At 45.8% G+C, this 61443-nt stretch overlaps 2 protein-coding genes across 5 annotated transcripts; both read right to left on the bottom strand.

Moving 5' to 3' along the window:
- Positions 1-7385: 7385 nt before the first annotated feature.
- On the bottom strand, positions 7386-41651 carry PRPF3 (pre-mRNA processing factor 3). Of its 2 annotated transcripts, XM_063626076.1 has the most exons (16): positions 41514-41651; positions 38349-38541; positions 37556-37686; positions 34656-34802; positions 30031-30114; positions 29611-29831; positions 27256-27562; positions 23837-24003; positions 21673-21752; positions 18290-18433; positions 17480-17579; positions 17194-17307; positions 15602-15720; positions 15247-15330; positions 12275-12336; positions 7386-7748 (listed from the first exon to the last, which is right to left on the bottom strand). In XM_063626076.1, the coding sequence occupies exons 2-16, from the start codon at positions 38491-38493 to the stop codon at positions 7602-7604; spliced, it is 2052 nt and encodes a 683-aa protein (XP_063482146.1). In that variant the 5' UTR covers positions 38494-38541; positions 41514-41651; the 3' UTR covers positions 7386-7601. The 2 variants fall into 2 exon arrangements, with proteins under 2 accessions (XP_063482146.1, XP_063482147.1); XM_063626077.1 differs by lacking the exon at positions 34656-34802 and having other exon boundaries at positions 41514-41645.
- A 9209-nt stretch (positions 41652-50860) lies between these two features.
- MRPS21 (mitochondrial ribosomal protein S21) lies at positions 50861-61013 on the bottom strand. 3 transcript variants are annotated; one of them, XM_063626196.1, is made up of 3 exons: positions 60871-61013; positions 60324-60438; positions 50861-51194 (listed from the first exon to the last, which is right to left on the bottom strand). In XM_063626196.1, the coding sequence occupies exons 2-3, from the start codon at positions 60404-60406 to the stop codon at positions 51014-51016; spliced, it is 264 nt and encodes an 87-aa protein (XP_063482266.1). In that variant the 5' UTR covers positions 60407-60438; positions 60871-61013; the 3' UTR covers positions 50861-51013. The 3 variants fall into 3 exon arrangements, with proteins under 3 accessions (XP_063482266.1, XP_063482267.1, XP_063482268.1); XM_063626197.1 differs by having other exon boundaries at positions 60667-60881; XM_063626198.1 differs by lacking the exon at positions 60871-61013 and adding an exon at positions 60817-60841.
- Positions 61014-61443: the final 430 nt, after the last annotated feature.

Genomic DNA, 61443 nt, shown 5'->3' with positions numbered 1-61443 from the left:
CGGCCTCCCAAAGTGTGGGGATTAAAGGCATGAGCCACTGTGCCTGGACTTTTTTAATTTTTGAGAAGGAGTTTTGCTCTTGTTGCCCAGGCTGGAGTGCAATGGCACGATCTTGGCTCACTGCAACCTCCACCTCCCAGGTTCAAGCAATTCTCCTGCCTCAGCCTCCCAAGTAGCTGGGATTACAGGCATGCACCACCATGCCTGGCTAATTTTGTATTTTTAGTAGAGACAGGGTTTCTCCATGTTGGTCAGGCTGGTCTTGAACGCCCTACCTCAGGTAATGTGCTGGCCTTGGCTTCCCAAAGTGCTGGGATTACAGGTGTGAGCCACTGCACCCGGCCTGATGTGGAGCATCTTTTCATGTGTTTATTTGCCATCTCTGTATCTTTTTTTGATGATGTGTCCGTTAAGGTCTTCGGCCCACATTTTTTTTTTTTTTTTTGAAACCGAGTCTCACAGTCACCCACGCTGGAGTGCAGTGGCGCCATCTCGGCTCATTGCAAGCTCTGCCTCCTGGGTTCGCGCCATTCCCCTGCCTCAGCCTCCTGCGTAGCTGGGACTACAGGCGCCCGCCACCACGCCTGGTTAATTTTTTGTATTTTTAGTAGAGATGGGGTTTCACCATTAGCCAGGATGGTCTCGATCTCCTAACCTCGTGATCCGCCTGCCTCAGCCTCCCAACGTGCTGGGATTACAGGCATCAGCCACGGCGACAGGCCCTTTTTTTTTTTTTTTTTTTTTATTAAAAGGAGTCTGTCTGTTGACCAGGCTGGAGTGCAGTGGCAGGATCTCAGGTCACTGCAACCTCAACCTCCTGGGTTCAAACAGTTCTCCTGCCTCAGCATCTCCGGTAGCTGGGATTACAGACATATGCCACCATGCCCGGCTAATTTTTGTATTTTTAGTAGGGACAGGGTTTCGCCATGTTGGCCAGGCTGGTCTGGAACTCCTGACCTCATGTGATCCGCCCACCTTGACCTCCCAAAGTGCTGGGATTACAGGTGTGAGCCACCGCGCCAGCCCCACTTTTTAATTGAGTTGTTCATTTTCTTAGTGTTGAGTTTTAGGAGTTCTTTGTATATTTTGGATAAGTCCTTTATCAGATACATCTTTTGCAAATATTTTCTTCCAGTATGAGGCCTTTTTTTTTTTTTTTTTTGGTGATGGAGTCTCGCCCTGTCGCCCAGGCTGAAGTGCAGTAGTGTGATCTCAGCTCACTGCAACCTCTGCCTCCTGAGTTCGAGCAATTCTCATGCCTCAGTCTCCTGAGTAGCTGGGATTACAAGCGCCCACTATGATGCCCAGCTAATTTTTTGTATTTTTGGAAGAGACAGGGTTTCACCATATGGGCCAGGCTGGTCTCGAACTCCTGACTTCAAGTGATCCGCCTGCCTCAGCCTCCCGAAGTGTGGGAATACAGGCGTAAGCCACCACACCCAGCCCTTCTTTTCATTTTCTTGACAGTGTCTTTTGCACAGCAGAATTTTTCATTTTAATTAAGTCCAGTTTATAATTTTTTCTTTCATAGATCATGCCTTTGGTGTTGTTTCTAAAAAATCAAGGCTGGCTGGGCACGGTGGCTCACGCCTGTAATCCCAGCACTTTGGGAGGCCAAGGCAGGCGGATCAGGAGGTCAGGAGTTCGAGACCAGCCTGGACAACTAAGTGAAACCCCATTCCTACTAAAAATACAGTAATTAGCTGGGTGTAGTCCCAGCTACTCGAGAGGCTGAGGCCAGAGAATCGCTTGAACCTGGGAGGCGGAGGTTGCAGTGAGCAGAGGCCACACCATTGCACTCCAGCCTGGGTGACAGAGTGAGACTCCATCTCAAAAAAAAAAAAAAAAAAAAGTCAAGGCCAACCCCAAGGTCAGCTACATTTTCTGTTATCTACTAGGTGCTTTACAGCTTTGCATTTTACATTTAGGTCTGTTACCTATTTCAAGTTAATTTGTGTCTAGATTTACTTTTTTCCATGTGAAGTCCAGTTGTTCCAACACCAATTTTTAAAAAAGATTATCTCTCCTCTATTATATTGCTTTTGCTCCTTTGTCAAAGAGCAGTTGCTATATTTATGTGAGTCTATCTCTGGGATCTCTATTCTGTTCCACTGATCTATTCTTTCACCAATACTATACTACCAGCTGGGCATGGTGGCTCACGCCTGTAATCCCAGCACTTTGGAGGCCGAGGCTGGTGGACCACCTGAGGTTGGGAGTTCAAGACCAGCATGACCAACATGGTGAAACCTCATCTCTACTAAAAATATAAAATTAGCTGGGCATGGTGGCACATGCCTGTAATCTCAGCTACCTGGGAGGCTGAGGCAGGAGAATCACTTGAACCTGGGAGGCAGAGTTTGCAGTGAGCTAAGATTGCACCATTGCACTTGAGCCTGGGCAACAAGAGTGAAACTCCGTCTCAAAAAAAAAAAAAAAAAAAAAAAAAAAAAGCCAGCCACGGTGGTTCTCGCCTGTAATCCCAGTACTTTGGGAGGCCAAGGTGGGTGGATCACCTGAGGTCAGAAGTTCAAGACCAGCCTGGCCAATGTGGTGAAACCCCATCTCTACTAAAAATATGCAAAAATTAGCTGGGCATGGTGGCAGGCGCCTGTAATCCCCACTACTCAGGAGGCTGAGGTACGAGAACTGCTTGAGCCCAGGAGACGGAGGTTGCAGTGAGCTGAGATTGCACCACTGCACTCCAGCCTGGGCAATAGAGCGAGACTCCGTCTCAAAACAACAACAACAACATCAACAAAAATACCACCTTCATTACTGTCGCTTTACAGTAATTCTCAAAGTTGGGTAATAGAGTCCTTCCACACTCTATTGGATTTTTTTTTTTTTTTTTTCCTTGAGACAGGGTCTCATTTTGTCACCCAGGCTGGAGTGCAATGGTACTTCCCAGGCCCAAGTGATCCTCCCAGCCTCCAGGTAGCTGGAACCACAGGCACGTGCCACCATGCCCGGCTAATTTTATTTTTAAATTTTTTGTAGACCAGGTGCAGTGACTCATCACTGTAATCCCAGCACTTTGGGAGGCCAAGGCAAGAAGATGCCTTGAGCTCTGGAGTTGGAAACCAGCCTGGGCAACAAAGCGATACCTGGTCTCTACAAAAAAATTTAAAAACTAGCCAGGTGTGGTGGCATGTGCCTGTAGACTCAGCTACTCGGGAGGCTGAGAGGTGGGAGGATTGCTTGAGCCTGGGACGTCCAGGCAGCAGTGAGCTGAGATCATGCCACACCACTCCAACCTGGGCAACAAAGCGAGACCTTGTCTCAAAAAAAAAAAAAAAAAAGTTGCAGAGATGGGATCTCCTTATGTTGTCCAGGCTGGTCTCAATGATCTTCCAGCCTCGGTATCCCAAGGTGCTGAGATTACAGGCATGAGCCACCACACCCAACCAGAACTGACATCTTTACAATACTGTCTTCCTACCATGAATGTGAAATACCATTGCTTTAGTTTTTTTTTTATTAGAGTTTTGTAGTTTTCTTCATATAGATCTTACACATATTTGGATTTATCCCTAAGTATTCCACTTCCTTTTGGTGGTAATGTAAATGGAATTGATTTTAATTTCAAATTCTACTTGTTCATTACTCGTATACAGGAGAGCAACTGATATTTGTATTGTAACCTTATATCCTGTAACCTTACTATAATCATTTATTCCAGCCAAAGGGTTTCTAAAACTTTTTCCAATGAAAATAAAAAAGAAAGAAAAAAATGGCTCTTTCCAAAACTAATAACTGCCGTTAACTAAAGGTATTCAAAAAGGACTGGAAATAGATGAAATTACCAAAATTCACAAAGTTTTTTTTTTTTTTTTTTTTTTTTTGAGACAGTCTTGCCCTGTTGCCCAGGCTGGAGTGCAGTGGCATGATCTTGCTCACTGCAACCTCCGCCTCCTGGGTTCAAGTGATTCTCCTGCCCCAGCCTCCCGAGTAGCTGGGATTACAGGTGCGTGCCTCCATGCCCAGCTAATTTTTGTATTTTTAGTAGAGACGGGGTTTCACCATGTTGGTCAGGCTGGTCTCGAACTTCTGACCTCATGATCCGCCCACCTTGGCCTCCCAAAGTGCTGAGATTACAGGCATGAGCCACCGCGCCCGGCTCACAAAGTATTTTAAGTGATAACAGCATCCCCAGGTAAGAACTATCCTGAGGATAACATTCATTTGAAAGAACATTTCTGTCCCTACCTCTTTATTGTACAAATGAGGCAATATACACTTAGTGGCTGAGTTTGGTCTGTACTCAAACGAATCTGGGTTCAAATTAAGCTCTACAACTTACTAAGTCATAACCTTGGGCAAATTATTTACTCTAAGCCTCAGATTCCTCACCTCTAAAATGCATATCTCTTATAAGTTTGTAAGAAGAAATAAAGAGGTAATGCTTGAGAAATTTTTTTTTTTTTTTTTTTTTTTTTTTTTTTGAGACGGAGTCTCGCTCTGTCACCCAGGCTGGAGTGCAGTGGCGCAATCTCGGCTCACTGCAAGCTCCACCTCCCGGGTTCACGCCATTCTCCTGCCTCAGCCTCTCCGAGTAGCTGGGACTACAGGCGCCCGCCACCACGCCTGGCTAATTTTTTGTATTTTTAGTAGAGACGGGGTTTCACCGTGGTCTCGATCTCCTGACCTCGTGATCCGCCCGCCTCGGCCTCCCAAAGTGCTGGGATTACAAGCGTGAGCCACCGCGCCCGGCAATGCTTGAGAAAATTTAAGAACAATTAACACCTGGAGGAACAGAGAGACGCATGATATACTCAAGACAAGTTTGAGTCTCATTATGGGTACATTATAATAAACTATAGCATATTGTAATATAAATATTTCTTTTAGATCTTATGCAATCAATTCATTTTTGAAGTAGTGTATAAATTATTTACACATATACTAGTAACAAATCCTTTAACAGAACAAAAACACTCATTTTTATGACAATGAATTTTTCCCCTGCATTTGCTTAAATCAGGAAATACTAAAATAGCTAGTTCAATTATCTAGCTCCCAAGTTTCACAGATATAATTACTAGTAAGCACTCAAAATCTTCATTGCTGTGTCCTGGTAAGCTAGAGTTATTTCAAAGATTTCATCCTGTACCACCCTTCAGATGATGAACCTCACTCATCTGGGTTAGTTTGCTTTTCTCTTTTTTTTTTTTTTTTTTTTTTTTTGAGATGGAATTTTGCTCTTGTTGCCCCCAGGCTGGAGTGCAGTGGTGCGATCGTGGCTCAGGGCAACCTCCGCCTCCTGGGTTCAAGCAATTCTCCTGCCTCAGTCTCCCAAGTAGCTGGGATTACAGGCATGCACCACCACGCTCGGCTAGTTTTGTATTTATAGTGGAGACGGGGTTTCTCCATGTTGGTCAGGCTGGTCTCAAACTCCCGATCTCAGGTGATCCACCCACCTCAGCCTCCCAAAGTGCTGGGATTATAGGCATGAGCCACTGCGCCCAGCCATGCTTATCTCTTTTTTTGACTTTTTTTTTGAGACGGAGACTGGCTCTGTCGTCAGGCTGGAGTGCAGTGGCGTGATCTTGGCTCACTGCAACCTCCGCTTCCCAGGTTCAAGTGATTCTCCTGCCTTAGCCTCCCAAGTAGCTAGGACTACAGGCGCGCGCCACAACGCCAGCTAATTTTTGTATTTTTACTAGAGACGGGGTTTCACCATGTTGGCCAGGATGGTCTCAATCTCTTGACCTCGTGATCCGCCTGCCTCGGCCTCCCAAAGTGCTGGGATTAGAGGCGTGAGCCACCACTCCCGGCCTTTTTTTTTTTTGAGAAGGAGCTTTGCTCTCTTTGCCCAGGCTGGAGTGCAGTGACGCGATCTTGACTCACTGCAACCTCTGCCTCCTGGGTTCAAGCAATTCTCCTGCCTCAGCCTCCTGAGTAGCTGGGATTACAGGTACCCACCACCACACCCAGCTAATTTTTTGTATTTTTAGTAGAGATGGGGTTTCGCCATGTTGGGCAGGCTGGTCTCGAATTCCTGACCTCAGATGATTTGCCTGCCTCGACCTCCCAAAGTGCTGGGATTACAGGCGTGAGCCACCAAGCTCAGCTTGCTTATCTCTAAAAAAGAATCCTTTGAGCTGGAGCTTAAAAAAATTAAAATCAGGCCGGGCGCGGTGGCTCACACCTGTAATCCCAGCACTCTGGGAGGCCGAGGTGGCAGATCACGAGGTCAGGAGATCGAGACTAGCCTGGCCAATATGGTGAAACCCTGTCTCTACTAAAAAATACAAAAATTAGCCGAGTGTGGTGGCGTGTGCCTGTAGTCCCAGCTACTTGGGTGGCTGAGGCAGGAAAATCGCTGGAACCTGGGAGGTGGAGGTTGCAGTGAGCCGAGATCGCACTGCTGCACTCCAGCCTGGGCGACAGAGCGAGACTCGGTCTAAAAAGAAAAAAAAATTAAAATTAAGAAGGAGAGAAGTTGCACTAGTTTTTCCTCAAAGCCCTGTGTGGTCCCCTATCTCTTCCCACCTCCTTGATGGTAGTGCTCCCCTAATACTACCTTAAAGTTGGAACTCTGACCAGGACCTGAAATACAGATTTTTTTTTTAAAGGGGGTTAATTTTATAACACAGAATGTTTTAACTTCTTGTCAAACATCCATTCTCCAATACCAATACATAGCATGCTCCACCTAGCAAGAAGGTATGGGAGCTCTATTGACTTGTTTGATCCATTCCCAACACAGGCAATATGAAACGGAAGGATAGGTATGGTAAAAATTTTGGACTTCAAATACTCCTAAAATCAAACCAGAAACATTAAATGCTGAAATAGAACCACCCACATGTAGTCGGATTCATAGATAGAAAAAAAAAAACTACACAATTTCTATTAGAAGCAGATTTTTAAACTAGTAAAAGAGACAAAATGGGCTAAATTCTTAAATCCTATTCCACTTTACAAACTGACCCATAGCATCCTCGTTGGACTTTCCCTGTGTCCATTTCACCCGCAAAACACATTCCCACATATGCATCCCTTAGAGGAACTGATTTCCTGGAAAGACTACTTAGCCAAGTCCTGAGGTAGTCTGTCTAACCTGGTGATTCTCTTGGTTAAGGGATGGATACTCATTTGTCCCTTCTTCCTCCCTTACCACTTTACACATCTCCCTGCTTCATTCTGCTCCAGGAAAACAGTATTTATCATTCTAGCTCCAGGATGAAATCAGACATTTCCGATAGACTTCAAAAATACACATCCATCTATCATCCATCCATTCATCCATTTATATATATAAATAAATGTCAATGACAAAAAATGTTTTTTTCTACAGCAATTGCTAAAAGTCTGGAAAAAAGATCACCTGGAGACCCAAACTCTAATACTTACGAATGTGTGAAAAATATCACACCAAGTTTAAAAATAACTCTTTAATCATATGCACATAAGGGGAATAAAGGGCAACACCAGGCTGACTCGGGAGGGGAGCAAGATATTCTCCCTTTGTCCCAATGTCTGCTTGGCACAGTTCTGAGATCACACAAACAAGTGGGAGTGGGTTGGGAAATAGAATAAGTGAGAGGACTGAAGAGACAAAGGCAAGGAGGGAGAGGCAAGGGCTTGCAGTAGTCTCAATCAGTGGACTCTAACACAGATTCACTCAGCGCAAGGTCCCAGTAGTGTTCAGCCCCATGCTTTTTGAAATGCTCACGAGCCATGTTCTCTGTAGGACACTGTTTAAACTTCATCTCTCCAAAGCTCCGGTCTTTGGCTGTACCCTAGAAAAGAGATATATAATAAAAACACTTCAATTTATTATTTAAATCAGATATAATATTCTTTTATAAGAAGACCTAGTAACATTTGTGAGACATGTGCCAAGCTGAACGTGATTTTATGGTTAAAAAAAATTGTGACCTCCATTTCCTTGGATATTTATTTTTTTTTGAGATGGAGTCTCGCTCTGTCGCCCAGGCTGGAGTACAGTTGCACGATCTCGGCTCACTGCAAGCTCCGCCTCCCGGGTTCACGCCATTCTCCTGCCTCAGCCTCTGGAGTAGCTGGGACTACAGGTGCCCGCTACCACGCCCGGCTGATTTTTTCTATTTTTAGTAGAGACGGGGTTTCACCGTGTTAGCCAAGATGGTCTCGATCTCCTGACCTCGTGATCCTCCCACCTTGGCCTCCCAAAGTGCTGGGATTATAGGCGTGAGCCACTGTGCCCAGCCTCCTTGGATATTTGTGCGAGTTTTTACGAATTCATATGCAAAAGGCTTTTAGTTTTTTGAAATGAGGATGAGGAATTATTTGCTCTGGTGCCTGGGTGGAACAGCAAGTCAGGAAGAACTATGGAAGGTGGAATGAGATAAACTTATCTCCTACCAGGCCTTAAGGGCTAAATTTGGGCCTTCAAAAAGGCCCAAGAAACTATTTATACAAGCAGGAGGCTTTGGGGCCCAGCAACAAAGAACAACTGGGGGCGGGGAACAGAAGAGCAGGTACCAGCAGAGAATTACAACAGAAAAAGACAGTACTGGGCAGAATGGCATTCTTGCCAAAGTTACCAGCAGCAGTGGCAGTCACAAAGAAATACCTCAAGAGGCTTTCAGGGAGTAGACTCCAATAAGGTGGCTGGAGCAGAACTTGGCTTATTTCTGAACATGAGAGACAATTCCTGAAAACTAAATTCCTACAACATTAATACTGGTTCTCTAAGAAGCCAGGACTTTTTCAGTAAGTACTCTTCAGAGATAAATAGAAGAAAATTGAAAGATGAGGGGGCTGAGATATGTGAAGGTAGAGCTGGGCACAGTAGCTCATGCCTATAATCCCAGCACTTTGGGAGGCTGAGGTGGGAGGATCACTCAAGGCTAAGAGTTCAAGACAAGCCTGGGCAACATAGTGAGATCCATTTCTAAAAAAAAAAAAAAAAAAAATTAGCCAGGCACAGTGGTGTGGACCCGAGGTCTCAGATACTTGAGAAGCTAAGACTGGAGGATTGCTTGTCCCTAGGAGTCCAAGGCTGTAGCGAGCTATGACTGCACCACTGCATACCAGCCTGGGCAACAGAGCAAGACCCTGTCTCTAAAAAAAAAAAAAAATAGATTAAAAAAAGATAACAAATATGCAGGTGGGAACTTATAAAACAGAGAACAAATACTATCGTTATTATCATCTAATTTGTATGCATAAATTGAAGAATCTGGGATAAAGCAGGATACATGAAAACCTTTTTTTTTTAATTTTTTTTTTTTTTTTGAGACGGAGTCTCGCTCTGTCGCCCAGGCTGGAGTGCAGTGGCGCAATCTCGGCTCACTGCAAGCTCCGCCTCCCGGGTTCACGCCATTCTCCTGCCTCAGCCTCTCCGAGTAGCTGGGACTACAGGCGCCCGCCACCACGCCTGGCTAATTTTTTTTTTGTATTTTTAGTAGAGACGGGGTTTCACCGTGGTCTCGATCTCCTGACCTCGTGATCCGCCCGCCTCGGCCTCCCAAAGTGCTGGGATTACAAACGTGAGCCACCGCGCCCGGCCGTTTTTTTTTAATTTTTATTTTTTGATTGCTCCTTCAGAAGAAAAACTATTAATAGCAATTACCTATAAAGACTGGTCTGAAGAGATCAGCGAATAGGAAGAGACTTTTTTTTTGAGACATAGTCTCGCACTGTCGCCCAGGCTGGAGTGCAATGGCGCGATCTCGGCTCACTGCAACCTCCGCCTCCCAGATTCAAGCGATTCTCCTGCCTCAGCCTCCCAAGTAGCTGGGATTACAGGCACTGGCCACCACGCCCAGCTAATTTTTGTATTTTTAGTAGAGACTGGATTTCACCGTGTTGGCCAGGTTAGTCTCGAATTCCTGACCTCGTGATCTGTCCACCTCGGCCTCCCAAAGTGCTGGGATTACAGGCCTGAGCCACCGCACCCGGCCTGAGACTTTTTCTTTTTTTTTTTTTTTTTTTAAAGACAGGGTCGGCCGGGCGCGGTGGCTCACGCTTGTAATCCCAGCACTTTGGGAGGCCAAGGCGGGCGGATCACGAGGTCAGGAGATCGAGACCACGGTGAAACCCCGTCTCTACTAAAAATACAAAAAAATTAGCCGGGTGTGGTGGCGGGCGCCTGTAGTCCCAGCTACTCAGAGAGGCTGAGGCAGGAGAATGGCGTGAACCTGGCAGGCGGAGCTTGCAGTGAGCCGAAATTGCGCCACTGCACTCCAGCCTGGGCGACAGAGCAAGACTGCATCTCAAAGACAGGGTCTCACTCTGGTGTCCAGGCTGGAGTGCAGTGGCACAGTCACAGCTCACTGCAGCTTCAAACTCCGAAGCTGAAGCAATCTTCCCACCTCAGCCTCTCAAGTAGCTGGGACTGCAGGCAGATGCCACCAGGCCAGGCTAATTTTTGTAAAATGTTTGTATTTTTTGTAGAGATGGGGTTTCACCATATTACCCAGGCTGGTCTTGAACTCCTGAGCTCAAGTGATCCAACCACCTCATCCTCCCAAAATGCTGGGATTATAGGCATGAGCCACTGTGCTGGGTCTCAGTAAGTACTCCTCTGTATAATTAGAATTTGTTTTTTTTTTTTTTTTTTTTTTTATGTCACCCAGGCTGGAGTGCAGTGGCGCAATCTCGGCTCACTGCAAGCTCCGCTTCCCGGGTTCACGCCATTCTCCTGCCTCAGCCGCTCCAAGTAGCTGGGACTACAGGCGCCTGCCACCACGCCCGGCTAATTTTTTGTATTTTTTAGTAGAGACGGGGTTTCACCGTGGTCTCGATCTCCTGACCTCGTGATCCGCCCGCCTCAGCCTCCCAAAGTGCTAGGATTACAAGCGTGAGCCACCGCGCCCGGCTTAGAATTTGTTTTTAATCTTAATAAACATTTACTACTTTTGTAATAATGTACCACTTTTATAATAGAGAATTCATTAATAGAAATAAACACATTTTACTGCTCGCTTCAGCAGCACATATACTAGAAATAAGCACATTTTAAAAATAGAAGATATATGGCCGGGTGTGGTGACTCATGCCTGTAATCCCAGCACTTTGGGAGGCCAAGGCAGTCGGATGACCTCAGGTCAGGAGTTCGAGACCAGCTTGACCAATATGGCGAAACCCCGTCTCTACTAAAAATACAAAATTAGCCAGGCGTGGTGGCTCATGCCTGTAATTCCAGCTACTCAGGAGGCCGAGGCAGGAGAACTGCTTGAACCCAGGAGGCGGTGGTTGCGGTGAGCTGAGATTGCACCATTGCGCTCCAGCCTGGGCAACAAGGGCAAAACTCTGTCTCAAAAAAAAAAAAAAAGAAGAAATGGAGGGGCTGGGCACAGTAGCTCATGCCTGTAATCCCAGCACTTTGGGAGGCCGAGGCAGGTGGATCACCTGAGGTTGGGAGTTCGAGACCAGCCTGATCAACATGGAGAAATCCCATCTCTACTATAAATACAAAAATTAGTCGGGCATGGTGGCGTGTGCCCGTAATCCCAGCTACTTGGGAGGCTGAGGCAGGAGAATCGTTTGAACCTGGGAGGTAGAGGTTGCAGTGAGCCGAGATCATGCCATTGCACTCCAGCCTGGGCAACAAGAGCAACAAGAGCGAAACTCCATACCACCCCCCCGCCCCCACAGAAAAATGATATACATGTACTATACCTAAAAGCAAACATGAAAACATTAATACTGGTTTTAATACTGGTTCTCTAAGAAGCCTTCAGGAGTTAAAGAACTAGATAACCATAAAAAATATTCCACTTGAAGAGTGATTTAGTCACATTTTATGAAGCACTATCACATAATTATCTAATTTCATTCTCAAAAACTTGACAATATAGAGAGCAAATAGTATCCACATTTTATAGCTAAGGCAACAGAATTTGACATTAAGGGTCTTGCCCAGATTGCACAGCTAATAAGCAGTACTGCCCAGCCTCCTAACTTTATATTCTTAAGTCTAGTACTTCCTTCACTATATCCAAAGGTAAATCCCACAACAATTCATTCCCCTCTTTCCAAGTCTCATATTCATGACTGTGAAATAAGTAATTTTCGGTAGAGAATCTGTATTTCTGCTACCAGCAGCACTGTCCACACACTTCTCCAGATAGCATATACTAAATATTCACCAATTTAATTAAACAGATGATCAGGAAGAATTTACTGCCAACCATTTAAAAATGGATTCCAAAAAGAAACATAAATTATTTAAGGCATTATTCACTGATTAGATCTTACATTCCATTGCTTTACTTAAATAGTATAAGTAAGCAGGAGTTGGCTAAAGTTTTACAATGTTTTACAAAGGATCACCTACCTCCCAGACTAGTACACATTTGTTGGTTTTCTTCACAGCTTCCTCATCAGATTCCTCATCATCTGGAAGAGAAATCTTGTTATAGACTTAGACGTGAGATTCAGGTTCTAAACAAACAATATTCAAGTCTACCCAAACTCTCTAAAATATTGTCACCCTTTTTATGTGTTGGACCAAATGTTTTCTGTTGCTCTTTATTTTCCCCAAATTAGACTTGAAGCTCCAAGTAGGCAGTAATATTAATTGATACAATTAGCATTTACTTAGCACTTGTTATGAATCAAGAGCTCCACTAGGTACTGGGAATAAGGAAAAAGACAAGCAGTCAAGAAAAAAAACTTGTCCTAGGCACTTTGGGAGGCAGGCTTCATATGTCAACATCATATATTACTCTCAAAAAACTTTCGCCCAATGGAGGAGGGCAGATATACCAAATCAAAATTATCGGCCAGCGTGGTGGCTCACGCCTGTAATCCTAGCACTTTGGAAGGCTGAGGTGAGTGGATCACCTGAGGTCAAGAGTTTGAGACCAGCCTGGCCAACATGGTGAAACCTCATCTGTACTAAAAATACAAAAATTAGCCAGGTGTGGTGGCAGGTGCCTGTAATCCGAGCTTCTCAGGAGACTGAGGCAGGAGAATCACTTGAACCTGGGAGGTGGAGGTTGCAGTGAGCCAAGATGGTGCCACTGCACTCCAGCCTGGGCAACAGAGCAGACTCCATCTCAAAAAAAAAAAATGCACGTGTAAAACAAAATAAAGTATTTTTTATTCTCAGGTATCTTAAGATGAACTCTCTGCAGATTTTATTTATATATATTTTTTGAGACGGAATCTTGCTCTGTTACTCAGGCTGGAGTGCAGTGGTATGATCTCGGCTCACTGCAACCGCTTCCCGGGTTCCAGTGATTCTCCTGCCTAGGCCTCCCGAGTAGCTGGGATTACAGGCGCACGCTGCCATGCCCAGCTCATTTTTGTATTTTTCAGTAGAGACGGAGTTTCACCATGTCAGGCTGGTCTCAAACTCCTGACCTCAGGTGATCCACCTGCCTTGGCCTCCCAAAGTGCTGGGATTACAGGCACTTTGCAGATTTTAAGGCCTCTCTGCAGATTTTAAATGCTAATCCAGGTCTTCAAAGATGAGAAGAATGAACACTAATGGGAGTATGATGGCCAGAAGAATGTCAAATATAGACAGTCCTTGACTTACAATTTTTTGCCTTGAGTATAGTGTGAAAGTGATAAATATTTAGTAGAAAATGTACTTCAAATTTTAGATTTTGAGACTTTCCTGGGCTAGCAATATGCAGTAAAATACTCTTACAGGCCGGGCGTGGTGGCTCACGCTTGTAATCCCAGCACTTTGGGAGGCCGAGGCGGGCAGATCACGAGGTCAGGAGATCGAGACTACGGTGAAACCCTGTCTCTACTAAAAATACAAAAATTAGCCAGGCGTGGTGGCGGGCGCCTGTAGTCCCAGCTACTCGGACAGGCTGAGGCAGGAGAATAGCATGAACCCGGGAGGCGGAGCTTGCAGTGAGCCGAGATCGCGCCACTGCACTCCAGCCTGGGAGACAGAGCGAGACTCCATCTCAAAAAAAAAAAAACAAAAAAAACTCTTACATGAGATAAAAATAGGTTTTGGGTTAGATGATTTTGCCCAACTGTAGGCTAATCTAAGTATTCTGAGAAAGTATAACGAAGGCTAAGCTGTTATGATGTCCTGGGGGTCAGATGTATTAAATGCATTTTTTTTTTTTTTTTTTTGAGATGGAGTCTTGCTCTGCCGCCTAGGCTGGAGTGCAGTGGTGCAATCACAGCTTACTGCAACCTCCGCCTCCCAGGTTCAAGCGATTCTCCTGCCTCAGCCTCCCGAGTAGCTGGGATTACAGAGGCCCACCACCACGCCCTGAATTTTTGTGTTTTTAGTAGAGACAGGGTTTCACCATGTTGGCCAGGCTGGTTACGAACTCCTGACCTCAAATGATCTGCTTGCCTTGGCCTCCCAAAGTGCTCGGATTATAGGTGTGAGCCACTGCGCCTGGCCTTAGATGTATTTTTGACTTAACAATATTTTCAACTTATCTTAGGTTTATTGGAACTAACCCCATCATAAGTTGAAGAGCATATGTGTATGTACATGTATGTGTATGTATGTATGTGTGTACTGTGTATGTGTGTGTACGTATGTGTGTGTGTGTGTGTGTGTGTGTATATCAGGCAAAAGAAATCGTTTGATCAAAGCAGAGCTTTTTTGACCTGAAGATCTTTTTGGCTTCAATCCTTAAAAAAAAAAAATCAAATAATAATATAATATAGACACTGTACACATGAATGTATAGCTTACTAGATTTGCTTTTTCTTTTTTTTTTTGAGACAGGGTCTCATTCTGTCACCCAGGCTGGATTGCAGTGGCACGATCACAGCTTACTGCAGCCTCGACCTCCCCAAGCTCAAGTGATCCTCCCACCTCAGCTTCCTGAGTAGCTGGGAATACAGGTGTGTGCCACCACATCCAGCAAATTTTTGTACTTTTTGTAGAGACAGGGTTTCACCACGTTGTTTGCCCAGGCTGGTCTCGAACTCCTGGCCTCAGGCAACCTGCCCGCCTCAGCCGCCCAAAGTGCTAGGATTATAGGCATGAACCACCATGCCTAGCTGCTTGCTGAATTGTCAAATACTGAATAAATTCATGTAACCAGTACTCAGATCCAGGACAGACACAGAAACCAGCTGGTAGAAAAGCCTTAAATGATAGGCAAAAAAATAACTTTACCACTCATGCATATAATTATGTAGTAAATATTGTATGAATGTCTAGGAGGCTCAAAGCCTAAATGGGTCTTTCTAAAATTCCTCAACGCTACCTGGTGTTATCAAGAGTGTCACAGGGAGGGAATAAGATGAAAGGACAGATGCACCATCCCTACCTCCCACAGCTCTCCCACTTAATCCCCTCTAACCCCCATTCACCATCTCCCTTCGTGTTAGATGTCTGTTCATCCCACTTTATCCGATGCAGCATAAGACGCTTAAATTTCTTCTGGGCCTTGGGGCCTGGAAACAGAGAAGAAGAATTTTGCCAGAACTGTGGAAGAAGATGGGGTAGAAAGAACCTCTGAGCTCAGACATTAATGTGGTAGTTGAAGCAATCTCAGGAACCACATCTTAGGGCCTTCTACTCCAATAAACACAGAAGCAGAGACCTAGCATATTATATCAGGTATGGCACTAAAATACTATCTTTTTCTCCTTTCTCCCCACAATGCTAATCACTCTAAGCCTAGGGTTGTCTGGGGACAGTCTCCCTCAAGTTTTTCAGACTCACCCCCTTCCACTACTACCACGTTGACATCCTTGTGCAGTACCACCACCCCTGTCAGGTACAGTTGCCCAGCATTGGCTTCAATCTTGAACTTCTTGGCTGGGTTGCTCAAATTTCGAACTCTGGAGAAGGGAAAGTTTAGTTATGTCTTCCATTTTAGCATCAGCAGCTGCCTGAATGGAGTGGCAAGCAAAGAGATGAATCCAAAATGGTTTCCTCTCTATAAACAAAGGCCTCTGGAGTAAACAAATAGATGAATGCTTAAAAGGTAGAGTTGATGAGTCTAGAAATATTTCCACACTCTTAACATTTCTTCAAAGTCTAGCACTTTACATTAACCATTACATTACTAACCAAAGTTTACTGTAAGAATCAGGGAGAGGTATTTACTATCATCCAAACATACTTACAATCTCATTGTTCTTAACAATGTAAAGACCTACAGACTTTTTGTCCTCTAGACCCTTAGACTCTTATAATATAGGATTACTTGGCTGGGTGTAGTGGCTCACGCCTGTAATCCCAGCACATTGGGAGGCCAAAGTGGGCAGATCACGAGGTCAGGAGTTTAAGACCAGCCTGGCCAACATGGTGAAACCCCATCTCTACTAAAAATACAAAAATTAGCCAGGTGTGGGGGTGCGTGCCTGTAATCCTAGTTACTCAGGAGGCTGAGGCAGGAGAATCACTTGAACCTGGGAGGCAGAGGTTGCAGTGCGCCGAAATTGCACCATTGCACTCCTGCCTGGGCAACAAGACTGAAACTCAGTCTCAAAAAAATAAATAAATAAATAAAAATATATATAGGATCACTATATAGGCATGAAAATTTTCTAGGAGGATATGTGAAAAACTTACTAGCAATTACCTAAAGAGGGTGGTTCTAAGGGATCAGAGAATAGAAACGAGACATTTTGAGTAAGTGTTCTTCTGTGTTGTCAGACAATTTTTTAAATCTTAATAAGCATTCACTATTTTTGTGATAATGCACCACTTTTATAATAAAGAATTAGTTAATAGAAATAAGTACATTTTAAAAATAGAATATACACATGTACTCAACATAAAAGAATAAAAACATTAAATCAACACAAAGGTAGAAAAATATTTACAACATATAAAATGCATTTTGGAGTGAGGATGAAACACAGCAATACATCAGGGTAAAGATATGACTACTGAGGAAAGAAAATTTGTAATGCTTCCATGGATGTTGGAAGCAAACTCAGACCATTTAAAAAAAAAAAAGATGAAAAAAAAAAGATAGGATGATATTTTATAGTTCTCAAAGGACATACAATCTTTAGTTCACATCTTGGCCTGAACAAGTATATTGATTTGTTTTTTCAGAATATTCTGGTAAAAAAAAAAAAAAAAAAGAAGACTTGAGAGGGAAGAACTGGGTAACCATAAACATAAGTCATTAACCCTCGCTGTTTTACAAGATTTACTAGCTCTTGATCCACACTAGGGTCATTAAAATAGAGTAGGAACTGGTGTTAGGTATGCTTTTAGGCCACAATGATTCTGCCTCAAGCACTTGGAAAATGTTTTAGTAGTTCTAAGGGGAAGTTTGGCCCAGTATGGACACCTACCTATATACAGAAATGTGTACCCCCTGTGAAATGTCTTCTTTAAGCTTTTTAATTTTCTTGACCTTTCTCTGTTCTGCTGTGAGTTTTCGGGCAGCGTTGGCCTCTTCATGCGCTCTGTCGTGACAGGAAGGACATCCACAAGTGAGAAAGGCATTGAAGATCAGAGGCAGGGCTGAGGGAAAGAGAGAGCAACGGAGAACTCTCCCCTCCCTCCAAATATGGACCCCCCAGAAGAGTTTGGGAAAGGTACTTGCCCGAGGTTTCCACCCAATCCCATGGCACTTACTTCTGTCTTTTTGCCATCTGAGCTCTGACATGGGCTTCTACCTTCGTGGGGTCTTGAACAGCTTCTGTTCCTAACACTCGCATCAAATTAGAAATTCTCACTGCAGTGAAGAAAGGACAGCAATCAATCTTTGAAGTCACTTCTCCAGCTGGAGTAACTTGTTATTTCTTCCATACCAATTCATATTATTTACCTGTTTCAAATCTCTGCTCTAAACTCACTTCCTCCAATAACTCCTATCTTGAAAATCCCACCCAATCACTTCAGCATTTGCAGAAGTTCACACAATTAAGTTGAAGACTGGTATCCATTTACATTATCTGAAAATTTATGAAGGATGTGGAACTTAATTTCTTTCATACTTTTCACACTGATCACAGCGTCTAGTGAAAGAGCTTATACATAATAGTGCTCAGTCAAAATACTGCTGAACGAGAATGTAACTACAGGGGCAAGTTTTTATCCTGTACTTTCATTGTAAAAATTAAAACATTAAGAATTATGTACATAAAAAGTCTACGCAAATACTGCAACTACTATCTCCATGAATTTCAAGACCTGTATTCTTCCAGGAAAACCAGGATGTTGTATGATCAGTATGCTTAAAAATAAGCCATAAATGGCCTCTATAATGAATGTGTTGACTTATCTTAATATGAAAAGATGGTAGAAAACTTGGAGAAAAAAAGACCCCAAGAATAATTCTTAGAAACAGAAATCACTCAAACATAGAGATGTTAAAGTTCCTCCAGGATTAAAGACATAAACTTGCCACTGTTTTTAAACACCAGAGGCCACTGAGAAACGTACCTTTGGGTTCTGGAGGAGGCATCAGGCCCAGCCTGACTTTTTCTTGTAGTTCCTTCTGTGCTTCCCTCCTTGTTTGTCTCCGAAGTTTTTTCTGTTCCTTCTTGGTAAGATAAACTCCCAGAGTAACTGGTGTGTCATTGTCAACTGTCAGGCAGAGATATCAGTATACCAAAGCAATAAGAATACATATATATATATTTTTTTCTTCCTCACTCTGTCACCCAGGTTGGAGTGCAATGGCACGATCTCAGCTCACTGCAGCCTCTGCCTCCTGGGTTCAAGTAATTCTCCTGCCCCAGCCTCCCGAGTACCTAGGATTACAGGCACAGGCCACCATGCCTGGCTAATGTTTGTATTTTTAGTAGAGATGGGGTTTCACCATGTTGGCCAGGCATGAGCCACCAGGCCTGGAGAGCAATAAGAATATTAAAGAAACCTAGGTAGGGCCGGGCGCAGTGGCTCACGCCTGTAATCCCAGCACTTTGGGAGGTCGAGGCGGGCGGATCACCTGAGGTCAGGAGTTCGAGAACAGTCTGACCAACATGGAGAAACCCCATCTCTACTAAAAATACAAAATTAGCTGGGCGTGGTGGCGCATGCCTGTAATCCCAGTAGTTGGGAGGCTGAGGCAGGAGAATCGCTTGAACTTGGGAGGCAGCGGTTGCAGTGAGCTGAGATCATGCCATTGCACTCCAGCCTGGACAACAAGAGCAAAACTCCATCTCAAAAAAAAAAAAAAGAAACCTAGGTAAATATCAGTATCATTAAAAGAAACTTGGAGGCCGGGCACGGTGGCTCAAGCCTGTAATCCCAGCACTTTGGGAGGCCGAGGCGGGTGGATCACGAGGTCAGGAGATCGAGACCATCCTGGCTAACACGGTGAAACCCCGTCTCTACTAAAAAATACAAAAAAATTAGCCGGGCGTGCTGGCGGGCGCCTGTGGTCCCAGCTACTCGGGAGGCTGAGGCAGGAGAATGGCGTGAACCCAGGAGTTGGAGGTTGCGGTGAGCCGAGATCGCGCCACCGCACTCCAGCCTGGGGGACAGAGAAAGACTCCGTCTCAAAAAAAAAAAAAAAAAGAAACTTTAGGCTGGATGCAGTAGCTTATACCTGTAATTCTAGCACTTTGGGAGGCAAGGGTGGGCAGATCACGTGGTCAAGAGATAGAGACCAGCCTGGCCAACACAGTGAAACCCCAACTCCACTAAAAATACAAAAATTAGCTGGGCGTGGTGGCATGCACTTGTAGTCCCAGCTACTCAGGACGCTGAGGCAGGAGAATCACTTGAATCCGGGAGGTGGCGGTTGCAGTGAGCTGAGATTGTGCCACTTGCCACTGCACTCTAGCCTGGCAGCACAGCAAGACTCCATTTCAAAAAAAAATCTGTGTGTGTGTGTGTGTGTATAAACTTTAAATAGAAAATGAAGAAAACTCATTAATAAGGGATCAGTAAGATTAAAATCAGTTCAGGCCTGGTGCCCGGCAGTATGGCTATGTTTTTAAAAAACATTCTTATCTTTCCTTTTTTTGAGACGGAGTCTTGCTCTCTTACCCAGGCTGGAGTGCAGTGGCGCAATCTTAGCTCATTGCAAGCTCCGCCTCTTGGGTTCCCGCCATTCTTCTGCCTCAGCCTCCTGAGTAGCTGGGACTACAGGCGCCTGCCACCATGTCTGGCTAATTTTTGTATTTTTAGTAGAGACGGGGTTTCACCTTGTTAGCCAGGATGGTCTCGATTTCTTGATCTCGTGATCCACCCGCCTCGGCCTCCCAAAGTGCTGGGATTACAGGCGTGAGCCACCTCGCCTGGCCTCTTATCTTTCTTAAGTAGTGTTCTTAGTTGTTTTCCTTTACGCTGTTAAACCCCCTCATTCAGTGATACCTGGCAAACGTAGAAAACAAAATTAGGGCCAGGTGTGGTGGCTCACGCCTGTAAACCCAGCACTTTGGGAAGCCTAGGTGGGCGGATCACTTGAGGTCAGGAGTTCAAGACGAGCATGACCAACATGGCAAAACCCTGTCTCTACTAAAAATTCAAAAACTAGCCAGGTGTGGTGGCGGGCACCTATAATCCCAGCTACTCGGGAGGCTAAGGCAGGAGAATTGCTTCAACCGGGGGGGGGTGAAAGTTGCAGTGAACGGAGATCGTGCCATTGCACTCCAGCCTGGGTGACAAAAGCAAAACTCCATCTCAAAAAAAAAAAGGCCGGGTGCAGTGGCTCACACCTATAATCCCAGCACTTTGGGAGGCCAAGGCTGGCAGATCACCTGAGGTCAGGAGTTCAAGACCAGCCTGACCAAACATGGTGAAACCCTGTATCTACTAAAAATACAAAATTAGCTGGGCGTAGTGGCACATGACTGTAATCCCAGCTACTCATGAGGCTGAGGCAGGAGAATCGCTTGAACCCAAGAGGCAGAGGTTGTGGTGAGCTGAGATCATGCCATTGCACTGCAGCCTGGACAACAGGAGCGAAACTCCTTCTCAAAAAAAAAAGAAGCAACTTTGTTTCCCAGTTTCGACTTTGGGAAACTAACAAAAAGCCCTTTGGAGTTAGCATCCCTCACAGTGGATAGTGGAGCATATCGCATCTAATAACACACCAACCCAAGAGTTTAGCTCTTGCATTTGCATTTGGCTGTGGATGCCACAACAACATGTGATTCTATAAAAGGAGCAAGCTGAGGGCTGTTTCCTAGGAACAACCAGGGAACTGTAAATGTAAAGCTTCATGAAATTTTGTTTTTTTCTTTTTTTTTTGAGACAAGATCTGGCAATATCATCCAGGCTGGAGCGCAGCAGCACCATCTCAGCTCACTGCAACTTCCACCTCCCAGGCTCAAGCCATCCTCCACACCTTAGCCTCCCAAGAGGCTGGGACTACAGATGCACACCACCATGTCCAGCTGATTTTTTATTTTTTGTAGAGATGGGGTTTTGCCATGTTGCCTAGATCTCGAACTCCTGAGCTCAAGCAATCTGCCCACCTCAGCCTCCCAAAGTGCAGTGATTACAGGCATGAGCCACCATACCCAACCAAATTTTTTTTCCTTGAGGTGGGTCTCACTGTGTTGCCCAGACTGGTCTTGAATTCTTGGCCTCAAGCAATCCTGCCTCGGCCTCCGAAAGTGTTTGGATTAGAGGCATGAGCCACCATGCTTGGCTGTCTCACGAAATTCTAAGCACAGGAATATGCACTTAAAATGTATGTTCACTGATCAAACCACAAACTATTATCAGGAAAAAACTGAATTAAAAAAAGAATTACACATGGATAGTGGCTATTGTATTGAACAGCACAGATACAGAACATGTCCATCACTGTATAAACTTCCAGTGGATAATGCTGCTCTAGAGACTTGACTCAGGAATCTATACATTACCTGGAGGATTAAGCTGGGCTGGATGTTCAACAAGATTTGTGATTCCAAAATAATCTTCTCTCTTGGGATTTTCCTCTGTACTAAAATTGTAGGAAGAAAAGAAAACACGGTATGTGGGTAGAGATGATTCTAAGAGAGGAGTCTCAGAAATACAGTGAAAAAACCCATTCTCTATAATGGGTTCTTGTGCTTGATATACCTAAAATAGCATTTATGTACCTAAAATATATAGTTAAATTACACATAATTTTCATGATGAGAAAACTGAGTCCCTCTATGGTTGAACACACTCTCCACAGCAATCATTCTCAACCTTTTTTCTACCATGCCACAGCTGATAGATGCTATGTTCTCTCTTTAGTGACAATGAGTCCCTCGAACAGTGGCTGACAAAGAATGGGCAAGGAAAGGCTAAGACAAAATCTACTAAAGCCATGTATAAGAATGATGGAGCAGGGCCAGGTGCAGTGGCTTATGCCTATAATCCCAGCACTTTGGGAGACGAAGGCAGGTGGATCACCTGAGGTCAGGAGTTTGAGACCAGCTTGGCCAAAGAGTGAAACCCTTGTCTACTAAAAATATAAAAACTGGCCAGGTGTGGTGGTATTTGCCTGTAGTCCTGGATACTTAGGAGGCTGAGCTAGGACAATTGCTTCAACCCAAGAGACAGAGGTTGCAGCCAGCCAAGATCGTGCCACTGCACTCCCAGCTCGGGCAACAGAATGAGACTCTGTCTTTAAAAAAAAAAAAAAAAAAGCCGGGAGTGGTGGCTCACGCCTGTAATCCCAGGCCTTTAGGAGGCTGAGGTGGGCGGATCACCTGAGGTCGGGAGTTTGAGAACAGCCTGACCAACATGGAGAAACCCCGTTTCTACTAAAAACACAAAAAATTAGCCAGGCGAGGTGGTGCATGCCTGTAATCTCAGCTACTTGGGAGGCTGAGGCAGGAGAATCACTTGAACCCAGGAGGCGGAGGCTGCGGTGAGCCAAGATCGCTCCACTGCACTCCAGCCTGGGCAACAAGAGCGAAACTCTATCTCAGAAAAAAAAAAAAAAAAAGATGGAACAGATAAATTTAAAGCTCTTCAAATGTGTCTTACATCCTTTTTTTTTTTTGAGACAGAGTTTCACCCTGTTGTCCAGGATAACAGTGCAGTGGTCATGATCATAGCTAACTGCAGCACAGACCCTCCTTGGCTCAAGTGATTCTCTAATATCAGCCTCCTGGGTAGCCAGGACTACAGGCACAAGCCACCATGCCCAGCTACTTTTTTTTTTTTTTAATCTTTGTAGAAACGAGGTCTCACTATATTGCCCAAGCTGGTCTTTAACTCCTGGGCTGAAGCAGTCCTTCAGCCCTCAGCCTCCCAAAGTGCTGGAATAACAGGTGTCAGCCACTGAGCCCAGCCTTATATGCTATATTTACCATTATCTCACCTACCAACTAATAATCCTTGCTCTATCACAATGAGATCTTTAGGAAATGTAAACACCTATAATACGTAGCAAAAGAATGTAATTAAGGAAAATAACGATAAAAACAGGCAACAACGCGTAACAGAGCAAAAAGAATTCTAGACTTTGCTTTTGTAGATTGTGTCCCTGGTTATCCTACATTAACCCCAAAAGCTAAAAACAGCCTATATGATATATCACTTACAAATGCAGGAGCTTGGCCAGGTGCAGTGGCTCACGCCTGTAATCCCAGCACTTTGGGAGGCTAAGGCGGGCGGATCACCTGAGGTCAGGAGTTCGAGACCAGCCTGGCCAACATGGCAAAACCCTGTCTCTATCAAAAATACAAAAAGCAGACAGGCGTGGTGGCACACACCTGTAGTTCCAGCTACTCAGCGGGCTGAGGTTCAAGGAGAATTCAATGAGAATCTCTTGAACCCGGGAGGTGGAGGTTGCAGTGAGCCGAGATCGTGCCACTGCACTCCAGCCTGGGTGACAGAGCAAGACTCCCTCTCAAAAAAAAAAACAAAAAACAAAAAAAACGGACCTTGTGTACAGTTACTTATCTCTCTTGGATTTAAAAATTTTAATTAATGAATGAGTACCATCCTTCCCACTAAAACCATAGCTTTACTAAAAGGTATTAACTTGAATCTTAAACTCAGCTGATTAAAAACTGTTTTTTTAAAAAGGTACTAAAACAAACTCACAGATCAAAGCCATTGGGGATTATGTAAGAGTCCCACCACTCAATTTCAGGAATATCTCCTTCCTTTAGCTCCTTCTTAGGAGCAATGAGGGCAAGCCTAGTCGAAGTATGGATGCCTGTTTTTCGAGCTGCTTGTGAAATCTCTGCCTGTAGCTTCTCCAGTTGAGCCTAAAAACAAGATAATCCAAGACAGAAAGATAAATTGGAGTCATAGAAAACAAAATTTGTAGAATCTCAATTTTTTTTTTGAGATGGAGTTTCATTCTTCTTGCCCAGGCTGGAGTGCAATGGCATGGTCTTGGCTAACAGCAACCTCCACCTTCCAGATTTAAGTGATTCTCCTGCCTAAGCCTCCTCAGTAGCTGGGATTACAGGCATGTGCCACCACCCTCAGCTAATTTTGTACTTTATTAGTAGAGATGGGGTTTCTCCATGTTGCTCAGCCTGGTCTCAAACTCCTGACCTCAGGTTATCTGCCTGCCCTGGCCTCCCAAAGTGATGGGATTACAGGCATGCCACTGTGCCCGGCCAGAATCCCAAATTTTTTTTTTTTTTTTTTTGTTCAGACGGAGTCTCGCTCTGTCACCCAGGCTGGAGTGCAGTGGCACGATCTTGGTTCATTGTAAGCTCCGCCTCCCGGGTCCATGCCATTCTCCTGCCTCAGCCTCCCAAGGCGCCCGTCACCATGCCCGGCTCATTTTTTTGTATTTTTAGTAGAGAAGCGGTTTCACCGTGTTAGCCAGGATGGTCTCGATCTCCTGACCTCGTGATCCACCCACCTCGGCCAAGAATCCCAAATTTTAAAACATTTCCCCGTCGAACTCTTTACATCTAACGCAACAACTTCATAATTTCTGAAAGCTTATAAAGCAGTTGTTCTGCTTTATTTTATCCTTTATTTAGTTCATTTACATAGATCTCACCTTCACCCCCTCCCTTCACTCCACAGTATATGCCTGCAGTAAATACACAGAAATAGAATTTTATGGCCGGGTGTGGTGGCTCACGCCTGTAATCCCAGCACTTTGGGAGGCCGAGGCAGGCAGATCATGAGGTCAGGAGATCAAGACCATCCTGGCTAACACAGTGAAATCCCGTCTCTACTAAAAATACAAAAAAATTAGCTGGGCGTGGTGGCGGGCGCCTGTAGTCCCAGCTACTCGGGAGGCTGAGGCAGGAGAATGGCGTGAACCCGGGAGGCAGAGCTTGCAGTGAGCTGAGATTGTGCCACTGTACTCCAGCCTGGGTGACAGAGCGAGACTGCGTCTCACAAAAAAAAAAAAAAAAAAAAAAAAAAAAAATTTTATGAAAACCTCAGTTTGAGAGGATAAAAAGAAGGTAAAGGTCATTCAATCTACAATCAATTCAACTCTCCAGGTGTACTGTCTGCATTAAATTTTAACTACAGGCAAGCCTTCCTTAGTCACTCAGAATGTTTCAAATTGTTTCCCCCCACTTAGTTGTATGTGGAGAATTTTCAAACTCAATTTCATAATATTTCCACTTATGTAGAAACGAATTAGGAAGTAAAATCTGCTAAAAAAAAAAAAATTATGGGCCGGGTGCGGTGGCTCAAGCCTGTAATCCCAGCACTTTGGGAGGCCGAGGCGGGCGGATCACGAGGTCAGGAGATCGAGACCATCTTGGCTAACACGGTGAAACCCCGTCTCTACTAAAAATACAAAAAATTAGCCGGGCGTGTTGGCGGGCGCCTGTAGTCCCAGCTACTCGTGAGGCTGAGGCAGGAGAATGGCGTGAACCCGGGAGGCGGAGCTTGCAGTGAGCCAAGATAGCGCCACTGCACTCCAGCCTGGGCGACAGAGCGAGACTCCGTCTCAAAAAAAAATTATGTATTATAGAAATAAATGCATTTTTTTTTTTTTTTTTGAGATGGAGTTTCGCTCTTTTGCCCAGGCTGGAGTGCAGTGGTGTGATCTCGGCTCACTGCAACCTCTGCCTTCCACTTTCAAGTGATTCTCCTGACTCAGCCTCCCAAGTAGCTAGGATTACAGGCACCCGCCACCACGCTCGGTTAATTTTTGTACTTTTAGTAGAGACGGGGTTTCACCACGTTGGGCAGGCTGGTCTCGAACTCCTGACCTCGTGATCCACCCACCTCAGCCTCCCAAAGCGCTGGGATTACAGGCTTGAGCCACCTTGTCTGGTACATTTTTCAAAGTACTCATTGCTTTAAATCAGGGGTCCCCAACCCACGTCTGTGGCCTTTTAGGAAATGGGCTGCACAACAGGTGAGCAGCACAACAGGTGAGCAGCAGGCAAGCCAACAGAGTTTCATCTGTACTTACAATTGCTCCCTATTACCTGCATTATGGCCTGAGCTCCACCTCCTGTCAGATCATCAGTGGCATTAGATTCTCATAGGAGCTTGAACCCTATTGTGAATTGTACATGTGAGGGGGCTATGTTGCACATTCCTTATGAGAATCTAATGCCTGATGATCTGTCACTGTCTCCCATCACACCCAAATGGGACCATCTCAGCAGGAAAACAAGCTCAAGACTCCCAGTGATTTTATATTATGGTGAGTTATATAATTATTTCACCATATATTACAATAAAATAATAGAAATAGGTCAGCAGAGTGGCTCACGCCTGTAATCCCAGCACTTTGGGAGGTCAAGGCAGGCAGATCACAAGGTCAGGAGTTTAAGACCAGCTGGGCCAACATAGTGAAACCGTCTCTACTAAAAATACAAAAAATTAGTCAGGCATGGCGGCACATGCCTGTAGTCCCAGCTACTCAGGAGGCTGAAGCAGGTGAATCGCTTGAACCCAGGAGGCAGAGGTTGCAGTGAGCTGAGATTGTACCACTGCACTCCAGCCCAGGTAAGAGTGCAAGACTCCATCCCCCTCCCCGCCCAAAAAAAAAAAAAAAAATGGCGGGTGCGGTGGCTCACGCCTGTAATCCCAGCACTTTGGGGGGACAAGGTGGGCAGATCACCTGAGGTCAGGAGTTCAAGACCAGCCTGACCAAATGGAGAAACCCCGTCTCTACCAAAAATACAAAATTAGCCAGGCATGGTGGCACATGCATGTGATCCCAGCTACTCGAGAGGCTAAGGCAGGAGAATCGCTTGAACCTGGGAGGCGAAGGTTGCAGTAAGCCGAGATCGCACCATTGCACTCCAGCCTGGGCAACAAGAGCGACACTCCATCTCGAAAAAAAAAAAATAATAAAGTACACAATAAATGTAATGTGCTTGAACCATCACGAAACGATCCTTATGCCAGGGGAAAAATTATCTTCCATGAAACGAGTCCCTGGTGCCAAAAAGGTTGAGGACTGCTGCTTTAAATGACCTATTTATCTAATTTCCTAGAACATAGAGATTTAACAATGTTTTCTTGTTGGCTTCTTAACTTTTTCCAAATTCTGTGTTATACTCTACGCCAGATACCTTTGTCCGTAATCGCTGAGCAATCTTCTCAAATTTGCCCTTGTCATGGAATTTAAAAGTGCGTCTCTGGCGCTGGGAGGGGGCAATGGAGACTCGGGGGTCAAAAAAGGTATTGGATTCCATGTCTTCTGATGGCTTTTCCTTTAGTTGTTGCTTGAATTGTTCCCTCTTCACAGCACGAATATTGGCTTTCAGAGTAGGCATGCGGTGTGTCAGCTCAATCTCCTTGCCTGTTGCATCTACAGTGCGCCCTTGTTCATCCAGGATCAGTGGGGTAGGTTTTGTTTGGTCTTTTAACTCCACCTTCCTGAAAAATAGCCCGCAAAGAAATAAATCCTGTATGGAACATCAAGACAAGCAAAAAACAAAATAAAGCCAGGCGTGGTGGCTCAAGCCTGGAACCACAGCATTTTGGGAGGCCAAGGCAGAGGGATCACTTGAGCCCAGGAGTTAAAGACCAGTCTGGCCAACACAAGGAGACCCCATCTCAACAAAAAATTTAAAATTAGCTGGGTGCAGTGGCATATACCTGTGGTCCCAGCTACTCAGGAGGTTGAGGAGGATCACTTGAGCCCAGGAAGTCGAGGCTGCAGTGCCTTCTCTATAAGACTTATTTGGATGGACGGGCGTGGTGGCTCACACTGTAATCCCAGCATTTTGGGAGGCTGAGGCGGGTGGATCGCTTGAGCCCAGGAGTTCGAGACCAGCCTTGGCAACACAGTGAAACACCATCTCTACAAAAAATACAAAATTTAGACGGGCACCTATAGTCCCAGCTACTAAACCTGGGAAGCAGAGGTTGCAGGGAGCCGAGATCACTGCACTCCAGCCTGGGCGACAGAGTGAGACTCCCTCTCAACAACAACAACAACAACAACAACAAAAAAAAGGACAATAAAATAATTCTAGGGAACAATCTCATCAGTGAGTAATACCATCTTTTTTTTTTTGAGACATGGTCTCACTCTGTTGCCCAGGCTAAAGTACAGTGGCACAATCACAGCTCATTGCAACCTCAACCTCCCAGGCCCAAAGAAATTCTCCCACCTCAGCCTCCTAAGTAGCTAGAACTACAGGCATGCTCTACCACGCCTGGCTAATTTTTGTATATTTTAGAGAGATGGGGTTTTGCCATGTTGCCTGGGCTGGTCTTGAACTCCTGAGCTCAAGCAAGCTACCAGTCTCGGCCTCCCAAAGTGCTGGGATTACAGGTGTGAGCCACTGTGCCCTGCCAATAGTATCTTGATTAAAAATATCAAAGTGGATATTTCAGTATACAGGACAACCGAATGAAATGTTTGTAAATTATATGAATTTATAATCCTATCTTTCCTTATCCCTGAATTCTTACGTCAGTCATGGGATGCCAGACCAACTGTAGATGCTAAAAAAAAATGTAACATCTTTGACCAGTTGCAGAGGAACCTCAGATCTAATCTCACACAATGTGGTTTAATGGATAAATCTGAGTTTGAAACCAGGAAGGAAACCTGGCTCTACTCCTAGCTCCCATATTAGATGAATAACCTTAATCTCAGTTATATCAATCATAAGAAGATAATAAACCCTGCAACAGGGAAGACGAGAAAAAATTCAACTGGTTAATCAATCACACCTAAGAAATATGAAACTGTGTAGGCCAGGCGCAGTGGCTCACGCTTGTAATCCCAGCACTTTGGGAGGCCTAGGTGGGCGGATCACGAAGTCAGGAGATCGAGACCACGGTGAAACCCTGTCTCTACTACAAATACAAAAAATTAGCCGGGCGTGGTGGCGGGCGCCTGTAGTCCCAGCTACTCGGAGAGGCTGAGGCAGGAGAATGGCATGAACCCAGGAGGCGGAGCTTGCAGTGAGCCGAGACTGCGCCACTGCACTCCAGCCTGGGCGACAGGGCGAGACTCCGTCTCAAAAAAAAAAAAGAAATATGAAACTGTGAGAAATGATCTAGGTTCTGTGGAAAAAGAGGATCAGTAATATGTTGTTTGTTGTTTTCTTTGAGCCAGAGTCTCCCTCTGTCACCCACGCAGTGGCACGATCTCAGCTCACTGCAACCTCTGCCTCCTGGGTTCATGCGATTCTCCTGCCTCAGCCTCCTGAGTAGCTGGGATTACAGGCATACACCACCACGCCAGGCTAATTTTTTTATTTTTAGTAGAGATGGGGTTTCACCATATTGGCCAGGCTGGTCTCGAACTCCTGACTCCTGACCTCAGGTGATCCACCTACCTCAGCCTCCCAAAGTGCTACGATTAAAGGCCTGAGGCACTGCACCCAGCCAGATAAGTAACATTCAAAGGTATTTATTGCTTCTCAAACTTCAGAAATGAAAAGGTATTCCATGAAATAGACACTCACGGGGGAGCAATGCCCATGGCATGGAGATTAGCCAGGCCCACCATGTTGGCATTGCCGATGAGTCCTGGCTTCAGCGCTAGCTGGGCTTGGATTCGAGCTTGTAGTTCAGCTGCTTTCCTTGCCTTCTCAATGGCATCATTCATGAAAGTGGCAGCCTGGGAGGGCTGAATAGTGTTGCCAATTGGAAGCCGCTCTGGTTGGGAGGAAGAAGGAGTCTTTGGCTGTGAGATAGAGAAAAAGAAATCAGAGGAATTAAGACAGGCAGACAAATACACATACATACACACACATTATGGTAGACTGTAGTAGATGATTATGAAGTGAAACATGCAGTCACCTCTTCTAGTCTCTCATTTTGAGTGGATGGCAAGAAATTCTGTGTCAAAGATTATTCTGTTCAGAGTAATCTAGACACAATACCTGAGGTGTAGGGGGGCTAATGAAGCTCAGCTGTTTTTTCCTCTCCTCGATTTGTCGCGTTGCTGCCTCCATCATCTGTTTGATCTGCTCTCCAGGAAAAAAATTGAAAAACTGTTAATTTCTCCTTTTTACTTCTCCCATTCAGGTTTTTAAACCCACAAGGCTCTCAGGTCTAGACACTTAAAATTTTTTGAATGACTATACCACATTCTGCCTGCATCATAGTGCAAAAAATTTAGTCAAGATAAGTGAGCATTGGAATTTTTCAACTCATGTTCCTAAAGCAAGATCAGCATATTAGGTAGTAATATAGTGTGATGATTGAGCCTCTGGAGTCAGAGAAACCTGAGTTTGAATCTTAACTCTGCCACTTACTGCCTTTGTTATCTTGGATAGGGAACTTAGTCTCTAAACCTCCTAAGTGTCTAGAAGGGGGAAAAAAAACAGTACCTACCTTATAAGTCTAGTGTAACCACTTAAATAATGCATGCAAACCTAACAGAACCTACACAAAATATTATACTTAATTTTTTTTTTTTTTTTTTGAGATGGAGTCTCACTCCGTCACCCAGGCTGGAGTGCAGTGGCACGATCTCGGCTCACTGCAAGCTCTGCCTCCTGGGTTCATGCCATTCTCCTGCCTCAGCCTCCCAAGTAGCTGGGACTATAGGTGCCCACCACCACGCCCGGCTAATTTTTTGTATTTTTAGTAGAGACGGGGTTTCACCCTGTTAGCCAGGATGGTCTCGATCTCCTGACCTCGTGATCCGCCCACCTAGGCCTCCCAACATGCTGGGATTACAGGTGTGAGCCATTGCGCCCAGCCTATACTTAATTTTTTTAAAAAATCATGATATTAGTACTTGAACTACTAGTTCGGGGAACAAGAGACGATGGTGCAAAGACCTGATCCCTAGTCTCTATAAACCCCTTCTGTCCTAAAGAAGTTCAGAATGATAAGCTTTGAGGGTATGGCCAAACAACTCCTCTCGCATTTTGCAAAACAGACCTGTTCTTAAACTGCTTCAAGATATTTTTAAACATTTGTCTTTAATATTTTTTCTTGAATAGGTAATATATTCAAAATTCAAAAATTACGGAAGTGTCGGGTGTTGTGGCTCATGCCTGTAATCCCAGCACTTTGAGAGGCTGAGGTGGGCGAATCACTTGAGGTCACGAGCTGAAGACCAGCCTGGCTAACATGGTGAAACACCGTCTCTAATAAAAATACAAAAATTAGCCGGGTGTGGTGGTGGGTGCCTGTAATGCCAGCTACTCAGGAGGCTGAGGCAGGAGAAGCGCTTGAATCCAGAAGGCGGAGGTTACAGTGAGCCAAGATCATGCCACTGCACCCCAGCCTGGACAACAGAGGGAGACTCCGTCTCTAAATAAATAAAGAAGGAAAGAAAATAAAAAAATTAAAAATTACAGGGCTGGGCGTGGTGGTTCACACCTGTAATCCCAACACTTTGGGAGGCCGAGGCGGGTGGATCATGAGGTCAGTTGTTTGAGACCAGCCTGCCCAACATGGTGAAACCCCGTCTCTACTAAAAATACAAAAATTAGCTGGACATGGTGATGCACGTCTGTAATCCTAGCTACTCAGGAGGCTGAGGCAGGAGAACTGCTGCAACCCAGGAGGCGGACATTGCAGTGAGCTGAGATCACGGCATTGCACTCCAGCCTAGGCAACAGTGCAAGAGCGAGACTCCGTCTCAAAAACTAAAATAAAATAAAATGAAAAATTACAGGCTGGGCCCGGTGGCTCACGTCTGTAATCCCAGCACTTTGAGAGGCCGAGGCAGGCGGATCATGAGGTCAGGAGTTCGAGACCAGCCTGACCAACATGGTGAAACCCTGTCTCTACTAAACATACAAAAAAATTAGCTAGGCGTGGTGGCGCGTGCCTGTAATCCCAGCTACTCAAGGGACTGAGGCAGAAGAATAGCTTGAACCCGGGAGGTGGAGGTTGCAGTGAGCCGAGATCGCGCCATTACACTCCAGCCTGGGCGACAGAGCGAGACTCAGTCTCAAAAAAAAAAAAAAAAAGAAAGAAACATAACAAAAGGATATATTGTGAATACGTCCATCCCCATTCTCCATAAAAAACATCATTGGCCCTGGCGCGATGGCTCATGCCTGTAATCCCAGCACTTTGGGAGGCCGAGGAGGGCAGATCACGAGGTCAGAAGATAGAGACCATCCTGGCTAATATGGTGAAACCCCGTCTCTACTAAAAATACAAAAAATTAGTCGGGCATGGTGGTACGTGCCTGTAGTCCCAGCTACTCAGGAGGCTGAGGCAGGAGAATAGCTTGAACCCGGGAGGCAGAGGTTGCAGTGAGCCGAGAACGCGCCACTGTACTCCAGCCTAAGTGACAGAGCAAGACTCCATCCCTCCCAAAAATAAAAGAAAATAATTAGCTGGGCGTGGTAGCTCACGCCTGTAAGTCCAGCACTTTGGGAGGCTGAGGCAGGAGGATCATTTCAGCCCAGGAGTTCAAGACCAGCCTGGGCAACGTGGCAGAACTCTTATCTTTAAAAAAAATACAAAAATCAGCCAGGCATGGTGACCTGTAGTCCCAGCTACTTGGGAAGCCAAGGTGGGAGGATCACTCAAGCCCGGGAGGCAGAGGTTGCAGTAAGCCAAGATCTCGCCAGTGAACTCTAGCCTGGACAACAAAGTGAGACCTTGCCTGAAAAACAAAAACAGGCTAGGCGGGCTGGGCGCGGTGGCTCACGCTTGTAATCCCAGCACTTTGGGAGGCCGAGGCAGGCGGATCATGAGGTCAGGAGATCGAGACCACGGTGAAACCCCGTCTCTACTAAAAATACAAAAAAAAAAATTAGCCGGGCATCGTGGCGGGCGCCTGTAGTCCCAGCTACTCGGAAAGGCTGAGGCAGGAGAATGGCGTGAACCCGGGAGGCAGAGCTTGCAGTGAGCCAAGATTGCGCCACTGCACTCCAGCCTGGGCGACAGAGCGAGACTCCGTCTCAAAAAAAAAAAAAAAAAAAAACAGGCTAGGCACGGCGGCTCACGCCTATAATCCCAGCACTTTGGGAGGCCAAGGTAGGCAGATCACTTGAGGTCAGGAGTTCCAGACCAGCCTGGTCAACATGGTGAAACCCTGTCTCTACTAAAAATACAAAAATTAGCTGTGCACGGTGGCACATGCCTATAGTCCTAGCTACTTGGGAGGCTGGGGCAGGAGAATCACTTGAACCTGGGAGGCGGAGGCTGCAGTGAACTGAAATCGCACCACTGCGCTCCAGCCTGAGTGACAGAGAGAGACATCTCACACACACACAAAAAAAATCCATTTCTTTCCTTCTGTAAATATCACATATATGCAAATCCACCCATCCATATTTCTGTATATGTTCTATTACCCCCCTCAAATATTAAATGGTAGAAGAAACACTTATTGTTTATGTGGTATCAAAATTATTTAACGATGCCAATTGAAAAAACACAAATACTTCCTGTTTAAAAAAATACAAAGTCAACTTAAAATTATTTATTAGTGGATTATATCTTCTTTGCATTATGTTTGGAAATTCTCCTCTGTCATCAAGATGAGTTCTGATCATTTCATTTAATTTTCTCAATGACTCAATGACATAGGTAATTAGGCAAATAATGTACATAACACACTTTGCTCGCCGCAGTAAATGGCAATTTCAATACCCTTACCTGGAATACTCCTGGTCAAATCAAAGAATGCTAAAACATAAAGCAGGAAATAAAATTTTCCCAAATGCTGGCCTGGCGCGGTGGCTCACACCTGTAATCCCAGCCATTTGGGTGGCTGAGGTGGCAGATCACTTGAGGCCAGAAGTTCCAGAGCAGCCTGGCCAACATGGCAAAATACCATCTGTACTAAAAATACGGAAATTAGCCAGGCATAGTGGTGTTCGCATGTAGTCCCAGCTACTCCGGAGGCTGAGGCAGGAGAATCGCTTGAACCTGGGAGGTGGAGGTTGCTGTGAGCTGAGATCACGCCACTACACTCCAGCATGGGCAACAGAGTGAAATTCCATCTCAAAAAAAAAAAAAAAAGTTTCCCCAAATGCTAAACACTAATTCAAATCAAGATCACAATAAGGCGAGGCACGCTGGCTCACGCCTGTAATCTCAGCACTCTGGGAGGCCAAGGTGGGCAGATGACCTGAGGTCAGAAGTTCAAGACCAGCCTGCCCAACACGGTGAAACTCTGTCTCTACTAAAAGAAATACAAAAACATAGCTGGGCGCGGTGACTTGCTCCTGTAATCCTAGCACTCTGAGAGGCTGAGGTGAGTGCATCACCTGAGATCAGTTCAAGACCAGCCTGGCCAAGGTGAAACCTCGTCTCTACTAAAAATACAAAAATTAGCCGGGCTTGGTGGTGGGTGCCTGTAATCCCAGCTACTCAGGAGGCTGAGACAGGAGAATTGCTTGAACCCGGGAGGCGGAGGTTGCAGTGAGCTGAGATCGCGCCACTGTATTCCAGCCTGGGCGACAAGAGCAAAACTCCATCTCAAAAAAAAAAAAAAAAAAAAAAAATCCACAATAAATACAGACCCATGGACCTTTTGCTTCTTCAACTCACAAAACCACTTTGCTTCCAGTCCCTAATTACTAACCTGGAGCTTAGTCAGCATGCCAGGGCTCTCTGATGGAGGCCCAGGGATCACCTCTGGCTCTTCTTCCACCTCCTCAAAACGGGGTATTCGTCGCTTCTTTACTCCTGATGATTCTTTAGAGATCTCAGAGTCATCACCAAACACCTCCTAAGGGAACCCAAGATGAAAGAAAAGCTGTATCCCTCCCCGTGGGGAGAAGGGAAGAATTTTCCTAGCCCCTACCAGCATCTTCTGGCTATTCCCAGGGGAATATGACACAACCTTGCAAATAGCCACCTGCCAGAAGCAGGGTCTACTAGACTCTCCACCAAGTGGACCATCTCACCCAACTTCAACATTCTCCTAATCCAGTCAAACAAATTTCATTCCCATGTTCTTATAAATGTTCCCATCTCAAGGTCTTTGCAATTGCTACTGCCCACATTTATAATGATTTCTCTCAACTTTTCCACAACCCCTGTTCCAAATCCTGCCTAAAACTCACCTCCTCCAAGAAGTTTTCCTCATTATAACCTTATCCCACTCTGATTAAACTTTTGTTTCACATTCTCTTAGCATGTAAGAGCTTGGTTCATATTAGGTTAAATTACATTGCTGATATTCTGTTTGCCAAGTGTTAAGTATTTCAATGTTAGTATAGTTTTTCCAACTAAGTCTAAGCTCTTCCAGGACAGGGGCTTTCTTTTTCTTCTTCAGTAATCCCCATTAACCCTTTGTTTTCATCAAACAATGGGAACTCAAATATGATGACTAATTTGCAAGGTGAATTTAACAGGACCGAGAGTGGCCAACTGGAAGGGACAATGGGAAAAAGCAAATGTACACACCGGTGGTAGGCTTTGGGTGACATCCCCTCTTCACTAGGAGGGCTCGTGTTTTGCAAGGACATATCCTCGGCCAGGGGCGAGCGCTTCCTGGAACTCCTACAGTTCAAGAAAAAGGACTCTCCCATAATATATTGTGTGGGGTGGGGACCTGAATGGACCAAAAATGGGACCCGTATCCCAAGGCTATCTAGACACCTCCTTCAAGAAGCCATTTTTATTAATCCCACCCAATGTAGTCACTTCATTCACAGCATGCCCTCAGCACTCATACAGAAGTATGCCCTACTGGCCAGGCGCAGTGGCTCATGCCTGTAATTCCAGCACTTTGGGAGGCCGAGGCGAGCAGATCTTGAGGTCAGGAGTTCGAGACCAACCTGATCAACATGATGAAACCCCATCTCTACTAAAAATACAAAAATTAGCCAGGCATTGTGGCATATGCCTGCAATCCCAGCTACTCAGGAGGCTGAGGCAGGAGAATCACTTGAACCTGGGAGGTGGAGGTTGCAGTGAGCCGAGATTGTGCTACTGTACTCCAGCCTGGGTGACAGAGTGAGACGCACCCTCCAAAAAAAAAGAAAAAAAAAAGAAGTATGCCCTATTGTGACCAATAATCTTCACTGTACAGATCTGTGTATACTGTGGATCAATCATTCCACCTTAAATATAACAAAATTCAATTCAACATAGGTCTGAAATTCTAGAACCAACCCTAAAATTTACATGAAACTGCTACTTAGATTTTATAATACGTGAATATATATTTTGTGATACCCCTGCCTCTTCTAAACTGCAACTCCTGGGCTCAAGAGATCCTCTTGCCTCAGCTTCCCAAGTAGCTAGGATTACAGACACATGCCACAGTGCCTGACAAATTACAAATTGTTTCAAAGCAAGGACTATCTCTCCTTCTCTGATCACCCTACAATGCTCCAAACACAAAGGGCACAAATCTCTCTGGTTTTTTTTTTTAGTTCCATAGCCTGGCCAGGGGACCAAGCAGACATTACTTATTCACTCTCTTCCCTCAGGAAAAGTAATGGGATAGCCAAGGTATCAAAAGAACTTTGGAAGGTTTGATAGGAGTCACAGAACATTTTTTTTTTCTAAAGAGAGATACTGGGAAATGAGTAGAAAGATAGGCTACTTAGGCCGGGCGCGGTGGCTCACGCTTGTAATCCCAGCACTTTGGGAGGCCGAGGCGGGCGGATCACGAGGTCAGGAGATCGAGACCACGGTGAAACCCCGTCTCTACTAAAAAATACAAAAAATTAGCCGGGCGCGGTGGCGGGCGCCTGTAGTCCCAGCTACTCGGAGGCTGAGGCAGGAGAATGGCGTGAACCCGGGAGGCGGAGCTTGCAGTGAGCCGAGATTGCGCCACTGCACTCCAGCCTGGGCGACAGAGCGAGACTCTGTCTCAAAAAAAAAAAAAAAAAAAAAAAAAAGAAAGATAGGCTACTTGATACTGCTAATACTGAAAGAGGCCAGGATCAGTCAGCAACTACAGAATAAAAAATGTAGTAGTTAAGGGGTACTGACAACTCCTCCAAGTGTTTCACTCATGGCACCAGAGGACCAGCAATATGCCATAGAGCAAATGGTAAGCTCTCAAGAATATAATAAATAATAGTTATTTTTTGGTATTCTATCTACAAGTGCATTGCAGAGAAACCTCTACAAAGAGGCAACAATGAGGTCTACAGCTCAGGTACCAGTGGAGTCACAACTTATTAGGCCTCAAATAAATCAAACATAAAATCTTAGAGCAATCAGTTTATAAGTAACAGTAAGAAGGAAAAAAAGGAAATATGGAGAAACATGAGAACCAAGACTCCTGTTATCTAAAAAAAGACAAAGCTGCCAATTATTTCTTTGGATATTTCAACCCATGAACTTAGAGGTAGTTCAGATGGTGATGACACAAATTCACCTCTCCTACTTTAATGTCTAAGTACCTCTCTTGAACATTTGCTGCTCTAAATAGAGGATATCAGCGTGTGAACTCGTAAGCTCAGCAACTCTGTTACCATTCAAAACAGTCCTGAGCTCATTAGACAGTAAATTGTAACCTACCTTTAGCTCTCGTTTTCTGCTCCTGTCACTGCTAGACTTGGAATGCCTAGAGCTTCGGCCTTCCTCCACAGCCTCAAACAGTTTGTCCACAAATCGGAGAGTAGAATCATCAAGAAAAGGTTTCAGATGATCTGACAGGAAGAAAGGCGGTGGTAGGGTTGGAAAGGTAAGAGTACATAGTCTAATACTAAGCCTATAACAGGTACCAACACTGGAATTTTATTCCCAGGAGTGAAACAAACTTTAAGTTTTTTGTAGGATTCCCATCTCTCTTACATTGAATGACCTTGCCCTGTGAGGTGAAAATAGTTATAATTTTTTGGAGTGGGAAGTGGTGCAGTCAGAGCAAACTGTTTACGTTGAACATCAAGTTTAAGATGAATAACCACCCTCACCTTTCCCAAATAGCAAGTTGTAGAAGACTACCATTAACAAAATCTACCTCCTTCAAGCTTTTTCATGTATTTCATAAAGATTTTTATATGTTGAGATGTTAAATCTGAATCTGAATATGCCCTATCTGACGTAAGCACACTTCCTAAGTAAATCTAACTTAGGTGACTCAGTATGGTAGCCAAAGAAGATTTAAAATCTATCACGAATAACATAAAAAATAAGCAATAAGAGAAAAAGCAAATTATTATTTAGCCTATTTTCACTATAATATAGGTGAAAATAAAATATGGCCTGCCCTTTTTTTAGATGTTCCCAACAGAGAGAATTTTGGGGAAGTTCAAAGCAGTGTTTGGGGCCACCCTATATGTTAAGACAAAAGATGCAGAAAAGTACATACCAGCTGCCTTCTTCTTGTCCATGCCCTTCCCCACACAGTTCAATGCTGCTGTGACCACCGTAGGCTCTGAGAAACCCAGGACCCTCTTCACTGTCTTCTCTATCCATGGTTTCAGCTCATCCAGCTCCCTCTTTGACAGTGCCATTTTTCAGGAAAAAGAGAACAATAGCTCAAACAGGACTCAATACTACACCTAAAAAAAAAAAAAAGAGACAAGTTAGAGATTAAGAAAAGACTAACGTGGGCTGGGTGCAGTGGCTCACGCCTGTAATCCCAGCACTTTGGGAGGCCAAGGTGGATGGATTGCCTGGGGTCAGGAGTTCGAGACCAGTCTGGCCAACATGGTGAAACTCTGTCTCTACTAAAAACACAAAAAAGTTAGCTGGGCATGGTGGCATGTGCCTGTGATTACAGCTACTCAGGAGGCTGAGGCAGGGGAATAACCAGGGAAGTGGAGCTTGTAACAAGTCAAAATCGCACCACTGCACTCCAGCCTGGGCGACAAAGCGAGACTCTCTCTCAAAAAAAAAAAAAAAAAAAAAAAGACTAAAGTGATCCAGGGAAATGGTTAGTACATCAGGAATGCATTCCCCACCCCTATTCTCAATCCCTAGACAAGTTTTTCCAACTTATTTGAAGGCTAATATCTTCCCCAAGAACCGTATCTCAAAGCAGAAAGAAATCCCATTTGATTTTTAACTCTATTAAGTTGATCAATGAAATCTGCGGAATAAACAAACTGTGAATAAGCTAAGTCTGAGAAATTAGTTCTAGCTTCTTTCTTGATCCTGTCATATCAACAAGGACTTGCAAACCTAGTAACACTAAAACAGAACTAAAAAAGCCCATCCAGAGGCCAACTTTTCCATTCTCCCTACTTCCAGGCAGGCATTCCCTAACCCAACCCTGACTTATGTAGGATTCCCTTCTTTTAAGGTATGCAAGTAAAAGAGGGTTTATCCAGGTCAATCATCCTAGATATTAAATTAAATTTCATGATCTTTAAGAATGTTCTGTCACATTTCTCTGTGGTCATATTCATCCCAGTGGGAATTCTGCATACAGGTAATTATCATGTTCAATCTACAGGGTCTCCATCAGCTGACCTGATGATCCTTCAGTTCAGAAAAGAATACCCTCATTTTTCTTTTGAGACAGAGTCTCACTCTGTCGCCCAGGCTGGAGTGCAGTGGCGTAATCTTGGTTCACTGCAACCTCCATCTCCTGGGTTTGCTTGATTCTCCTGCCTCAGCCTCCCGAGTAGCTGGGACTACAGGCATGCACCACCACGCCTGGCCAATTTTGTAGTTTTAGTAAAGATGCGGTTTCACCATACCAGCCAGGTAACTCCTTACCTCAAGTGATCTGCCCACCTTGGCCTCCCAAAGTTCTGGGATTACAGGCGTGACCCATTGCACCCATCTCTACTAAAAATACAAAAATTAGCCAGGTGAGGTGGTGGGCACCTGTAACCCCAGCTACTTATGAGGCAGAGGCAGGAAAATCACTTGAACCCAGGAGGCGGAGGTTGCGGTGAACCAAAATCATGCCACTGCACCCCAGCCTGGGCGACAGAGTGAAACCGTGTCTCCAAAAAAAAAAAGCGCCAGGTGTGGTGGCTCACGCCTGTAATCCCAGCACTTTGGGAGGCCGAGGCGGGTGGATTACCTGATGTCAGGAGTTCGAGACCAGCCTGGCCAACACAGTGAAACCCCATCCCTATTAAAAATACAAATATTAGCTGGGCGTGGTGACCTGCACCTGTAATCCCAGCTACTCCAGAGGCTGAGACAGGAGAATCCCTTGATCATGGAAGGTGGAGGTTGCAGTGAGCCAAGATCGTGTCACTGCACTCCAGCCTGGGTGACAGAGCAAGACTCCGTCTCAGGGAAAAAAAAAAAAAGGTGCCTAAATGGGAGTCAATAAATTGACTGACCTCAATTTCCAAGCTCAGCTATTCCCAGCAGTGCCATTCATCAAAGATCTGGGAATCAGTCTTTCAAGATGTTTTAAGACATCTTTTCTCCAAAAAATCCAGTCTGATTAACTTCTACATTCTTGGTAGGTTTAGCCTCTATACTAGAGTCTATAAGACTTGCTGCCAAATAGTAGACTCATTTTTGGTATATCCAAAGGAAGCTAGAAGATTGAAGTGATGAAACTAAGACTGAAAGATTTTCTGCCTCAGTGACAAGTTACGTGAGTAATTCTATGGTGGCTCTATTACCCCATAATGAGTAGATATACAGCCTACCAATTTCTACATGTTACACATGTATTGCACAAAAGCGGCATATCCAGACGCCATAGAAAGTGAAAACAAGAGTTCACACAGAACAGTTGGGACACTGAGCTCCACCATTTACAAGCCCTTAGGCAAGTTAATTAATTCTTTGGAGCCACAGTTTACTCATCTTAGAAAATGAGGACTGCCATATTTACATCGTAATTCATTCAATAAATATTTATTGAGTAACTACTAAGTGTCAAGCAATGTCCTAGGTGCGGTGGATACATAAAACAGTGAGCAAAACTAATAAGAGTCCTCACCTTAACGGGTCTTATATTCCACTAGAATTGAATGATAGGCTAGAAAGTATAAGCAATTTGAAAGCTCAAAGCAATAAATGAGGTGCCATTGTTACCTCCATAAGATGATGTGCAAACTAAACAGCCAACAGACAAAAAAAGTTTCAAACGGTAATTAGCTTTGTCACTAATCAAATGCGAGGTGCGGGTGTAGTGGGGGTACGGAAGGAGAGCGAGATACAATGATCTCTCCTCTCAATGAGCAGGCAGCAGAATCCAAATCCAGTCTTCTGAAGGAATTCCTTACTCTGTGCTCTTGTTTGCTACAACCTGAGTTTCCCTCTGCAGCCCCCAATCTTCATTTTTACTCTCTCAGTCACTCAACCAGTCTCTTACTCTACCTTGTTCTACCTAAACTCCTCACCCCAGAGCTGGTCTCCCCACCCGGTCTCCTTCCCGCCCCCGCCCTTTTCCTCTCAACAATCTCATTCCAACCTCTTCTCCCACCAAACCAGGTACTCCTTTCACACTCCTTCCCGCTGAACCCTCCCGCTTCGGTCCTCCCCTTGGACTGAGCCCCGGGCCACAGTGGCGCGGATTGGAATTACCCTCTCTGGGCCCGGGGCCACTACTCACCTCACAAACTTCAGCCCCTGAGACGGAGCCCGAACGTTACACCGGAACCGGAAACCTTCTGACCGCCCTACGGCCTGCCGTCGCTACCGCCACCGCCGCCGCCACGCCGCTGTCTCCCAACACGTGACCAAGGGGTGGGGGGCGGGCCGCTAATTCGCGCAGCCGTATTTGCCACTTTCTTGGAGGCTGAACGTCGCAGAACCGAAAAGTTTCCCTGAGCAATTTCCTTGCTTTCTATTTCCCAGGCTAAACCTATTAGCTAGATTTCTGCCAAGGTTTTTTTTTTTTTTTTTTTTTTTTAGCTTTTTTTTGTTTTTGTTTTTTGTTTTGAGACGGAGTCTCGCTCTGTCTCCCAGGCTGGAGCGCAGTGGCGCGATCTCGGCTCACTGCAAGCTCCGCCTGCCGGGTTCACGCCATTCTCCTGCCTCAGCCTCCCGAGTAGTTGGAACTACAGGCGCCCGCCACCACACCCGGCTGATTTTTTGTATTTTTAGTAGAGAGGGGGGTTTCACCATTTAGCCAGGATGGTCTCGATCTCCTGACCTCGTGATCCGCCCGCCTCAGCCTCCCAAAGTGCTGGGATTACAGGCGTGAGCCACCGCGCCGGGCCGATTTCTGCCAAGTTAATGTCTTTAACTTCCTGAAGCGGAAATTGGGCTACTTGCTGTTTTCCTCATATGGAGAAAAAGTGCGTAAAAGTAAACTTAGGCTAGAATGAAGAGAGAGGCTTCTGCGTTTGTGTTCAAACACAGCCTTTCTGGTAGAAAGTAAACCCTTTCACAGTCCTGATCACTAGAATTAGCCACCCCTCCTTAACCTTTCTCCCTAATTTAACAGTGGTGTCAGGCCGGGCGCCGTGGCTCACGCCTGTAATCCCAGCACTTTGGGCTCAATAAATGACAAGTGAGACCTACTAGTATTGTTTTCTCCATTCTTTCAATAGGTCTATATATTAACTTTTCTCCAAAATGAGGGTCTAACCTACTGACCCTTTATTTTTTATTTATTTTTCTATTTTTTGAGACAGAGTCTCGCCCTGTCGTCAGGCTGGCGTGCAGTCGGCTCACTGAAACTTCCGCCTCCGGAGTAGATGGGACTACAGGCGCGCGACCACCACGCCCAGCTAACTTTTGTATTTTTAGTAGAGACGGGTTTTCACCATGTTGGCCAGGATGGTCTCCATCTCTTGACCTCGTGATCCGCCCACCTCGGCCTCCCAAAGTGCTGGGATTACAGGGTTGAACCACCACGCCCAGCCCCTACTGACTCTTTAAATCAATAATTCATAACAACATGTGTGTGGGCAAAGATAGTTTGGAAAAAGAATGTCCAGTATTATGACACAATTTCTTATATGAGAAATGGAAAAAATTCCATTATTTTTATATTATAAGCTATCCAAACTAAAGTTCCAAAATGTCTTCTTGGTGGTAGGCTCACTAGAAGATGCAGTTGTTCTTCAGGGAGGTTATTCACATTCCCCAGATAGTAGGAGATTTTTGTATCTAAAGATAACAATGTACATACCAAGCCACACCTTCCCTGATGGGGCAGCATGACAAAACAGGATAAAGCCTGGCTCTGAAGGAACAAGTTGGGGGAGTTTGAACCCGCTGCTCAACTTATTCACAAATCAGTTTCCCCACCTACAGCTTCTAACACCAATGTCTCACAAAATATTCACTCAAAAAAGTCTGTTGAATGGGTTAATGAGTTTCAACGTTGCAGGGTTGTTGTAAATTTATTTTGTTCCAGTGCTTCTAACAGTCTGGGTTCAATGCCCTATGGAGAAATGTGTTTCTAGAAACTGATTTTAGGCCAAGTGTGGTGGCTTATGCCTGTAATCCCAACACTTTGGGAGGTCGAGGTGGGTGGATCACTTGAGGTCAGGAGTTTGAGACCAGTCTGCCCAACATGGTGAAACCCCATCTCTACTAAAAAAAATGCAAAAATTAGCTGGGTATGGTGGTGGGCACCTGTAATCCCAGCTACTCAGAGGCCGAGGCAGGAGAATTGCTTGAACCCAGGAGGTGGAGGTTGCAGTGAGCCAAGATCGTGCCACTGCACTGCAGCCTGGGCGACAGAGGGAGACTCCGTCTCAACAAAACAAAAGTGATTTTATTTCCAATTTTTAGAATTGGATACATTTAAACTGTAGCTTTCCAGTTACTAGCTGTGTTTCCTTCAGGTAATTTTTTCTGAGATTGTTTCCTCAATTATAGAATAAGAATCTCTATTTCAAAAAGGTATCATGAAGATTAAATGTAATGTGTAAGACACAGTTAGTGTGGTACTGGCATAAGAACAGGCAGGTAAACCAACAAAAGAGAATAGAGGGTTGGGCGCAGTGGCTCATGCCTGTAATCCCAGCACTTTGGGAGGCCGAGGCAGGCGGATCACGAGGCCAAGAGATCGAGACCATGCTAGCCAACATGGTGAAACCCCGTCTCTAATAAAAATACAAAAATTAGCCGGGCGTGGTGGCACACGCCTGTAGTCCCAGCTACTCGGGAGGCTGAGGCAGGAGAATCACTTGAACCCGGGAGGTGGAGGTTGCAGCCAGCCGAGATTGCACCACTGTGTTCCAGCATGGCGACAGAGTGAGACTCCGTCTCAAAAAAAAAAGGAGAATAGAAAGCCCAGAATAAACACTCACATATATGGTCAGCTGTTTTTTTTTTCTTTTTTCTTTTTTTGAGATGGAGTTTCGCTCTTATTGGCCAGGCTGGAGTACAATGGTGCGATCTCAACTCACCACAACCTCCGCCTCCCAGGTTCAAGCAATTCTCCTGCCTTGGCCTCTGGAGTAGCTGGGATTACAGGCAAGCGCCACCAAGCCAGGCTAATTTTGTATTTTTTTTCTTCTTTTTTTTGAGACGAGTCTCGCTCTGTCGCCCAGGCTGGAGTGCAGTGGCACGATCTCAGCTCACTGCAACCTCCGCCTCCTGGGTTCAAGTGATTCTTCTGCCTCAGCCTCCCGAGTAGCTGGGACTACAGGTGCGTGCCACCACGCCCGTCTAATTTTTTGTGGTTTTAGTAGAGACGGGGTTTCACCGTGTTAGCCAGGATGGTCTCGATCTCCTGACCTCGTGATCTGCCTGCCTCAGCCTCCCAAAGCGCTGGGATTACAGGCGTGAGCCACTGCGCCCGGCCTCATTTTGTATTTTTACTAGAGACGGGGTATCTCCATGTTGGTCAGGCTGGTCTCAAACTCTCGACCTCAGGTGATCTGCCTGCCTCAGCCTCCCAAAGTGCTGGGATTACAGGCATAAGCCACCATGCCCGGCCTTTTCTTTTTTTTAGATGGAGTCTCCCTCTGTTGCCCAGGCTGGAGTGCAGTGGCACAATCTTGGCTCACTGCAATCTCCGCCTCCTGGGTTCAACCAATTCTCCTGCCTCAGCCTCCCGAATAGCTGGGGCTACAGGCACATGCCACCATGCCCAGCTAATGTTTTTTGTATTTTTATTAGGGGTTTCACCATATTGGCCAGGCTGGTCTCAAACTCTTGACCTCATGATCTGCCCACCTCAGCCTCCCAAAATGCTGGAATTACAGGCATGAGCCCCTGTGCCTGGCCATGGTCAGCTGATTTTTGACAAAGGTGCCAAGACTATTCAATGTGGAAAGGACAGTCTGTTTAACAAATGATGCTGGGGAAAGCAGATATCCACACACACTTTGGGAGGCCGAGGCAGGTGGATCACTTGAGGTCGGGAGTTCGAGACCAGCCTAACTAACATGGAGAAACCGGCCGGGTGCAGTGGCTCACACCTGTAATCCCAGCACTTTGGGAGGCCGAGACGGGTGGATCACGAGGTCAGGAGATCGAGACCATCCTGGCTAACACAATGAAACCCCATCTCTACTAAAAATACAAAAAAAATTAGCCAGGCGTGGTTGCAGGCGCCTGTAGTCCCAGCTACTCAGGAGGCTGAGGCAGGAGAATGGCATGACCTTGGAGGCGGAGCTTGCAGTGAGCCAAGATCCTGCCACTGCACTCCAGCCTGGGCAACAGAGCAAGACTCCGTCTCAAAAAAAAAAAAAAAAACATGGAGAAACCCTGTTTCTACCAAAAATACAAAATTAGTTGGGCATGGTGGCGCATGCCTGTTAATCCCAGCTACTCGGGAGGCTTGAGGCAGGAGGCGGAGGTTGTAGTGAGCCTAGATCACACCATTGCACTCCAGCCTGAGCAACAAGAGCAGAACTCCATCTCAAAAATAAAAATAAAACATAAAAGAAAAACTATAGATACCATTATCCTTATTATTATTATTTTTCAGACAGAATCTCACTCTGTCACCCAGGCTGGAGAGCAGTGGCACGATCTCGGCTCAATGTAATCTCCACCTCCCAGGTTCAAGCGATTCTCCTGTCTCAGCCTCCTCAGTAGCTGGGACTACAGGTGCGTGCCACCACGTCCGGCTACTTTTTTGTATTTTTAGTAGCGACGGGGTTTCATTGTGTTAGCCAGGATGGTCTCGGTCTCCTGACCTTGTGATCTGCTCGCCTCGGCCTCCCAAAGTGCTGGGATTACAGGCATGAGCTACCACGCCCGGCCCCATTTTCCTTATTTTACAGGGGACACAAGGGTTTATGTTAAATAAGGTACCAAGATCATGATGGAATCCAGATTTTTTTGACTAAATAAAAATTATATATGTAATTGACACATAGTGGAAGTTCCAACATTTTCTTTTCCCTTCAATTACCTATGTAAACACTATTCCTTAACCTTGTTAGTATACAGTGAGTGATTATTCCTTAGCATTCTCACTTAACATACAAACTCTTATTTTGTACTTGGTGCACCTCTGAAAACTTGAAAGTGCAGTGTCAAAATTACTCAACAAAGCCGGACACGGTGGCTCACGCCTGTAATCCCAGCACCTTGGGAGGCCAAGGAGTGCAGATCACGAGGTCAGGAGATCGAGACCATCCTGGCTAACAGGGTGAAACCCCGTCTCTACTAAAAATACAAAATATTAGCCAGGCATGCTGGCAGGCACCTGTAGTTCCAGCTACTAGGGAGGCTGAGGCAGGAGAATGGTGTGAACCCAGGAGGTGGAGCTTGCAGTGAGCGGAGATCGTGCCAGTGCACTCCAGGCTGGGGGACAGAGCGAGACTCCGTCTCAAAAAAAAAAAATTACTCAACAGAGTCCCAATTTTAAAGCGGTAGCTGATTCCAGAGCACTAGATTATGAGATCTTTAAATTATGATTGGAACAGGCCTGTCAGAGGCACTTCACTAAACAGGTAAGAGATTTCATAGGTGCCCAAGTTTAAGGTAGGAGGTACTTACCTATCATCCTGTAACTGGGTAAACACCAAACCACCCCTCCTCTGAAACCAATGCAGGGATTAAAGGATTAGTGCAACCCCTACTCATTAAACTACCATGCAAATTATCTTCTAGCTTCCCAGAACAAGGAGTGAAAAGTTTTTCTCCCTATCATCACAGCATAAGCAGATTGGAACTTTATTCAGCCACCTATCGCATTTATGAGGCCTCTCAACTGGCTAGCTGCTAAAACCCATCATTGTTCACTGCTCTAGGGGAGCATGGGCAATAGGACTGAAGATTAAAACAAGTGGGGGATAATTTTTAGAGACAAAGAAAATTTCATATCTCAGCCACCTCTTAGTATTTTGGAGGGAGCTCAGAAGCAACTTTAGCCCCAGGAGAATAATGCCAAGTAACAGGCCTGATTCTGTTATCACAAACATGCCTTACCACTGTGGTAGATGACACTATGTCATGGCTCAATATCATTAAAATGTACTAAAGACCAAATTCAGATTTATTTTAACTATTTATTTTTGAGACGGAGTCTCGCTCTGTCACCCAGGCTGGAGTGCAGTGGCGCCATCTCGGCTCACTGCAAGGTCTGCCTCCCGGGTTCACACCATTCTCCTGCCTTAGCCTCCCGGGCGCGGTGGCTCACGCCTGTAATTCCAGCACTTTGGGAGGCCGAGGCGGGTGGATCACGAGGTCAGGAGATCAAGACCATACTGGTTAACACGGTAAAACCCTGTCTCTACTAAAAATATAAAAAAAAAATTAGCCGGGCGCGGTGGCGGGCGCCTGTAGTCCCGGCTACTCGGGAGGTTGAGGCAGGAGAATGACTTGAACCCAGAAGGCGGAGCTTGCAGTGAGCCGAGATCGCGCCGCTGCACTCCAGCCTGGGCAATAGAGCGAGACTCCGTCTCAAAACAAAAAAAGGAAGAGACGGGGTTTTACTGTGTTAGCCGGGATGGTCTCACACTCCTGACATCGTGATCCGCCCGCCTTGGCCTCCCAAAGTGCTGGGACTACAGGAGTGAGCCACCGCTCCCGGCCTCAAATTCAGATTTAAAGGTGACTCAGAAGTGTCATATCTTATTTGTTAAGACTAGGTTGTATAAAGGGAACAAAGTTGAAGACAGCCTGTATACATATTTTCTCCAAAATGAGGGCAAGGAGCAGATCTATTTCTTTTTCTTTTTTTTGAGACGCTCCGTTGCCCAGGCTGGAGTGCAGTGGCGCGATCTCGGCTCATTGCAAGCTCTGCCTTCCGGGTTCACGCTATTCTACTGCCTCAGACTCCCAAGTAGCTGGGACTACAGGCGCCCGCCACCATGCCCGGCTAACTTTTTTTTTTTTTTTTTTTGAGACGGAGTCTCGCTCTGTCGCCCGGGGTGGAGTGCAGTGGCGCAATCTCGGCTCACTGCAAGCTCCGCCTGCCGGGTTCACGCCATTCTCCTGCCTCAGCCTCTCCGAGTAGCTGGGACTACAGGCGCCCGCCACCACGCCCGGCTAATTTTTTGTATTTTTTAGTAGAGACGGGGTTTCACCGTGGTCTCGATCTCCTGACCTTGTGATCCACCCGCCTCGGCCTCCCAAAGTGCTGGGATTACAAGCGTGAGCCACCGCGCCCGGCCCCGGCTAACTTTTTTGTATTTTTAGTAGAGACAGGGTTTCACCATGTTAGCCAGGATGGTCTCGATCTCCTGACCTCGTGATCCGCCCGCCTCAGCCTCCCAAAGTGCTGGGATTACAGGCGTGAGCCACTGCGCTTGGCCAGCACCAACTTTTTTGAGACTGAGTCTTGCTCTGTCGCCCAGGCTGGAGTGCAGTGGCGCGATCTTGGCTCACTGCAACCTCCGCCTCCCGCGTTCAACTGATTCTCCTGCCTCAGCCTCCCAGGTAGCTGGGATTACAGGCGCCTGCCACCACGCCCAGCTAATTTTTTTGTATTTTTAGTAGAGACAGGGTTTCACTATGTTGGCTAGACTGGTCTCAAACTCTTGACCTCGTGATCCGCCCTCATCGGCCTCCCAAAGTGCTGGGATTACAGGCGTGAGCCATGGCACCCAGCCTGGCACCAACTCTTAATAATAGCAACACGGCTGTCAGCCAACCAATGGTGGAGGAAACAGCAGGAGAAAAAGCAGAGCAGCTGGTCTTCCCACAAGTGGTCAGTTTCCCCAGCTGTCAAGAGTAAAATAATCAGGAGTGCCTGCTGGGTAGAGGCAGTGATGGTGGGTACCTCCACATGAAGTCTTTTTGAGTACTGCAAAGGGCAGTGGTTCCAACTCTAGCAGGCATCAGAATCACCTGCAAGGCTTGTGAAACTAGGCTGCTGGGCTCCAACCTCAATTTCCAATATCAAAGATCTAAAATAGGGTCCCATAATTTGCATTTCAAGCAATCCCTCTGGTGAAATTGATGCTGCTGATCTGACACTTTGAGAAGCACTGCTTGTTGGGTATTTCTGGCTCTGTGCCATTCTCTCTCTACACTCCATTCCCTCTTTCCTACTGAGTCCCATCCATCTATTGCTTTATTTCTTCTCCATCATCCCTCTGTTAGGAAAACTAAAGGACAGAAAACGGGAATGAACATTAGGGTAGATTTAAGAATTTCTTTGGGCAAGGATTCCAGCACTCTAGTCTGGTTGATAGGTGTTTTCAGAAGCAGAATTTATTCCAAATACATACATGCATCTTCTCCTACCTAACACGGAACAGTTTAATAAAAAGTAATAGATGCTTTCTCAATAAGATTTTGCTTGGGGATTCAAAAAATTGGGTAGGAAATGGTAGACATACTTCACTACATTAAAAAAATTTCCCAGCCGGGTGCGGTGGCTCACACCTGTAATCCCAGCACTTTGGGAGGCCGAGGCAGGCGGATCACGAGGTCAGGAGATCGATACCATCCTGGCTAACACAGAGAAACCCCATCTCTACTAAAAACACAAAAATTAGCCGGGCGTGGCGGCGTGTGCCTGTAGTCCCAGCTGCTGGGAAGGCTGAGGCAGGAGAATGGCGTGAACCCAGGAGGCAGAGCTTGCAGTAAGCCGAGATTGCGCCACTGCCCTTCAGCCTGGGCAACAGAGCAAGACTCCATTTCAAAAAAGAAAAAAAAAATTTCTGGCCAGATATGGTGGCTCATGCCCGTAATCCCAGCACTTTGGGAGGCTGAGGTGGGCGGATCACCTGAGGTCAGGAGTTCGAGACCAGCCTGGACAACATAGTGAAACCCCGTCTCTACTAAAAATACAAAAATTAGCTGGGCGTGGTGGCAGGTGCAGGTGCCTGTAGTCCCAGCTTCTGGGGAGGTTGAGGCAGGAGAATCACTTGAACCCTGGAGGCGGAGGTTGCAGTGAGCCGAGACTGTACCATTGCACTCCAGCCTGGGGGACAAGAGCGAGACTTCTTCTTAAAAAAAAGAAAAAAAAAATCCTTACTTCTCCTGGACTTTCAAAAAAGTTTTCATTGTAGTAAAACATAAAATTTACCATCTTAACCATTTAAGGGTATAGTTCAGTGGCATTAAGTACATTCACCTTTTTGAGCAACCACCATCACCATTCATCATCCATCTTCTGTTTTTGTTTTGTTTTGTTTGAGATGGAATCTCACTCTGTCACCCAGGTTGGAGTGCAGTGGCATGATCTTGGCTCACTGCAACCTCTGCCTCCCCAGTTCAAGCAATTCTCCTGCCTCAGCCACCCAAGTATCTGGGACTACAGGCGTGCAACACCACGCCCGGCCAATTTTTTTTTGGATTTTTAGTAGAGACGGGGTTTCACCACATTGGCCAAGCTGGTCTCAAACTCCTGGCCTCAAGTGATCCGCCCACCTCAGCCTCCCAAAGTGTTGAGATAATAGGCGTGAGCCACCATGCTGGGCCATCATCTCCTGAACTTTTTCATCTCCCCAAACTGAAACTCTGTACCCATTAAACGATAACTCCTCATTGCCCCCTCCTCCAGTCCCTGGCAAATACCATTCTACTCCTAGAGTACTTTCAGACTCAGTTTCTTCTTTCACTTAATAAAAGACAGGGTCCACTGCTGACTAATGGGATTGTTTCTATATTTGGAGGCCTTCTTGCAGACATGTGATTTGAGTTTATTGCAGAGAACGGTAATAGGAAACGGGATTGTACAAACAAAAGAGATGGAGACAAAACTGGATGAGGGTTTCGCACTGGGGGTCCCATCCACAGGCCTCAGCAGCCCTGCCACGGATCTGCCCGATTCTTTCTCATCAAGAAGTTGATCTTGCGAGCCATTTCCATGTTGTAGATCCGCCGGCACCTTTCATAGCTTTCCCTCTGTCGCCGGCGGCATGGCTTCTCATAATACCGCCGACGCTTAATGTCCTCAATGAGCCCATCCATAGTGAGGATTCTGTATAAAGGCAAGCAATGAGGTTAGACATTTGGGATCATTATTTTTTTCCAGTTTCATAAATAGTCAAAAGTCGATTGGCCAAACAATTGGTATTTATAAAAATTACAGTGGGAAATGGTAGCAATAGAACATTAACTGCCTACTTACAGAGGCCTCAATAAGAATCTGTGGGCCGGGTGCAGTGGCTCATGCCTGTAATCCCACCACTTTGGGAGGCCAAGGTGAGCAGATTGAGCCTAGGAGTTTGAGACCAGCCTAGGCAACATGGCAAAACCCTGTTTCTACAAAAAATAATTAGCTAGGTTCCGTGGCGTGTGTTTGTAGCGCTAGCGACTGACGAGGCTGAGGTGGGAGCATCACTTGAGCCCAGGGGAGACTGAGGCTGCAGTGTGCTGTGTTTGCACCAGTGTATTCCAGCCTGGGTGACAGAGTAAGACCCTGTCTCAAAAAAGAAAAAAAAAAAAAAAAATCAGGCCGGGCGCGGTGGCTCAAGCCTGTAATCCCAGCACTTTGGGAGGCCGAGGCGGGCGGATCGCGAGGTCAGGAGATCGAGACCATCCAGGCTAACACGGTGAAACCCCGTCTCTACTAAAAATACAAAAAAAAATTAGCCGGGCGTGTTGGTGGGTGCCTGTAGTCCCAGCTACTCGGGAGGCTGAGGCAGGAGAATGGCGTGAACCCGGGAGGTGGAGCTTGCAGTGAGCCGAGATCGCGCCACTGCACTCCACCCTGGGGGACAGAGCAAGACTCCGTCTCAAAAAAAAAAAAAAAAAAAAAAAAAAAAAAAAAAAAAAAAAAAAAAGAAAACATTTCAGGCCAAGCGCGGTGGCTCACGCCTATAATCCCAGCACTTTGGGAGGCCGAGACAGGCAGATCATGAGGTCAGGAGATTGAGAACATCCTGGCTAACACGGTGAAACCCCGTCTCTACTAAAAATACAAAAAATTAGCCAGACGTGTTGGCGGGCGCCTGTAGTCCCAGCTACTCGGGAGGCTGAGGCAGGAGAATGGCATGAACCCGGGAGGCGGAGCTTGCAGTGAGCCGAGATCGCGCCACTGCACTCCCGCCTGGGAGACAGAGCAAGACTCCGTCTCAAAAAAAAAAAAAAAAAAAAAAAAAAGAAAAAAAATTGTTTAGCATGGGCAACATGGCAAAACTGCGTCTCTGCAAATAATACAAACATTAGCCAGGCATGGTGGGTACACGCCTGTAGTCCCCTCTACTCAGGAGGCTGAGGTGGGAGGATCAATCGAACCTGGGAGTTCGAGGCTGCAGTGAGCTGAGATCCTACCACTGCATTCCAGCCTGGACAACAGAGTGAGACCTTGACTCAAGAAAAAAAAAAAAAAAAAAAAAAAAAAAAAAAGGCTGGGCACAGTGACTCATGCCTGTAATCCCAGCACTTTGGGAGGCCGGCAGGTGGATCACCTGAGGTCAGGAGTTCGAGACCAGCCTGACCAATATGGTGAAACCCCGTCTCTACTAAAAATACAAAAATTAGCTGGGCATGATGGTGGGCGCCTATAGTCCCTCCCAGCTACTCAGGAGGCTGAGGCAGGAGAAGTGCTTGAACCCAGGAGGCGGAGGTTGCAGTGAGCTGAGATTGCACCATTGCACTCCAGCCTGGGCAACAGAGTGAGACTGTCTCAAAAAAAAAAAAAAGAAAAAAAAAAAAAAAAAAAAACTGGGGAAATAAAAAAGCAATTAATTACATGGCCCTTGCACTTTGAGAGTTTATAGTCAAAGTTATGTTCTCAAACCTATTCTACCACAACACACCTGAGGGATATGATATAGTACCTTAAGAATATGTCTCTCTACAGCAATGATTCTCAACTAATGGGGCATTTCAGAGACCTCAATTGGGGAGAGCCATTTTCAATAAGAACAGAATCACTAGGGGTGATTCTTAAGGTGATTCTCTTACTTAAAGTTCCATCCTGTCAGGCGTGGTGGCTCACACCTCTAATTCCAGCACTGTGGGAGGCCGAGGTGGGCAGATCACCTGAGGTCAAGAGTTTGAGACCAGCCTGACCAACATGGAGAAACCCCATCTCTACTAAAAATACAAAATTAGCCGGGCATGGTGGTGTATGCCTGTAATCCCAGCTACTCGGGAGGCTGAGGCAGGAGAATTGCTTGAACCCTGGGGGCGGAGGTTGCGGAGAGCCAAGGTCGCGCCACTGCACTCCAGCCTGGGCAACAAGAGCGAAACTCCATCTCAAAAAGATCACTTGAGGTCAGGAGTTCAAGACCAGCCTGGCCAACATGGTGAAACCCTGCCTCTACTAAAAATACAAAAATTAGCCAGGCGTAATAGTGGGCGCCTGTACTCAGTAGGCTGAGGCAGGAGAATCCCTTGAACTCGGGGTAGAGGCTGTAGTGAGCCGAGATGGTGCCACTGCACTCCAGCCTGGGCAACAGACTCTGTCTCAAGGAAAAACAAAACAAAAACAAACTCAGAGGAGGCATTAAACCTGAACTTGAGAACAAGAAAGTGGTTGTGAAGGGATTCTAAAGAACAACTCATCTGAAATGTGAATACGTAGGTTGCCCTATTTCCACTCTCTTTTCCTACACCAATTATTGTCCTAAAACATAAATCAGATCACGTCACTCTGGTGCTAAAAAATCTTTCCTAATGTACAGAATGGCCTAAGCCACTAAAGTTCCCAGAATCATCTGCACATCAGAACTGCCCTGGGATCTTTTAAACATTCCAAACCCTGGGCCACACCCCAGTCCATTTAAATCACAAAGGAGAGGGAAAGGGACATGAGCAGGTTTTGAAGTTTCCAAGATGATTCCAATGTACAGACAGATTTTGGAACTACTAGTCTAAGCTCAAAGCCCAAACTGCACCCTATATGTATATCTTTATCTTTAATAATCTGCCCTACTGATCACTTGAGGTCAGGAGTTTGAGACAAGCCTGGCCAACATGGTGAAACCCCGTCTCTACTAAAAATACAAAAATTAGCTGGGCATGGATGGTGGTACCCACCTGTAATCCCAGCTACTCGGGAGGTGGAGGCAGGAGAACAGCTTGAACCTGGGAGGTGGAGGTTGCAGTGAGCCGAGATCAAGGCACTGCACTCCAGCTTGGCAAAAGATGGAGACTCCGTCTCAAAAAACAAAAACAAAACACCTGCCCTATAACGCCTATGCTCTAGTCACACTTAAGTATATGCAGTTCTCCAAGCATCCTACGTACTTGTTTTTTCTTTGCTCATGATGTTCCCTTTACTTGGAATATCATTCTTTTCTTTTTCTTCCTGATGAAATCCTACTTGTTCCTCAAAGGCCCAAATCAATTGTTATCACATCTGTAAACTAGTTCAGGTGAAATCAAACTTTGGCATGCAGTAGTCATCTAGAAAGCTTGTTAAAACAGGGATTGCTGGCTGGCCATGGTGGCTCACACCTGTAATCCCAGGACTTTGGGAGGCCGAGCTGGGAGGATCGCTTGAGCCCAGGAGTTTGACACTAGCCTGAGCAACATAGTGAGACCCCCATCTCTACAAAAAATAAAAAATTAGCCAGACACAGTGGCACACACACCTGCACTCCCAGCTACTTGGGAGGCTGACGTGGGAGAATGGGAGAATTGCTTTATCCCGGGAGGTTGAGACTGCAGTGAGCCATGATTGTGGCACTGCACTCCAGCCTGGGCAAGCAAGACCCTATTTCTTTCTTTTGAGACGGAGTTTCGCACTTGTTGCCCAGGCTGGAGTGCAATGGCGCAATCTTGGCTCACTGCAACCTCTGCCTCCTGGGTTCAAGCGATTCTCCTGCCTCAGCTTCCCAAGTAGCTGGAATTACAAGCACCAGCTAATTTTTGTTATTTTTAGTAGACATGAGGTTTCGCCATGTTGGCCAGGCTGGTCTCAAACTCCTGACCTCAGGTGATCCACCCGCCTTAGCCTCCCAAAATGCTGGGATTACAGGTGCGAGCCACCGCAACCGGCCTTTTTTTTTTTTTTTTTTTTTTTGAGACAGAGTCTCGCTCTGTTGCCCAGGCTGGAGTTGCACTGGCACGATCTCGGCTCACTGCAACCTCTGCCTCCCAGGTTCAAGCGATTCTCTTGCCTCAGGCTCCCGAGTAGCTGGGACTACAGACACGCACCACCACATCCAGCTAATTTTTGTATTTTTAGTAGAGACGGAGTTTCACCATATTGGTCAGGCTGGTCTTGAACTTCTGACCTCATGATCTGCCTGCCTTGGCCTCCCAAAGTGCTGGGATTACAGACATGAGCCACTGTGCTCAGCTGTGAAACCCTATTTCAAAGAACACCACAGACTGCTGTGCCACAGTTTCTGATTCTGTAGGCCTAGAGTAGGGGCCAAGAATCTGCATTTCTAACAATTCCCAGCTGATATTGCTGCTGATGGTCCAGAGACAACCAACACCATGGCACACTTAGTGTCTCTCTCTTTTTTTTTTTTTTTTTGAGGCGGGGCCTCACTCTGTTGCTCAGGCTGGAGTGTAGTGTCGCCATCTTGGCTCACTGCAGCCTCCACCTCTCAGGTTCAAGCAATTCTCCCGCCTCAGCCTCCTGCGTAGCTGGGATTACAGGGGCATACCAGCACACCCGGATAATTTTTGTATTTTTAGTAGAGACAGGGTTTCACCATGTTGGCCAGGCTGGTCTCAAACTCCTGACCTCAGGTGATCCACCTGCCTCAGCCTCCCAAAGTGCTGGGATTACAGGCGTGAGCCACCATGCCCAGCTGATGTCTCTTTTATAGCACTGATCAAACAGTATTACATTGAACCACTCATTGGGTTGTGTCTTTTCTAAGGTTAGAGATCAAATCTGTATTCACTTTTGCACCTAACAAAATACTTGGTGAAGAACAACTAGGAAATGTATGCCAAAAATGAGTCCTCTAGATGACTAATAAATGTCCATAGCACAAGGCATTAAGTGACCTTACAATATGTACAGTTATTGGGGATATTAGCTCAGAAAGCCTCAATAGTATGACCTTTACTACGATGGCATATTAGAGTTTAGATAGCATTTTTACATCCATCATCCTAACTACACTCCTATAAAATTTTTTAGGCAAATAATGTCCTCTTTTTATAGATTAGGAAACTGAAGTTCAGAGAGGCTGACCCGCCCAAGATCACAAAATGGAACTATAAGCAGAATTCAGGTCTTTAGTAAAGTGCTCTACAACAGTATTCTGCTTCTCAAACAAAAACCACCAATTTCAGAAGACAAACTGTTGCAGTATCCATGGGTAAAAGAGGGAGTGAAGAGCTGGGCTAGACTCTTCAATCAGAGTAAAGAGGAAATGGAAGCCGATATGGGACAGTTGGAGAAAAGAATGATCTAAACATGTAAACACTTATTTCTGCTGAGACTTGCGTTTAATACTGTTTAATGAAGGTTGCTTTTTGGACTAAAAAGTAATATATTGGAGAAAATATAGAAAAAAGCCCCTGAAAGAAAAAGATTGGATATATAACATAAAAAGTACAAGGAGACTGGATTTGAGAGAATATAAAAAGGACAGAGACCCTGAATAAATATGACCTAGGAAGAGGAACCTATTGGAATGACAAAGACAGTTTAAAAGTAGGATGAAACAACACTGCAAGAGGAGGAAGGGGTTGAGTATGACTCAAGGAACCCTACTGGAGTTCCAAAAGGCTTCTAAAACCAAGGTGATCATCTTACCAAGGAAATGCCTGTACTGTCAGGCAAAAAGGCAAGACAAGGAAAAAGAACATAAGAACGGTGAAGGGAAAAGAAAGAATATAATGATGGGGGTTGGTAAATGGCATTCCCTGGATGTGCTACTTACTTCCAAAACACAGACCAAATAAATTCCAAGATGCCAGGTGAGGATTCCCTCCCTTACCCGGCACGTTCTAGTCATACTAAAAAAGGCACAGATTATCTTCAAATGCCCCAGAGTCCCTATAGTAGAGGTATCTACTCAACTTTACCTCTAACAGAAAAGGATGCAAGAAGAGCTTTGTAAAACGCAAGAATAGAGGGGGTGTTACTAATGATGCTTCCTTCTGCTTCCAAAAGTAGTTGAAAGGACTAGCACATCAAGAGCTTTAGAGTAAACAGATCAGCCTGGAGTTTGGATGCCTGGCAACCTAATACTGAAGGAGAAACCAGCTGCCAGTTTTAGTGAAATTCAAATGATTATGTAAAAGGAGCCAAGCTGCCTGGAGCGGGGGGAGTTGCGGGTGGCAGACTCACATGTCAGTGTAGCCAGTCTACGTCAGGACAGATGTGTATGCAGAAGGACTCAATGGACCCAGAAGGTAGCCCACTAGGAGTAAAAGAAGTCAACAGGGCATGCTTCCAGTGTACTTGCCTTTCTTTGCTTGGGGGCCAGCCAATCATGGAGGGCTTCCTAGCACCCCCCACTCTCCACCTCCTCATCCCCGGGCACCAATGAGGGCCCCTAGTTATACAACAGACATTTTGTGGTGGCCTCACTGGGCAGACACATAGGCTGTTTCCTTTGTAAGACTCTCTCTGTACTCCAAACATGGTAAAGCTTTAATCACCTCCCTCTAGACTCATTTGCTCTCCTACCTACTGTTGTAATTAGACCACAGAACAAGCAATTATTTTTAAACTACCAGCTATGAGAAAGCTGAAAGAGATCAGGAGAGGCCTGGGGTGTGAGAAAGATATACAGAAAAAGTGGCCAGAGAGACAACATTTGGGAAAAGCAGAGAAAAAGAAGAAACAGAAAAGTGCATCAGTCAGAAAACGTGTTTAACAAGCAGCAGGAAAACAGAAGATTGGATCACTCCAAAATCAGTCTGCTCACATATGCAAGCTTAAAAGTCCTTACCTAGAAAATTATTCTAAGAGGCCGGGCACGGTGGCTCATACCTGTAATCTCAGCACTTTGGGAGGCTGGGCGGGCCAATCACAAGGTCAGGAGTTTGAGACCAGCCTGGCCAACATGGTGAAACACCGTCTCTCTACCACAAAAAATTAGCCGGACGTGGTGGCAGGTGCCTGTAATCCCAGCTACTCGGGAGGCTGAGGCAGGAGAATCACTTGAACCCGGGAGACAGGTTGCAGTGAGCCAAGACCACTCAGTCTGGGCAACAGAGTGAGACTCCGTCTCAAAAAAAAAAAAAAAAAAAAAAAAAAAAGAAAGAAGAAAATTATTCTAAGACTGAAATATTTGTTCATTTCCCCCCCCCCGACCCCCGAAGCTATAATACAATTTATGGGACTCTGGGTCTATGGGACTTGAATTTCTTTTTTTTTTTTTTGAGATGAAGTCTCACTCTCGTCCCCCAGGCTGGAGTGCGATGGCACGATCTCGGCTCACTGGAACCTCCACCTCCTGGGTTCAAGTGATTCTCCTGCCTCAGCCTCCTGAGTAGCTGGGATTACAGGCACCTGCCACCATGCCCGGCTAATTTTTTTTTCTTTTGAGACGGAGTCTCGCACTTTCGCCCAGGCCGGAGTGCAGTGGCGCTATCTCGGCTCACTGCAAGCTCCGCCTCCCGGGTTCACATCATTCTCCTGCCTCAGCCTCCCGAGTAGCTGGGACTATAGGCACCCTCCGCGGCATCCGGCTAATTTTTTGTATTTCTAGTAGAGATGGGGTTTCACTGTGTTACCCAGGATGGTCTCGATCTCCTGACGTCATGATCCGCCCGCCTCAGCCTCCCGAAGTGCTGGGATTACAGGCATGAGACATCGCGCCCGGCCAATTTTTGTATTTTTTTTTTAGTAGAGACAGGGTTTCATCATGTTGGCCAGGCTGGTCTTGAACTCCTGACCTCAGATGATCCACCAGCCTCGGCCTCCCAAAGTGCTGAGCTTACAGGGGTGAGCCACCGCGCCTGGCCGAATTTATTTTTCTAACCACTCCTCTTCTTTCTTAAAAAGAAAGAATATAATTCTTAAAAAGAATTGAATGTGGGTAGCAGAGGTTGCAGTGAGCTGAGATGGCACCATTGTACTCCAGCTTGGGCAGTAAGAGCGAAACTCTGTCTCAAAAAAAAAAAAAAAAGTTCATTTTGTACTTCCAAGATAGCAAAATAGGGCCAGAGAAAGGTCATTAGACATAATATTCTTCTCAGACATGCCACCAGAAGGTCTGAAATAGGAGAGTTGGAAATGAGGAGAAATAGAGAAAAATGAAACAGGATACCTTACAACCTAGTAGTTATCTTTACTCTCAGCATAGGTGACAATGTAGAGGGAATAGCTTCAGCCCAAGGATATAATTGTTACGCACATAGAATGAAGTGATGCAGCTGACCCCAGACCAGATTTTTTTTTTTTTTTTTTTTTGAGTCTTACTCTGTGGCCCAGACTGGAATGCAGTGGCATGATTCTGGCTCACTGGAACCTCCGCCTCCTGGGTTCAAGTGATTCTCCTGCCTCAGCCTCCTGAGTAGCTGGGATCACAGGCGCCTGACACCACATATGGCTAATTTTGTATTTTTAGTAGAGATGGGGTTTCGCTATGTTGGCCAGGCTGGTATTGAACTCCTGACCTCAGGTGATCCACCTGCCTCAGCCTCCCAAAGTGCTGGAATTACAGGCATGAGCCACCACACCTGACCCTAAGACCAGATCCTTTTAAAAGACATAGAAACCATTCTGAGCTTGCAACTGCTTCTCATTTACACAGCTTCTGACAGCATTTTTTTTTTTTTTTTTTTTGAGACAGAGTCTCGCTGTGTTGCCCAGGCTGGAGTGTAGTGGCGCGATCTCCGCTCACTGCAACCTCTGCCTCCCGGGCTCACTCCATTCTCCTGCCTCAGCCTCCCGAGTAGCTGGGACTACAGGCGCCCGCCACCACGCCCAGCTAATTTTTTGTATTTTTAGTAGAGACGGGGTTTCACCGTGTTAGCCAGGATGGTCTGAAACTCCTGACCTCATGTGATCCACCCGCCTCGGCCTCACAAAGTGCTGGGATTACAGGCGTGAGCCACCGCGCCCGGCCCAGAACTTCATTTTTAACATAATAAACTGAGGGGCTGAGACGTTTTAAGAGACTGTGCACCTGGGCTGGCACTATTTTGAGAACAATCAACGAAAGGGGAAGGAGAGAATAACCACCTCACTTCCCAGAGAGTCTAGGCATGATTCTGGTCCCTTAACAGGTACCTGTTTAGGGTCCTGTATGCGCTTTCCACGTTCCCTTCCTGTACCATCACAGTCCTGGCGATGAACTTCAGATGTTTTGCCATGACCTTGGATTTAAACCTTCACTCTGTAGAGCCTAAAGGATGATGGAGAAAGGGCGAGGAAAGCAGAAAAAGAAACGCAACATAATACAAACTACACCGCGCGGCTTATTTAGGATTTGGAAATTCAACATGCTCAGGGACGCGTGAGATGGAGCACGTGGAAGTCATCCTAGAAAGTAGACGCGAATCGTTATCTCTTATTATCACTGCCAATCCAAATCCTCGCATAGAGAAGAAAAGAGATGGCAGCAGGGCGTTACCACAAAGACGCGTCGCCGGGCATGAGGACAGGAGCGACAAGGAAGCGCCACAGGGTCCCAACCACCGCACATAGTTCCGAAAGGGGTTGAGTTGGGAGTGGGGAAGGACTCTTTGTTGGTCTTTGGAAAAGGGGGCGAAAGCCCGCAAACCTGCCCTCTCGCCAAGCCAGCCCTCCTTTCCCCAAACCCTGCACAACTCCTCACCTAGCGCGCTCAGTACCTAGCCGACCGGAAAGGTTCTCGCTACCGGAAGCGGAAACTACGGAATCGCCAGCGCCGCGCAAAGAAACAAGCTGAGGGAGACAACGTGCGTGGAAACCATAGCAACGTCCTTTCTGGCCTCTCCTGACTGCCTCTCTTCCCCGGGCCTGGACTCTACACCTGACAAAGCAAAATACTCATTGACTTAAATTCCCCCGAAACACGTTTCTCGCCCTCTCATGGAGTCGAAGTACTTCGGCCTCTGAGAAGGTCAGCCCAATTTCATATCCCTTAATCCTGTGAAATCCTTGATAAGTATTTGAGCCATTTCTTTTTCTCGATGGAAAACAAGAGAAGCAGGCTTCCTGAGGATGCTTCCTGTTTTCTCTTCGGAAAGGACAGACTCTTTGAGATCCGCTCTCCGGACGAAAAATAGATTGATTCATACATGTCATCTGCCTAAGTGCTAAGGAAAAGAAACATACTGTGAGTTTCCTATATCATCTTCCCCTAATTTAACTACATAAAGTGAAATCAATAAAGATATGGGAAACACCTGCAGGGTTTAGAATAAAA

This window comes from Symphalangus syndactylus, chromosome 12 (genome assembly GCF_028878055.3).
Source record: "Symphalangus syndactylus isolate Jambi chromosome 12, NHGRI_mSymSyn1-v2.1_pri, whole genome shotgun sequence".
In the NCBI taxonomy this organism is placed as follows: Eukaryota; Metazoa; Chordata; class Mammalia; order Primates; family Hylobatidae; genus Symphalangus; species Symphalangus syndactylus.
This window is presented reverse-complemented; position numbering and strand designations above follow the sequence as displayed.

What these genes read in the sequence shown, in the direction of transcription:
- MRPS21 (XM_063626196.1), bottom strand. Translation starts at nt 60,406, where the DNA reads ATGGCAAAACATCTGAAGTTCATCGCCAGGACTGTGATGGTACAGGAA. An exon ending in GCATACAGGACCCTAAACAG is followed by an intron (nt 51,195 to 60,323) that starts GTACCTGTTAAG and finishes GCCTTTATACAG; the next exon opens with AATCCTCACTATGGATGGGC.
- PRPF3 (XM_063626076.1), bottom strand. Translation starts at nt 38,493, where the DNA reads ATGGCACTGTCAAAGAGGGAGCTGGATGAGCTGAAACCATGGATAGAG. An exon ending in GCCATGGGCATTGCTCCCCC is followed by an intron (nt 27,563 to 29,610) that starts GTGAGTGTCTAT and finishes GCTATTTTTCAG; the next exon opens with GAAGGTGGAGTTAAAAGACC. An exon ending in GTACACATTTCTGTATATAG is followed by an intron (nt 15,721 to 17,193) that starts GTAGGTGTCCAT and finishes TCCCTTCTCCAG; the next exon opens with AGTTCGAAATTTGAGCAACC.